Source organism: Ambystoma mexicanum, chromosome 3q (assembly GCF_040938575.1).
Source record: "Ambystoma mexicanum isolate Mex_15411 chromosome 3q, UKY_AmexF1_1, whole genome shotgun sequence".
In the NCBI taxonomy this organism is placed as follows: Eukaryota; Metazoa; Chordata; class Amphibia; order Caudata; family Ambystomatidae; genus Ambystoma; species Ambystoma mexicanum.
In genome coordinates, this window is record NC_090926.1 from 505,278,910 (window position 1) to 505,350,998 (window position 72,089).

The window sequence follows — 72,089 nt, forward strand, 5'->3', positions numbered from 1 at the left end:
TCAGTCTTTAGGAAAAAGGCCTCTGCTTCCAGTGGCCTCACCCTTTCAGCCTTAATGGTGACGCTGCCCCTCCCCAGCTGGCGAGGGGCAGCACCACCATTAAGGCTGAATAGGCGAGGCGCTGTCCCCTGCCAGGCAAGCCTATACAAAATAAATGCAGAGATCAGCACCCTCTCCCAAGTAGGGGAGAGGGTGCTAATCTCTACAAAAGGCTGCCTGGCAGGGGTGCCAGTAGCCCACTGAGCCGGGGCTCGTCAAGGGGGCGTGGCCTAACGGCCCATCAAGGCCCCCGTTGTTAGGCCACGCCCCCTCGATGGGCCCCGGCTCGATTTGTAGTGCCACTTAAGGCACTGGGTTTACTGCCAAACACCTTTAGGCCTAAATCTTTTGCAGTGGTCCCAGAGGGAACTGCACAGGTTTCCGCTTAACAGTATTGTTCTCTGTCAAGTTGAATGTGTTCTAAGAACACTCGTGGTGTCCGGAAAGGTTCGCGAACAAAAGAATGGGGTGTTCTGAGGATGCTGTTCGTATTGTTCTCTTGCCAGTTAAATGTGTTCTAAGAACACTTGTGGTGTCCTGAAATGTTCTTCAATAAACAAAATGGGGGTGTTCGGAGGACGCTGTCCGTATTGTTCGTTGTCAAGTTTAAAGTGTTCTAAGAACACTTGCGGTGTCCTGAAATGTTCGTAGGGGGTGTCCTGAAGACGCTGTCCGTATTGTTCTCTGGCAAGTCCAATGTGTTCTAAGAACACTTGTGGTGTCCTGAAATGTTCGCAAATAAACAAAATGGGGGTGTCCTCAGGACGCTGTCCGTATTGTTTGTTGTCAAGTTGAAAGTGATCTAAGAACATTTGCGGTGTCCTGAAATGTTCGCAAATAAAAAAATGGGGGTGTTCTGAAGACGCTGTCCGTATTGTTCTCTTGCAAGTTGAATGTGTGCTAAGAACACTCGCGGTGTCCTGAAATGTTCTTCGATAAACAAAATGGGGGTGTTCGGAGGGCGCTGTCCGTATTGTTCGTTGTCAAGTTGAAAGTGTTCTAAGAACTGTCCCGGTGTCCTGAAATTTTCGTAGGGGGTGTCCTGAAGACGCTGACCGTATTGTTTGCTGGCAAGTTGAATGTGTTCGAAGAACACTTGCGGTGTCCTGAAATGTTTGCAAATAAAAAAATGGGGGTGTTTTGAGGACGTTGTCCGTTTTGTTCGCTGGCAAGTTGAAAGTGTTCTCAGAACACTCATAATGTCCGGGGACATTAAAAGTTTCCATAGGCCATAGTTCAAATGTTTGACTCTATGGGTGTGATATGCTGCGGTGGTTGTGGCCAGGGTATAGAGTCTTTGGTGCATGGCCATTTGGCCATTTGGCCATGCACCCAAGACTCTATGCCCTGGCCACAACCACCACAGCATATCACACTCATAGTTGCTTATAACTTTGAGTCAAAACAAATTTATAAGGAACAAAGTTATAAGCCACTATGAGTGTGATATGCTGCGATGGTTGTACTTATTATAATATACTTACTGTTCGGTTTAGTAACTGGAGTACATGTATTTCTTGTTCATTTCTGTGATAAAAGAAAATAGCATGTTAGTATTAGTATTTTGTAATGACTTATTACATTGTATAATCAACATTCTTTTTTGGACCCTCATATTTAGTAGATTACAAACCAGAGTACTGTGCAATTTGCTCAGTTTCTGTGTTTGTTGCTAAAATCATTGGGTCTGTGGGAGAAAAAAAAAATCCATGTTGGATAAAAAAAAAAAAAAAACTTTTTCTGTTATGCTACAGTTTATTTGTTTGTTTGTTTTCAGTGTCCACTTGTTGTTTCTGGCCAATGCTGTATACATTGGCTTGTTGCAGATTTTTGGAGCAGTAACATATTATTTATTTGTTTGGATATTGTAAACTTTTGGAGCAGTTAGATACCAGTAGGCGTATTCTAACTGTCTATTTTTTATATATTTTAGTGGTATTTATTTATCTGTTTGGATGTTGTTAAATTTTGGGACAGTTAGATACCAATTGGCGTATTCTAACTGTCTATTTTTTGCTCTAATTTAGTGGTATTCATTTATCTGATTAGTTGTTGTAGAATCTTTGGGCAGTTAGCTTTTGGAATATTCTAACAGTTTATATATGTTTACTATAAGTTTACTTAAGGTTTAAGTACAGTTTAGTTATCACATTTTGGTTTTAAGAACATTAAATAAGCGTGTGTAAGATTTGCTGGTAATCTCTGCTTTAGAGTAATGGTACTATCATTACATTCAAACCATCCACATTTCTTTTTTATATATGCAGTGTAGTGGCCTGAATTGGCTGTGGCTCCTGCGTGGTAGATTATACCTATTGTTGTGAAGGTTTTCTTACCAAGTGATATTTGACCATGTGTGAATCCAGTCACCTTGCAGTTGTTTTTGGTACCATCTGCATTGTAACGTAGAAGCATTAGTATTACGTATTTACTATGTGTTTGTATTACTAACGTGGAGCGATTATGCGAATTGCAGGTAGTACATAATCTACCATGGTTTGCATTTTGTACAAGTTGCTGAAATGGAATGGATTCACAATTAGGTATTGATATATATATGAAGCATTCAATGGGGATTTCTTCTTGTGTCACATTGTTGCAGAGAGTGCATGTATGTTTCCACATGTATGAAATCTGTAAGATTTCATTTATAGGTATTTTTTTATTTTCCAGTACTTGTAGTAAGTACATTAGACATTTTTGTGGATCCTCCTGTGAGTTTATAGTGAATTTAACCATTCCAGCACAGTAGTCCAATTGTTGTCTTATTCCATAAATGCTGCACGTGTTATCAGGATTGTGTTTTGCATTTCTGTGAAGTACTAACATTTGCAAACACAATTGGTCTGTACTGTGTAAGTAACTGTTGTCAACAATTGGTGGCAATTGCAATAGAATATTCATTGCTACATTTGCGTAGAAACTTACTCCAACTATATTTGAGAGTTTAAATGAACCAGGTAGTACTGAATCTGATTGATTTTTTTTTTAGTTTGTCTTCCTTCTTCGATGAAGTACCTGGTTTACTTTCCCTAATGGGTTCTTTTATTTTTTGTGGTTCTTGATGAAGTTTTAGTTTCTTTTACTCTCTTTGGAGGATTTGCAGTGAAATCCTGTTGCATTTCTGTTTGATTTAGTTTTCTTTTACAATGTTTAACTTTTTGTGGCACAGAATATGTGTTTAGATGGTGGGTGTGTAGTGAGCGAAGTCTACTGTATTCTAAAATGCAAGGAATACCAGTGTTTACTTTACTTGCATCAAAGTTGATTAGAAATAGACCGTCAAGTGTACGTAAGCATGATAGTGCTATGTAGCTCATGCCTTCTTTAAAGACTGTGTTACCAATGTCTATCATTGCTTTGTCTAGGGTAAGACCTTGTGATTTATGAATGGTGACTGCGTATGCGAGAGTTAGAGAAAATTGTTCTCTGCGTACATACATGTCTTTGAAGAGAAGGAATCGAGCTGTTGAGCGTCCTATCCTTTTTACTTCTGAAAGTTTGTCAAAGAGAAAATTGACAAACTGAATTTTGTTGTCATGTAGGTATGTTTGAAAGCCAACAACTGTACCCAGTGCTCCATTAACTAGTCCTTGGTCCACGTCAAGGTTACGTTTAAGCATTACTCTGCAATTTAAGGGTAATTTTAATATCTTTTCCAAGCCTGCTGTGTTTGAGATTGATTTTTCTAAACTATTTAGTCTTGTGGCTTGGTCACACATGGGTAGTGTCATACCATGTACATCTAGTTTGTCTGTGGCGCTAATTTCCATTAGTGGTTGCATTTCCTTACTTAACATTATTTCATTGAATTTGAAACAGTTTGCGAGAGTTGGCATTAAGGCCATACAATTGACATTTTTGTGGGCTAATTGTTCCATAACATCTGTAGCACAAGCATTATCACCATAAAGTATATGAATGTGCCGGGTTTTCAATATTGCTTCTGCTTCTTTAGAAAGTATACTAACTCTGATACTTTTTAAGATGTTGGCATAAGTGAGATCTGCAGATTGCCGCATGTTTTCTGTTAATTCTCTGTATTGGAAATGTTGCCAAAGGTTGACATTTCCAATGCTGCCAACAGTTTTACAGCAGAGTTTGTGTCCTAATGTTTTAAAAATAGGCTCCCCTTTTACTGGTGTCAATTGAAGAAGATCTCAGAAAACATTAATGTGCTTTCCTTCAAAGAGCTCTTCATAGTTTGTTTTGAGTACTTCTTGTAATCTGAGGTGAATCAAAGCCAACATTAGGTTGGACACCATGCTCACTTCATCTATTAGAAGCATTTTCATTTGTTTCAATACTCTGCGTAGTTCCATTGCAGCTTCTGTAGAAAGGTTGTAATAGTCTAATTTGTTTTGGTGTTCTACTGGCAGGAGTAGTAATCGGTGTAAAGTGACACCACCTATGTTGTAGGCAGCTAAACCTGTGGGGGCAGTGACAACAGCTGACAGTTTGTTGTTTGTCAATTGTTGAAGGAACTTACTGATGATTTTGATTAGGAATGTTTTACCAGAACCAGCTTCACCACTGACGTACAATAGTATATGTTCGTAATTTTGGCAGGTGCATTCTTTGTATTCATGTTGTACACCATGTGCAATTTCTTTTGTTACTTCTTGAAAAATGCTACATTGCTCATTGTTTAGTTTTGATTGTAGTATAGTTAAGTCTTCTTTATCTTCATACTGACACATGGTGTTTTCTACTTCTATCACAGCTAATTCTGCCTCATTTGTTATTAGTGGCTCTCGCAGTGGTTCTTGGCTTCCTGTTACAGAAGGTTGACTACTGTCAGGAGTGTCCTTATCTAGTTGGGCCTGGAGTTCTTCTTCGTGTTGCTGTTCATTGTGCAACATTTGTTTGTACTGTGTAAAGTTTACATCAGTTATAGTGCTTTCATTTGCTTTGAAAGCGTCTTCATATGAGTCACAGTTATCTAGAATTTCTTCTTCTTTTCTCCATGGTTTAAAGAGTTGTAGCAGCGACATGTAATATACTTCTTTATGTTGAGGAGTCTTTAATGACAATTTGATATGATTAATTAAATTTGGTTTGGTGAGTTTTACTAAGCTGCCTTCACAGTTTGTCACTCTGTGTTTACCGTTTTTTTCATCAGGTTTTATATTATTTTTGTATGTGTAGTTTTGGGCTATGTGGTATAGACACATGGTTTCCAAAGTGGTACTCCTGTTTGAGTAGTATGTGTCCAATAAATTGTTTTTTTAAAATATCTTGGCTGTTGGGATCATGTTTGGCTATTGTTTCTATATCTTCGTATGATTTTAGAACTCTTTTTCTAGATTTAGCTGGACCAAGACTTAGCCATACTATATTTTCAGATTTACCATACACTGCAGTACCAGTTACACAATCAGCTGCTTCATAGGAACCACATTCTCTATGGGACAGCATTTTATGCCCAAGCTGTATAATTTTTGAGACACTGTTTTATCTGATGACAGATCATTCCAGAGGTCTTGCAGCTCTGTCTTTTCTGCTTTGGTTAAGTATGCTGTGACATATCGTGCAACTGCAGTAGAATTGTCTGCAATGTACTGCACATCCATGTTTGCATTCCCTAAGTGAGCAATGATTGCATTGTAATCATTGATATATTTTCTTCTTCTTTTCTTTTTATGTAATATGTATTTTTAGGTGACTTACCTTTAACACTATGTCTAACTGAAGACATGAGGATGTTCACTTGACCTGTATTTGTAACTGGTCTAGGGAAACCAAATCAGCATTTGGTGTAGTATTTCCCTTTTTTTTTGTATTTGCGACAACAATATTTGCCACATTTGTGTCTTTGAAATTGTAAAATTTGTGCATGAAGATCAGTGGCATCACTGTCTTGACCAAATTTAGGAGCATCTTTAATCCATAAAAGCATGTGGCTATGTGGTGCTCCTCTGGCTTGCTATTCTTTTCTCCAAAAAGAAGTGTTGCACTTCTCCAAGGGGAGGAACAGTTTTATTACAAATAAAATGTAGCATAGCAATGAAGCGATGGTGAAAATATCTTGAATCATTACAGGATCAAGAGAACAAAGTTCTCCAGGTGTTAGTATATCTATGTTTGCTTTGTTTTTGTTTGATATGCGTAGGAAATCATGTAAGTCTTCCCATGCATATTCTGCACAGCTTAATGTAACAAACCAAGTGGGTGGTCCAAGGTTTCTGATCATACAACATACATCTCCGTGACGTCGAAACCAGTACTCTTTAGTACCACACATATTTGCTAATAGATTTGTAATATTTGATTGTAAAACCTCATCTTTTTGTTGCACTTTTTGGAATAATTGTGTAGCTCTCACATTTTGAAAGTGTTATCCTGATTTTAATATGTGTGCAACTCCCTGACATAAAGTTGCTAGTTCACTTTCAAAGAGTAGGTGGAATATGTATTCCACATTTTGTCTAAATCTGGGATCTTCAGAATACATCCGTAATGAGCGGTATTCTGATGCTGATATTTGAATAGTCTATCATCGTACCTTCCTCCATTGCCAGTATGAAAGAGTAGAGGAAAAGCACGTGCTTCTATACTTTTTTCCCATATGCTGATTGGTGATCCTTTTGTTTGACGCATTTTTATGTTTCCAGTACATCTTCTATGGTGTCATTAGAGTGCAATGGATGAATTGTATAATGGTCTAAAGTGTTTGATATTGTAGCAGGATCTAGGAGCTCAAATTGACCGCCTTCATGTGTCTCTTGAATTATGTCAGTTGTATCCTTGAATATTAATATTCTTTGTAATATTCATTATTCTCTTTAAGATATTGCAAGGCTTCTCTAACTTTATGTAAATCTACCAGCTGTTGCCACATATTTTTGTCTTTTGTAGGTACTCCATTTACCAAGATAATAAAAGATTGTTGCATTGGACGTTGTACTCATAGAGTGTGCACATTTTCTTTTAGATCTAATGGTAAATACACTACTTTTCCACAAATACCTTTCACTAATTCAGAGGGAGGTAATTTTGCAGTTTTTGGTTGAAGGCGTTTTATTGCTTGAAATGGGTGCACTGTTTGAATTATGATGCTCTCATATAAATTAAGATGTTGAAGGGGTTTTGGTAGTGGATATAATTCCAAATTATTTGTGATAGCACGTGAAGGAGTTCGGTTGTTGTTAAGTTTTGTAGTGCAGTATCTACAAAGTATTACGGGGTCAGTTATTTTGTATTTGTTTTTTGCTATAAGGTAGAGAGCTAATTCAACCCATTTAGAATCTTCATTGTCTTCTATTTTGTATGATAGGTCTACAGTTTTTGTGTTACTTTTATAAAAAGTTCTGCAGCAACATACACACACACGGTTTGGTACTTCAGCTGATGTACTTTTAAATTTTAGTATTTCTTTTTTGTATGTGTGTAGTAAAAGGTTGCCATGTGTAGAATTGTTGCTCATTTGGTTTACAACTATTTCATTCTGTAAGTGGATTTCATTTCCAAAATATTTTTTCTGGATATAGTCGATTTCTTCTAGTAGGTCTTTTGCTGTACCATGTAGAAGAATGTTATTTAAATTGGCTAGTGCTAAAGCAGGACTTTTAGCATAGTACAGTTTATAAACTAGATTTCTTATAGTTGAATGATGTGTTGATATCCTTTTGATATCATGGAAGGTGGTTTTGCAAGTAGGTCCTGTAATGCAGGCCTTTGAATTTCCTTGTAGTACTGTTTACTTGCGTACTGGACAGGTATCCATATTTTGCTGTAGTTTAATTTTGATTTTGTCTTTGCTTTTCACATATTGATTGAGGAATTGGCGTAAAGACTTGAAAAATTGTTTGGGAATGTTACTAATTGACGTGCTTGGCCATTTGTACACTAGACTTTCTGATTCAGTTGAATGGAGGGGTAATTCTAAGTTTTCAGGACATATTTTTGTAAGGAGTACCTCTTGTTTCATTATGGTATTATTAACTTTTTCATAACTTTGACCACTGCTATGTATGGCAATTGTATTTGTTTGCTTTTGTTTATACGCTTATTCATTAAAGTATGGTTCAGTGTTTGTAGTGTGAGTCCATTCACCTCCGCAGAGACATTTCGTTTATTGAGAAGTATTTTTTGTAATTTAGTTATTAGTTTTGTTAGAGGTTTCATTTTGTTTAACACTGAAATTAATAACTTTCTTTTGAGAAGAATTGTGCTCTCTATCAACGCTTCTAAGATTAATTTCCTACGATAGGTTTTTAGCGTTGAACCTGGTTTCTCTCCTGTTTTTATAAGATTTTGAAGGACTTTGTGACAGAACATATTGGCTAAAATACTTTTCTTGGTATGCTTACTTTGAACTATATCAAGATTTAAAGAAGCAGTTTTATCTGTAGTGATAGCTGATTTTATGCTAATTGTTTTTTGGTTTGGTTTACATTTTGATAGAGGAGGCAACATTTTTGTACTTGAAACTTCTTTTGTTTCACTAAATGACTGTATTAGCTGTTTTGTTTCAACTTTTTTTACAAATTGTGCTAGAGATGGATGCTTATGTTGGACACCTTTATTTTCATTTGCTCTACTTGTGCGTTGCTTTCTACGGATTTGATTTTTGGTAGGCATTCTTTAGGGTCTGTTGAAAAAAATAAAGAAGATATGGGTTGGGGTGTTCTGCAATGTTTGTGTGCTGTGTGCATGAGTGTTTGAGTAAGATGATAAAGATGTATGTAATGGTGTGTGATTGTGCATTGGGAACTACAACTAGTAGGGATGGGTATCCTTGAATTAATGTGTTACTAAACTGGGGTTCAGATGACAGAAAAAAGTAAGCTAGTGGTGTGGAAAAGTATACAAATTTGCGCCTTGAAACACTTGTGTATAGGCGCGTTACAAATATATCATATCATAGTATATATAATCCTATACAATTAAAACAGTTGTTTGTTCTATAACATCTAAATTCTAGCGGTTGTGTTGGGTAATTTGTGTATCGAAAAATAGGAATTTGTGGTCCATTCTGGCTTTAAATCGCTGTTTAAGACATACAGATTTTTGGACAGAATGGTGCAGCATCTCTATTTTTAGGCACAGAAATAGCATGAATTAACCTTAAAGTGTGTTTGAGTAATAATACAAATATTATGATCATAGTCTACTTACTTTTTGTCTAAAATGAGCAGGTTACTTCTTAGTTGTTCTTTGTACTTCAAATTTGGCTGCTTCCTTTCAGGAGAAAGGTCTTCACTGCAATTGTAAAAGAAACAAATGAGTAATTTTGTTTGTATATAGCACTGTTTTTAATTTAGACATTGAGTTTTTTAATTGAAATCCTCAGCACCTTCCTCAAAACCATGAAAACTATCTTATTTACATAAGATACTTCTCACCGGTTGAAAACATATGATATGTTCTTAATGAACAAATTGTATTGCAATGACTAACTGTAGCAAACAAAATATCTTTACTATGTCTTGTGAAATTCATAATGTACCACTGAATACCATTATTCCTGTAACTAAGCTCTTCCAAGTAATAGTGCCTCAATGTCATGGGCTGCTTGTCCTATATAAATGTAAGTAATTAAATAACTAAAGACTTTTTTTAAAAAATGTAATTGTACAAGTATTATTGTTTGAGATTTGAACATAGAGGTGCAAAACAATTTTGTTTGACTATTTGTAGTCTATATATTTCATTTAAAACGTGTTAGTTTAACATGATTTGAGTGTGTGTGTGTATAAAGAAATTAAATAGTATAAAGATTTGTAAGTGACATTTTAGGAGATTGAAAAAAGACAGTAGATTCATTTGACAGATTATACAAGCTAAAAGTCAGTTTGAAAATGTATTCATGTACTGTACAGAAAATATGCATACCTGTAGTTTGTGTTCATGTATATGGATATGCATGGAGCTGCAAGTAGAAATCTTGAAGACTTGTACAGTATTTGTTGTAGATGGTGCTTGCCATTGATATGACACTTGTACTCAGAGAGATTCACAGTACATTTGCAGTGATGATCTATGATGATGCAGTTAGTTGTAGAGGTCTTGAATGTGATTGGTGGATGGTCATGTGACTTCTTAGCTACATCCAATGTGGGAATGGCAAAGAGAGTGAAGTGGAAATGGTAGAAGGGCTGTTCATGTTACGATATGTCCGCGGACATGGCGGTAGTGCGGACATCGGGTGTTACATCTGGGGATTTTTGGGTTCAGAAGTCATGCAAATGAGAATGAGCACTGAAAGGGATTGGTCAGGAAAGTTTAGTGGGTGTGTTGTGCCAGGAGAGAGTTTCTCAGATACTCTTTTTGCTGAGAGAAGAACAGATAGCTACGGCTGTGTGTTTCAGAAAACAGATTGTTTGGATTTTGGGAGACTCGTGGATACATTGGTTGAAGGTGCATGCAGAAACCTGTGTAGTAGCTGTAGATCTTGGATTCCCACATGTGGAAGTACACTGGCATGGAGTACGTGGAATGAAGTGGTTGGACTTGTTACCTCTTTGTGCTACTTTGGAGACAGAGCAACATCCATATATAATTATAATTCATTGTGGAGGGAACAGTTTAGGACATGTGTCTGGAACTTCTTTGCAATTTGCAATGAAAGAAGGACTTGGGAAGGTCATGGACATGTTTCCAAATTCTCAAGTAATTTTTTAATGGATTGCGCAGAGACAAATGTGGCTTCGTTCTTCTTCATCTGGTCCACAAATGGAGAAAGCAAGGCGCAATGTCAATAAGGCTGTTAGTGCCTTTCTAAGAGATATTGGCATGTCCTCTTTTCACAATGAAAATATTATGTTTCGTAGTACATACATTTTTCGCAGAGATGGAGAAAATCTAACTTATGCGGGCAATCAGATTTTTCTAAGAAACATACAAAATGCATTGCAACCTTTTTTAGAATTACAGCATCCATTTTGAAGTAGGTGTTGAGTATTTATAATTTTTGAAACACAAACACCTCCCAAAGGCTCTTTTCAGAGCCACCACTTCCTCCCAGAGAAAAATGTAATGGTTATGATAGGGTAGCACCCCAAAATTTTAGATGTCCGCGGACTTCTAAAAAATACAAAGTGCCTTGCTTCATTTATTTTCACTTCTATTTTTTAACTGTGAAAGGCGGCTCTGAAAAGAGCCTTGTTTTTTTTTATTTGTGTTATTTTATATTTTTTTAGGTTTTTCATACACAACACACTAGGAGAGGAGGGGAAAGGAGTGTAAAGGGGGGACACCAACCACAGGGATAAGAAAGGGCGAGCTGAGAGAGGAGGATGTAGAGTGGGTTTTATTTGGGTAGTGAGCAGGTCTTCTCGTGGTCTGAGACGATAGTCTCAAAAGCACTACGAAGTTGCTCCCCCTGCAGAGTACTGTGTCGCAGTACATCCACACAACTGTGACCCTCGAAAGGTAAGGGTCATGAGCATTATATATGGCCTGTGAGGCAGCTTGAGGAAGACGCTGTCCCACAGAGGTGTTCCTTGTGGTGACAGGATCAGAAACGGAGGATGAAGTAGAGGAAATCAACCTACTACGTTCCTCACAAGGTACAACCTTGCGAATGGCCCCAGAGTGAAATGACCTTTGGTGTTTCTTCATTGTAGTGGTCCCAAAGCTGTACGAACCATGCCTCCCGCAACTGAGTACCATTTTGCACTCATTGCAGGTGACTCGGTACGCACAAGCCTTAGGGCTATTCCCATGAATGGTAACTAACCACCACACGCTAGACTCACGCCAAGTGCGGGTAGTAGGGATTTCCACTACCTCATTCTGGTCATCCTATTTCTTCCTCCTCTGCATCCTCACTCCTTTTTCCCTCTTCAGGCCCTTGGGGAGGTGGTGGTGGTGGAGGGGGTGGGGGTGGTGCTGAAGCAGGTGCAGCACCAGGTGGCAGTATTGCAGCCATGGATGCCATCTTGATGATGGTGTAATCTGTACGTTGCAGGAAAAATAGCTGTGCTCTGAAGAATAGCCAGAAACACAATGAGAATAAGCTCTAGGGCGTGGTCTTTTATAGGGGTGCTTGTACGCGGCTCATGGACATGCGCGCTGTCTGCCGACAGATCAAAAACAAAAAAGGTTCAAAAACTTTCAAAAAGTATGTAGAAACTCACGATTAGTATGTGGGACTTATGCTATGGTGAGTTTTTATTGAGAAATATTGTAGATTACTTGAAAATTTACTTTTAAATTGTTCGGGTACACAAACAGTGTCCGCATTCAGAACACGCAATCAGCATGCGCGCCGTCTCATGTTCGCGAAGGAAGCGGCTGTCCCCAGGACACCAAATGCACGGACATTGGTTTGCGCATACGCGTTGATGTTCTACGGACACTATTCGGGTCCTCAAGTAATTAAAAGTGCGTCACACGTCAAACGAACAGTTACGGACAACCGTTTGTTCTTAGAACAGTTTAACTTCCATGCGAATAATACGGACAGACATAACGTCCTCAGGACACCTCCATTTTCATTTATTTACGAACATTTCAGGACACCGCTTGTGTTCTTAGAACAGTTTCAACTTGGTAGCAAACATTATGGACAGGTATAGTGTTCTTCAGGACACCTCGAATTTTGTTTATTCACGAACATTTCAGGACACCACTTGTGTTCTTAGAACAGTTTCAACTTGATAGCGAACAATATGGACAGGTATAGTTTTCTTCAGGACACCCCCATTTTGTTTATTTACGAACATTTCAGGACACCCCGTGTGTTCTAGAACAGTTTCAACTTGCTAGCGAAAAGTACGGACAGGTATAGTGTTCTTCAGGACACCTCCATTTTCGTTTATTTACGAACATTTCAGTACACCGCGTGTGTTCTAGAACATATTCAACTTGCTAGCGAACAGTACGGACAGGTATAGTGTTCTTCAGGACATCTCCATTTTCGTTTATTTACGAACATTTCAGGACACCATTTGTGTTCTTAGAACAGTTTCAATTTGCTAGCGAACACTACGGACAGGTATAGTGTTCTTCAGGACATCTCCATTTTCGTTTATTTACGAACATTTCAGGACACCGCGTGTGTTCTTAGAACAGTTTCAACTTGCCAGCGAACACTACGGACAGGAATAGTGTTCTTCAGGACACCTCCATTTTCGTTTATTTATGAACATTTCAGGACACCGCGTATGTTCTAGAACAGTTTCAACTTGCTAGCGAACAGTACGGACAGGTATAGTGTTCTTCAGGACACCTCGAATTTTGTTTATTCACGAACATTTCAGGACACCACTTGTGTTCTTAGAACAGTTTCAACTTTCCAGCGAACACTACGGACAGGTATAGTGTTCTTCAGGACACTTCCATTTTCGTTTCTTTATGAACATTTCAGGACACCGCGTGTGTTCTAGAACATATTCAACTTGCTAGCGAACAGTACGGACAGGTATAGTGTTCTTCAGGACATCTCCATTTTCGTTTATTTACGAATATTTCAGGACACCATTTGTGTTCTTAGAACAGTTTCAATTTGCTAGCGAACACTACGGACAGGTATAGTGTTCTTCAGGACATCTCCATTTTCGTTTATTTACGAACATTTCAGGACACCGCGTGTGCTCTTAGAACAGTTTCAACTTGCCAGCGAACACTACGGACAGGAATAGTGTTCTTCAGGACACCTCCATTTCCGTTTATTTATGAACATTTCAGGACACCGCGTATGTTCTAGAACAGTTTCAACTTGCTAGCGAACAGTACGGACAGGTATAGTGTTCTTCAGGACACCTCCATTTGTAGTTCATTATTTACGAACATTTCAGAACAACCGCGCTGTCTGCGAACACCTAAATGTTTTTTTTTTTAAAAACTGAAACTAATTTCAACACAATATAAAAATGTAACTTTATTTAACATATATTAACTATTTATGACAGAGAAGGTGAGGTAGAAACGGAAACAAAAAACAGGAGAATTAGGGGTTTCGACATGATTGGTATCAGGTGAAGAAGGGATGGAAGTCTCATCAAAATGTTTTGGGTTATGGAGAGGGTTTGGGGATAATTGACTGGGATATGGTGAGGGGGACAAGTACATGTGGGACAATGGTATGAGGTTTTTGTTTTAAAATGATCCTCAACAAAAGTTTTCAAATTATTAAAATTTGTCAACAATAAATCCATTTTTTCTTTTATGCTGTCAAGAGTGTTATCAGTAACAGTTTCTTCAGAGGTATTTTCTATTTTGGTATGCTCTGTACAAAAAAATATACATGTTAAATGTATATAAAATGATAATAATTAAATGGTTTATATTGTAAAGTGTGTACCATTAGTTTCACTATCTTCTGACATTTGCTCATGTGGGAAATGCTCCTCTAGCCATTCCAGAGTACTAGACATTTCTGTGAGAAAAAAAAAGATAATATATATTTTTTTATCTAATACAGAAAGGTTATAAATATATGAGTAAAATGAAGTACACTTACTATTTCAGGCAAGATATGTTCTGAGTACTCTGTAGGTCTGGTCTTGCTCTTAGTTGTAGAGTGTCTGTGAGGTAATTTTGTTGGAAGCCAATTTATCTTCTTTTGGTATATTCCATTTTAGAACATATTGTATTTAAATGAATGGTTAGTGTGTTACATATATGGGTTACATTTCTTATGTATTACTACATATAATATGTATGTGTGCTGCTTTGTGAATTTTTCAAATGTTACTATGTTATGATATGACAGTTAAACATAACCCCCCAGAGTTTTTAGGTAGTGGTTCTGTTGTCCGAACAGGTCCGCGGACATCAAAAAAGTTCGCGGACATCAAATTCAGTAGAAAGGGTTCAGTATGTTCCATATAAGATGTACATAAAGTCGAAGTTATTATTGTTAAGTTGTGCTACTAAAAACCTATGGAATTCAGTGAAAACACTTTGTTAAAGGGACGTTATGGTTAAGTTGTGCTACTAAAAACCTATGAAATTCAGTGAAAAAAACTTTGTTAAAGGGACGTTATGGTTAAGTTGCGCTACTAAAAACCTATGAAATTCAGTGAAAAAAACTTTGATAAAGGGACGTTATGGTTAAGTTGAGCTACTAATAACCTATGAAATTCAGTGAAAAAACTTTGTTAAAGGGACGTTATGGTTCCAAGTAAAACCGAAAACCCCCTGAAATTCCCCAGTTACGGTAAGCTAAGCAACCATAACTCGCGCCACCACCGTGTACTGCTAAGACTAACACCCACGACATCAAAGATGACATCACAAATGTCATTGATGACATCACATGTCTGGCTCACTCTTTTTTCTTTTGCTGACATATCTAGGCCACATGGTTTTCTTCAGTAACAGTCAGAAACTAAACATTGGGCCTCATTCCGAGTATGGCGGTAAGGGATAGCGGCCACCGCTAACGAGAGCGGTGGCGGTAATCCCTTACCGCCATACTCCGAGTTCCCTTTGCGCCATGGAGGTTTTAACACCTGCTTTTAGCAGGTGTTAAAAACCATGGCGCTAAGGGACCTTGATGTTAATTATGCCACCATAATTTACGGTGGCGTAATTGACGCCTTCCCCACTCCCATTATGCCCTATGGGGCAAGAATGGGAATGGGGAAGGGAAAATGGGGATTGGGGAATTACCGCCCCGCCAACCTTGGAATGGGGCGGTAATTCCGCCATCCACCAAGGCGCTGCCGGTCCGGGTACGGCGTCAACCAAGGCGTTAATAGCGCCATTGGTTAGCGCCGTACTCGGAATGAGGCCCATTGTATTTTATTTGTAGACCGATCCTTCAAGTAGGTTCTTACAGTAATTCCCTTAGAGTCCAGTCACATCATATGAAACATATAGATAGGGGAAGACACACGCTTGAAAGACAGCAATCCATTTTGTGCATAAAGATAATCAAGCACTTTCTGATAGTTCTGTTGTTTTTTCATGGCTGTACTTTCCCTGTATATGGTCATATTTGTATACATTGTACTCACACTACTTTCCATAGGGTAAATGGCATCTTTGAAAAAGAGCAATCATTTATTTGCATGAAAATAATCAGTTAGGTTATGAATTGTTTCAGCTACTACTTGTGCTTTTTTGCTAACTTCACTTTCCCTGTATATACCCATATTGGTATGTGTTCTTGTCTCTTTGTGTTTTGTCTATAGTAATGCAATTATGTAATACATGGGTTTTATTAGCTACTAATTACATATTTCACAGTACACAAAAATCTATTAAGAAAACAATTATCATTTAATTGTTCAACATATTAACTTTAACGTGGAAAGTTCCAGCAACCGTGGAAAGTGGAAACCTGTGGAAAGTTCCAGCACCTTCGCTGGACTGCATACCTGCCATTCAAGGTATGCCCACAACTACTATTTTTAGCTACACATGATTTGTCAATTATCTTGGTAACTAACTGTTATCCCCCCCCCCCCCTGTAGATATCCTGCTACAGACGTCCGCACCAACTGAGGTGCTTTTCCTACATCCAGTCCGTGCTCAACCGCCAATAGAAAATAGGTATGTGTCTAGTATACAGCCCGAATAAAGAACAATCTCTGTATGGTCACCTCAATTTCTCTGATAACACACCCACCTCCTCTATGTCACCTGTCTCCACAGACGCCCCAAACCACATCCTGATGACAGTTCGGACCCTTCATCTGTGAACATTCTCAACCCAGTGAAGGCTGACTTCTTCCCGAACTAGAAAAACCTGCATCAATAATGTGTCGACTGTAAAAACCATACTACTAAATCCAATAGTAGTATTAGAAATCTTTACGATACACGTATGCTACTAACCCTCACTCAAATCAGCTGTGATGCTAACAATAGTTTTTTACTTGTTTCACCTTCCATTATAAGCCTAATGAGGCTCATGTTGTGACACTGTCAAATTGTCTTTCCCTGTGTTTTTTCTTTTGTAAAACTTATATATTTGTCTAAATCTAAGAATAAATTCAATCTGTTTCTAACTTACAATCTAGTTGTGACCTTCAATAGCTAGTTTTTAAAAATTAGCTCTTTGTTTTTCTAGACCTACCCACTTTACACGGTTGACCTGGGGTAGCTGTTGACTCTGCCTCTCTTCCTTATACTACTTATGTAGTCTCAGGAATTTCAGTAATATATTATACACTTGTCTGGCTAGAATTGTGGGACGGTCAACTGTATCACTACAAAAAAAATAGAACACGTATACAGCGTACAGATCGATAAAGCAAAGAGGGATAAAAGGTCCAAACTCTAAGACCTTTGCAAGCAGTTCCGTTCTGATATTGAGGCATGTAAGCGTGGCAAAAAGAAGACGACACAGTGTTATTGGAATTTATGTAGAGAACTTAAGGCCTCTCTAAATTGCAGATAGTCAAAGTAAGTTGTGGAGAATTCCAGATGGCGTTTTGAGGCTCATAATGCGATTCCACGATGTCACTCAAATTTAAGTCACACTTACCAATGATATTATAAAGATGCCTATTGGGCTGAAACAAACCTGTATCCTGGCTCCTACACCTTCTAATTTATTTACTATGAACATTGATGACTTATGATCAAATGTATGTTGTATTCTGATAAAATTATGAATGTATACCTTTCATTGATTGGCTTTTGCAGATGACTTGCTTTTCTTTTTATCACAATCCGCTAGGCTCACAAAGGAAACTAAACACTGCTCTACTTATGCCCATTCAAACAATTTAAGACTCAATGGACCCAAATCAAAGATAATGAGTTTTACTAATAAAAGGTCTCCTAAAATCCTGAATTGGTCTGTCTTCAGTATAAAACTTGAGCAAGTTGGTTGTATTTCCTATTTAGGTTTTCCAGTCTCCAACTCTTCGTCCTGTAATTCAATTATACAAAGGTTAAGAGCCGGGATTAATCCCCTTATATCTCAATTTATCTGGCTCATAAGAGTCTTTGCACATTTTCTCTACTCACTATGATTAAATATTATGTCATGAACATTGTTCCAGCCATCAAGTATATCCTAGATAGTATTCTTCCACTAGATTTTGGTGTATTTTTTATCTCCATTGAAGGCATGGCTTGGAAAAATGCGTTAGGGATTTCACAGTCCATTCCCAACTCTGCCATTCAACATGAGTTGGGTTTAACAGCTTTGGATTGCAAATACAATGGAAAAGGTTACTTTTTATGCCAAATTGATCAATCCTCCAATGTGTTCTGGTTTTGTGAACTCAACCGAGCTGTTAGATGTATATATGTCACTTCATTGGTGGATCTTTCCAAATCACAAAGCACTGTTCTGCTTGAAATAGATGCTATTGAGTACGAATTGATCAATCACGCTGCCGGGTGAAAAAACAAACCTTTGAGAGGGAGTTGAGACACTCTATAGAGAAGTTAAACAACTATACTCTCTATTTGGAATACTCTAAGTCACATTTCTCTCTTTCCCTGTGAAAGGGCAACAATGAACTACCTTAGATTTAAGATTAATCAGTTACACAACCTGATGAGTTTGTGGTTTGTGGCCTAGATTGAGTTTGGCAAAGGGAAAAAGAGTGTGTAGATTATGTAGAACAGAAGTCTTTTGGCCACAATCATCTTATTTGTTGTTGTTCTAGCACAACCAATCGTAAAATGATTTTCTTTCACAGGTTTTCTGATTTTAGATTTGTAAATGCTGACAAACATATATGGTTTAGATGTATGGAAGGAAGGAATTGACACTGCCAAATAACCTGTTCTACGGGAAGGTGCCAACTTGGGAGAGTCTACAACCAGGTTTTGGCTCACTGTACCTCTCACAGAAAAGAAATAACCATTTGCATATCAGTCTGCTCTCACCCACCTGGGCAGTTTAGCACCCAAATGCTAGACAATTCTCCTCTGAAGAGGAGTACCAACAGCTACCCCAGACACATGTTTTGGCCTACTCAGCCATCATCAGTGAGGTGGAACTGTGCCTCTCTAAGCACAAGGAGCAAGAGGTCCACATCTGGATTTCCCGGGTTAACTTGAGGTGAAACCCCAAGGTACTGAAAATTTGCAAACAGTCTATGAGCCCCTCTACTGAGAAAAAATGCATGCAAATAACCTGTTCTATTGGAAGGTGCCAACTTGTTAGGGTCTACAACCATGTTTTAGCTCCCTGTACCTTTCATACAGAAATCTGGTTAAGGGTGCAGGGAGCTAAAATGTGGTTGCAGACAATCCAGAGTGGAAGAAATTCTATAGAACAGGTAATTTGATTCATGTTTGTTCTCAGTAGAGGGGCTCCCAAACTGTGATTTTATTTGTAAAACTTGGGGTTTCATCCTAATTAACCAAGGGTAATGCAGAGGTAGACCCCTGCTCATTGTGCCTTATAGAGGCTCATCTTCACCTCACTCACAAGGCCTACACACTCAAAACATGTGTCTGGGGTTGCTGATGGTACTCTTGTTCAGTGAAGAATTGCCCAGCATTTTGGTGCTGTACTATAATTATAGTTATAATTGTTGTTTTATAACATGCTTAATATCAGCAAGTGGTCTCTAAGCGCAGGATCGGGATTCAAATCCCTCTCCCTGGTTAATCCTAACCAGCTTTGAAAATGGTATCCAGGTGTCTTACGAGTTGATTGGTCCCACCAACTCAAATGAAAAAGCCGCCCTTGAAGGAGATTCTCTGTTGAATGGAGCTTTGGCAATTCAGACCTGCCGCAGGGCTTCACCGGGCAAACCAAGGAGCAGGAGTTGCAGCAGCCTTCCTCTTCCAGCTCATCTTCAGTTCTTTCGTTCCAGTGGTCGACTCTGCCTTCCAGTACAGGAGACTTGCCTTTTAAACCGTTTTCTCCCATTCATTCCAGCCTAGCTGTCACTCAGCCAGCAGGGTGGCTGTCCTTGCCGGACAGTCAGCCAGCCAATCATGCCAGAGTGCATTCCGGTCTCCTAGGAGACTAAGCACATGGAGTTTTGGGCACCTCCCTCACTTCCTGCCCACCCCAGACACTAAGACGCCAGAGGCGGTCTTCACTCCTGAAGCCCGCCAAAGGCACATGAACAAAGGGGCCAAACCTGGTTTGGTCTGCAGAGACATGCTCTAGAAGGACCTTTCCAAAAATAAACGGCGAAAAAAGAAAACCCGGGACCTGTTTAAACAAAGGGGATTAAGGCGCCATCTTGAAAAGCATGGCTCCCGTGATTTTTAGCTAGCGGTGTTCGCGGTCGGGAAAAATCATGGTAGTTCATTGTAAAGCCACTGCCACCAGCCTTTTTGATAGGAAAGGGTAGCATTTGCCTGCTTATTTAGACACAGGGGATACTAAGTAACCCTTCCAGCACTCCATTGTAAGGTAATGTGTGCTGTGTCTATGAATTTGGAAAGACTAGTAAAGTCAATTTCACTTTATATTCTCTGGGAAACAGTAGTTGATCCCAGAGAAGGTATTTAAACCTTTGGGAATTATTAAAAGACATCCCTTTGTCATTTTTCAGAAGGTGCTGTGTAACACACCTGAAAAGAGGATGCCTGTGGAATTTTTAAAACCCCATATTCAAAGAACACAAGTGTAAACACACATCAAAACACATGAAAGAGTGGGGAAAAAGGCCCACACTCTTTCCAGGTAAAACAATGAAGTCATCAAAATCCATCAAAGTTTCTGGGGGTCTCTAAGGTGAAGGGAATTAGCACATTTATCAGAATTCTCCCTAACACCTATTTATAACATACTTAATACCCAGAGGTGTCTATGGGCAGACCGGGACGAACCTGTGTTGCTCCGTGTTGTTTTGCTTCCAAGGCAGCAAGTTGCCGCTGAGCTATCCTACAGAGAGGTATAAGGACTTTTTGTAGAGCATTACATTTCTGCGAATAATTCTTTCACCAATAGAACAAAAGCATGACACTCAGTTATATGAGAAGTGCTTGGAACAAGAGAACAGCATGTGTAGCCGCAAATACGTAATTCAGCCTATTCAATGAACTGAATGACTTCAATTATTGTTCCCATCTGTAAATTATTTGATGGGTTTCGATGACATTCTGTTTGAAAAGTTGCCTTTATAATGAATGTACTATGTGCTGGGTAACTCCAAGGATCTGTCCATTGTTTTTAATGTTTTTTTTTTTTAAATCTATGTTCATGCTCTTATATAATGTTGTCCTTTACTTTTATAGTTATATACCGAAAATAAAGTAACTAAAGTATACATATCCGTATCCCTTCCTCCCACGAGCCTATAGCAATACGATTATCTGCCACGAGAGACCGCAATCCAGGATCCAAGGAATGCAGTTAAAACGATAGGTTGCTTTTGAGGATTTGCACGAATGCTCTGTCATAAGTGGACCATTATATGTATCCAAACGTTCCTAATCAGCATTACTTGCTGGTCTGCCTTTTAATAAGTCACCACTTCTAGGAATAATATTTCATCAAAGATCAGGAAGGCCTTATTTTAGCGCCTTTACTCAGGGTCAGCTGTGTGTTTGGCCACGCCACATTTACCATCCATACTGTGGGGAATGCAGCTGAATGACTTCTTCGTGTTTTATTTGTTTTGAAGCAAGTCCAGCATGTATTATTGCGAAGGCGTATCAATGGGTCACTCGTGTGCCAATGCAAAGTGACACAATGCGTACCAAGCGCATATTTTGCATGGACACTGGCAAATTACTGTGGTAATTAATTATTTGACTTTTGTTCAGCTGCCATGTTGTTTGTGACGGGGATGGACGCCATTGTGCTTTTTTCTTTGTTGCTGGTTTGCTTCTGCTCTATGCAAATGAGGAGAACTGGCATTTTGGAAAAGGTTGAAGCAGCTGGAGCTGGCACGTGCTTCTCTTTGTATCGCACCTGCAAAAAGTAGGCCTCAGAGAGTGGCACATTATTGATGCCAAAATCTGACTGGCATGTTGGTATTGTGTGTCTGTGCCTGTGTGTTGGAAAAAGTCCTCCAGTACCAGGATTCTCCACATAGTTCGATAAATCAGTTGCGATTGTCACATCTGATGAAAAGGGTAGAGCTCCCATGCAGGTATGTTATACTTGTGTCCATTCATCTGATGCCAACAGCCTGCAGTAGGCACCCGCCGAAATGACTCCCACCACTGGCAAGAGCAGTCGATTGTTGTGTGTAGGCATTTGCTAATAGACAATCACGCTTGGAGCCTGCCACAGATCATAGCACTCTTCTCGCTCCGCATAGCCGATTATCCTAAGCCTTCAGAAACCCCAACACGTCCATTTACAGCCCTCTGCCCTTTACACAATGTGATTCTGCGCGCACCTGCCCTGAAGGAATGTTAGCTCGGACCCTGCCACCTAATCAGTGATTTTCTCTTTCTCAAAGCAGAGGTTGTGTTTACGAAGAAATCGTGATCAAGTGAGCTTTAAATACGTCCAAGAAATATATTCTTTAAACTGAACTTCCTGAAAACGTATATTATTTCATTAGTCGGTCATTTATTATGATGTTTTTTTTTAAATTGATTTAGCTGAATTTAATCAACTTTTCAATATATAAAACAATAAATTTAAGATACAAAAAAGTCATAACAGCAACAATATCAGAGCATAATAACAAAAGGAAAGAAAAAAGGACTAAGTGGCATACATTTTAAGAGGTCAGATTCAAGAAAGTAAAAAAATTGCAATCGCTATTTGTAAAGACACATTAGAGGTGCACAAAAGAGTAGAGCATCTTTGTGGAGTATCATACCCAAATGGGAGCAGTGGTGAACAAAAAACTTCAACAGTTTACACATCAAAGCTGGACACAGGAACAGTATGTGCTCCAGCATTTCATGGATCTCCTTATTTAAACAAAACCGACAGAAGTTTAAATCTGCCACAATTAATTTGCGCCTTAACAAAATATCTTGCGTAGGCCACAGATTAAAACACATCCGTAGTATTTCAAATCAAATCTTTGGAGAGGGGAATTGAAGAAGATAAGGTTCCATGCATCCAGCATTTTTGTGTTTGAATCTCTGGAGAGAGGCATCTTTATATCTTAAACATTCTGTTCGGGTATTAATCCAATCATTACGATAGATCAACATTTTTGCTCTGTCAGGATTTGAAACTAAGACTTCAATGGTTACTTCTGCTTGTATCAAGATGGAGTACATTTGACAAAGTTGTGATTAGTCCTAAACACATATTCTGAAAAATATTTTAGAATATTATTGTCACGAGTAGACATGAAGCATTTACGAAATAGAGCACAGATCTTCCAGTGGTATTGTGCATGCAAGGAGATAAGGCCTAGTTCATAACGCAACCAGGACCCCGCAACACACTGTGGAAGATGAAGCACAGCTTTCCAATATTTCACCTCCAGTTTGTCTAGGACCTTGGTAGACCATGGTGAATGCGCCACCAGACCATATAGAAAGCAAGGAGGTGCTTTTTGCTTCCAATAAATTACAGCTGGTTTGAGAGTGAAAGTACCAAAGCGATGTAAAATGACTTTGGTTTGGGAAATGGCTGTATCTAATTTCTGGGCCATGTGCTCCAAATGTCCATTTGCTGAGGCATTACCGTCAAAGATCATACCGAAATAGTATAATTTGCGACTATCATCAGTTTGTTTTGGTTGATAGTCCATGCCAATTTATTTACTGTTGAATGTTTAGCCGCATAAACAACAATTTGTGTTTTAGTAGTGTTAATTCTTAATTCATGACTCTCTATGTAGGTGTTAAATGCATCAAGCAATTTTTGTAAACCAGATGGAGTCTTTGAGATGAGGACTAAATCGTCCGCATACATTAAACTTTGGATAGAGATATTATGGTGTCTAACATCGTGCAAAAAGTCATTAAAAATTGCAGAAGCAAGTAGAGACCCTTGCTTAAGGCCATGCACAGTGGAATTGCTGCAGACAACAGGCCCTCTAAAGTTAATCTAATGTGAATTGATGTTTGCAAATGAAGCAAATAGATGATGTCCAATAATGTATGGGGGCAGTTGTCTCGTTGCAACTTAGAAATCAGAAGAGGCTGGGAAATAGCATCAAAAGCGGTATGCAGATCTACAAAAGCGAAATATTGTGCCTGTTTTGATGCTTGAGATTGAGTTTTTATTGTGTTAAGACAGAGCAGGTTTAATATTGGTGCCCATGCCGGCCAAGAAGCCCATCTGAAATGGGTCTATTCTGTTAGTTAGTTTGTCATGCATTGAAGTCACAGAGGATCAGTTTAGAAAAATCTTACCGGGAGCATCTAAGAGCGCAATTGGTCTGTAATTGTGTGGTTGAGTATGGTCACCCTTTTTGTGGATAGGCACAATGATGGAAGATTTCCAGGACGGAGGAATTGAGCATGACGATATAATTTGCTGAAATAAGCTGTTCAGGCTTTCCACCCATCTTGGTGGATTGGATTTAAACATAAAGTTGCTAAAACCATCGGGGCCCATGGCTCTAGAAGCACTGATCTTCTTAATAACGTGTTCTATAATAGCAGGTGAACATTCAAGGGTCTACCTCTCTTGATCTTCTGGCAGATGCACAGAATGTGGAAAATGTGCATCTGTGTATAGTTTAGAATAGTGAATAATCCATTGTGCTTCAGTGACATTATGAGACTGTACCATGGGCTGATGTTGTTGGGCACATCGATTAAACACAGCCCAAGTCTATGCAGAATTTTTGTTCGCTATTAGTCTTAACATATGTTCGCTGTCATGTTGTAGCAAGTGGGCTTGATGTTGTCGGAGCCAGTTGTGATATCTACATTTGGCCGTTTTCAGCTGGTGAATCTGAGATGGATGATTCGATAACAGGATATGTATTGTTTCTCATTGGTATTGTGTCTTTCTCATTTTCACTTCAGGATTGAAAGTATGTAAGTGCACTAACCGAGCTCGACCTAAAGATTGAATTGGGTTTCTAAAGGGAATCAATAGGTTTTCATAATGTGTTGGTGTTGTTGCTTTATTATTGCAATCAACCATTCTATTTAACACCCTTAGATTGACCTCAGACCAACGGAAAAAGGTTTTGGCATTATTGACTATTAAATCTGGAGATAGATGTAATTTAGAGGAAGGATCACGGGCACAGTCAATTTTCAAAGCTAGCAAATTATGATCACTATATAATTGCGAGATGACTTCAAATGATTGTATTAGACCACTCAGGTTAGAATGAGTGTACATATAGTTAATAATGCTACTCGCCATTTCCCTTTGCCATGTGGGCCGAGCTGGGATATCACCTTGGTTGGAACCATTAACCATGTGGAAATTTCTTTCTAACATGCAGGCAGACAATCAATAGGCTTTAATACGGTTGAGTCTGCCTTTCGGGTTGAAACAGTCAAGGTTAAGATATCCCACTATGATTGTGTCTGTGATGTCTGTAGCGATCATACCAAGATCCAAAAGTCTTATCAATCCTGAATAAAACGCATCATCTGTTATCCCAATGGGATTGCAATAGATGTTAATTAATGCAATATTATGTGGTTGACACGTAATTTTAGCAAGCTGAATATAGGCCATGACTGAGTCCCATTGCACAATTGAGTGACCCTTACTCATGGTTACACCCACTAAAAGACCAGATGAGGGTCTACCTTTGGTTCCAGCAATGGCTGGCAATAATGCAATTTCATAGTTGGTCCACGCTGGCATAGTTGTCAGCCAAGTTTCCTGTAGTGCTATGATATCATATTTGGTCGAAAAGTTACAAATGGATGTTTGAAGGTGGGAATTCCCACAAGTATTCCAACTCGCGATGGTAATAGAATGATACTGTGTTTCTGCTGATGGTTATGACATTGTAGGATTTGCTGCGTTCAGTGTGGTCGTATTTGGGCGACTCTTGTAATCATTTGTGGTCATATGTGCTGATTCATTTCTTACAATCATGTAGGACGGATCCTGAGCCACCAAAAGCCCATGTTGAAAAGCTGCATTTTGGCCTTCCATATTGTATTCAAGACTACTCCTAAAGGAATCCATAGCCTCACCAGAGACCATGTGGTGTCAGATACAAATTATATCTGTTCATTGTCACGGGAGCACATTTCTTCTAATTCAACAACTTCTGAGAAGATTTTGAGTACACTACGCCTATTGAAATCATAGGTCTTAAAAGGACCCTCTCGACATTTCAAGATCAGAGAATGGCAATTGGAATGCTGGGCTACAGTCAGAGGCACGTCTTGTCGATTGATATTCTGATTGGAATTATCAGGTCTTCAGGAGGAGTGAATAGAAGGCAGATGCTTAGATGAAAGAGAACTGTCTGCCCAAATGATGGGTAGTGGTGGTTGGGATGCGGGCAGGTTTGATTTGCCAGCATTAGGAATAAGCCATTGATGTAACTGTGAGTCAGCCCGAGAGGGGGCGGGCAAAGGAGCATCTGGGATTTGTTGACTCCGTTGAGATAGGTACGTATCTACCGCTCTACGTAAATGATCAAGTGTGATGTCAGACACCTCATTTACGCTCGCCGCTGGTAGAACTATCGATTTAGCACACTGTGTATCGGGTACACTTTGTTTCTTGGGAAGACTTGACGGAGGGCACTTTTCTGATCGAGCAAGCTCTCGAATCAAGGCATCCAGAGGTGGGTATGAAGGAGGAAGAATGTCTGGTGTCAGAACATCCACTGAGAAATCCGGGGGAGTCAAAGTCGGCTCCCCCACGCCTGCCGCATATGGAAGTCTTGGCGGCACGCTTTTATCACAGGTTTCGTCTATATGGACCGGATTTTGTGTGGCCCTGTCTTTTTCTAATGGTTTTAGAGTTTGAAAAAAAGACTTAACAGTTTTTTTGCACTGTTTCGTGTTTATTTGTTTTTTCTTTTTCTTCTTTGTTTGTTTGTTTGTTTGTTTGTTTCTTTTATTTAGTATAGCGCTCCAGACCCAGGGGTAAATGGGCGCTTAAGCACAGGTTACATAGTTACAGTATATAAGCAGTTATACAATTGTGGCGTTAATATGCCATATACAGTATGTACAGGCAGGAAGTAGGAAACATTTCAGAGTATGTACAATATATACAGTTGTAACTGATCTTAGTCTATCTGAGGATTGCCTTCTCCAGAAGCCAACTAATGACTAGTCTTCTGAACGATTGGAAGGATTTGGTCAGTTTAATACTCAGTGGCAGTGTGTTCCAGAGTTGAGGGGCGAGGACAGTAAAGCTCGAGGCCCCCGCTCTTTTGGCGGAGAATCTAGGCACGGTGAGGCAGAGAGTATTGGATGATCTGGTGATTCTTGTGTTTGGCTTAAGGGAGAGTTTGTTGGTGAGGTACTGGGGGGCTAGGTGGTTTAAGGCTTTATGGGTGAGGCAGAGGGTTTTCAGGTCGATTTTTTGTTGAATAGATAACCATTTGCAAGATATTCTTATATTGGAGATGTTCTCTCTCCTGAGAATATTTAATGCTGCTCTCAGCGTATTATTCTGGAGGATCTGAAGTTTCTTGATTATAGCTTGGTTGGCACCAAGGTAGAGGCTGTTGCAATAGTCAAGCTTCGATTGTATGAGGGCCCTCGCCAGAATGAGGCAGCTGTTTGTAGATAGAAAGGCTCTACAAGCCCTGATTAATTTTACCGTGTAGGTGGTAGCTGAGGCGGTCATATTAACTTGTTTGGAAAGGTTGGTATTGGCGTCAAGGTAGAAGCCTAGGGTTTTCACATCTTGTCAAGGGTATCAACTGCTTTCCAACCTTGTTTTTTTCTAGCAAAGGGGAGTGTACTTATAGATGCCACCTTTTTGACAGGCACTGGGGCAGGAGGCAAAGTGGATGGGATGGACTCAATGGTAATTGGCGTATTAGGAATGCTTATCCAGGAGCCATGTATTTGAGAAGCATGGGGACCACTTCATCCTCTGCCGCGATGATCTTTAAACAGGAGTAGGACAGCTGCACTGGGCGGTTGTTGAGGCATTGGGGAACGTATAGTAATTATTGAGGAATTATCCATAGGTGCCTGGCCCTCCGTTACATCATAATTAGAAAAGGTGCTTAGGTGCGATGGATGGGCTTCCATCCAAAGTCAGACTTTTCCAATTTGGCTCAATTGATTTGTAACTTTGGCATCCAACCCTTCAAATAATTTTAAGAGACTCTGCAGCATCAAATTCACAGCCGATAGAGTCACATCTAACATGGAGGGGATTGGGAGGGTAGGGGGAGTGGGCACATCAGCAACAGCAGCTTGCGCCCTCCGTGGAGTGGGATAGACAAAGGAAACAGAGGGGGAGCTTGTGAAGAAATTGAATTTACAGAACTGTTTTGCGTAAGCCGCGAATCAGCAAACATCGAGGTTGGGGACTCACATTGACTCACGTAAATGGATAGGTCTGGCTCGGAACAGCAACGCGTAGACCGATAATCTGGCGGCAGCCTGAGGCCCGTCCGCATTGGTGATAATCACGCCAGGGGGATGTGAAGCATGGTCTGGTCCGATAGAGGACCAGAACAGCCCGATAGAGGCGGGATGGAACTTTACGGGGGTGCCACCAATGGCCTGCTTATTAGAGGCGCTGAGTTAACAGGTGTTAATGTGATTGATTTATGAGAGGCACATGTGGCGTGGATTAGAGGAGTTGAAAGTGTTGTTGCAGCAGTCCTCCAATAACTTTCCAAATGGTGCTCTTCCCACACATGATTTTCAGAATGCAGCAAAAGTAGCAGAAGCGAGCTGAGCTGGGGACCAAGCAGCCAAGCGACACTTCACCACGGTCAGTTTTTGAGGGAACATTTCCATAAAGGTTTATTTTTTCCTAAACGTCCAAACATTTTTAAAATAAACAGAGAGATTCCACATACTGATAAATCACCATGGGTCTGCAACAATAAGATACAGACTACCGTGCTGCCCTAAACATCTGTGAAAGCCTGTCTTTTTCTCAAGTTTAAGTGTGCAGGACAAACAAACATAAACAAGAACAAGTGGGTCATATCCTTTCGGATCCTCTGGCAACATTTACATGTATCAGTCGAGCCTGGTTTCCACCTATTTGTGAAAGGTGCTAAGGGTAACATTCCCATTTGAAACTTCGCATATAGAAAATTAGCTTCTCGATATGGTTCACGTGCCAATTGGGTCTTACTATCCGAATAGATTGCATCCAAACCTGTGGAATGAACTTAAGAGAATGTACAAGAGTAAAACCACTCCTCACACATTGCTTTTTTGGGACTTAATGATAAGCCTGATTCCTGATGCAACCGGGGTATACTTTTGTAGCTCAGGTAAACTTAAGTTTGACACTAGATGGCTGATGTGTCGCATCCAAGGTAGCTTTGCACACCGCCCCTAGGCACCGTCACCTGTGACAGCACCTGCAGGCAGCTCCATCCAAAAGGAACACCATGCCCCTGCACCCCTCACCTGTGACACCCCCTGCAGGCAGCCCCCTCCAGAAGAGACACCACTCCCTAGCACTCCTCACCTGTGACATCCCCTGCAGGCAGCCCCCTCCACAAGGGACTCCACCCCCATCACCCTTCACCTGATACACCCCCATGAAGGCAGCGCCCTCCAGAAGGGACACCACCCAAAGGCAGCACCCTCCAGACAGGACACCCCCCACAGGCAGCCCCCTCCAGACTGGACACCATCACCCAGCACCCCTCATCTGTGATACCCCCTTCAGCAAGCCCCCTCCAGAATGGACACCACCCCCCAGCGCCCCTCACCTGTGATACCCTCTGCAGGCTACCCCCTCCAGAAGGGACACCACCCACAAACAGCACCGTCCAGACTGGACACCAACCCCCAGCACCCCTAACCTGTGACACCTCCTGCATGCAGCCCCCTCCAGAAGGGACACTCCTCACAGGCATCCACCTCCAGACAGGACACCCCCCTACAGGCAGCCCCCTCCAGATTGGACACCAACCCCCAGCACCCCTCGCATGTGACAATCCTTGCAGGCAGCCCCACCCAGAAGCAACACCCTCCCCACAGGCAGCCCCCCTCTAGGCTGAACACCACCTCCCAGCACCCCTCACCTGTGACACCCCCTGAAGGCAGCCCCCTCCAGAAGGGACACCCCCCACAGCCACCCCTCCAGACTGGACACCACCCCCTAGCACCCCTCACATGTGACACGCCCTACAGGCAGTACTCTGACAGTGTGACACATCACCACTGCAATGATTGTCTCTTGCTCACCTGAAAGTCTGTGGTGTGACCACAGCATGATTTTCATCATCAACATGATTCCTGTGAATCCATAACCTGCATTCACCGGAGCTACATCCATGAGTGGAGTATCTACTCACACACCTTTCCTGGCCTTAATCATCCACCAACATACACATGTGACAAGTGATTGCTAAAACTGGTTCCTTCTGGCCATGCCACAATGCTATGGCATCAAAGCAGTTACCGTATGTATGCCCACGACAGAAGCAAACATACCAAAACTTTGTGCTAGATCCACAAACAATGGGCTTGCATGTCACAGCCTGAGCATGAGTGAGCTGTGTGGCAAAGAACCTGTTAGGGAACTATCACATGACCGTTCCATGCATGGCTGATGGTAGGACAGTCAGAGAGAGCATGATTCACAGAGACTGGTGAATTGTAATTGTGCAGCCACCATGGAATATCAAAAATGTGCCACTACTGCATTCCATTGGTAGAGGTTGACCAACACCTGAGACAAGGCATTTTGTGATACCACATGCTGCTGAATGTGTATGCACAACATTTGTGTTACACGTAAATAACAAAGTAATGTGCTATGATGGTGACCATGGAACGCTCCCGCTGACAGCCCACCTACCTCCACCCCAAGCAAAGTGAAGCCAAACACAGAGTGATGCAGCACAGGTCAAATGAACTCCAATCAGACAGTGCACACCCATCCGTCTAGTTGGCATACCACCACCTGTCAGGCAAATGTGCATCCTGCCATTGCCAACCATTCCAGCAACAAAAATACACGAGCATGTACACAACCAGACACATCACTTCCAATGGAGAGAAGCAGTTCCTCAAAATAGAACTAGCAAACAGTCCGGCACCCAAATGAACAGCAAGAACCAAGTAATTGAACAAACAAAAATATATATTTTCAAATAATATGTACATCATACATTTACTACTAAAAAATAAAGGTGTCCATGTAAAATTCCTAACCAACCATAATCCTAATGCCTAAATAACCATATACAGTAAAAAATGGGGAAGCAATGTCTGAAAAGTCTGGTGAAAATCATAAACATAAAAGTAATCCTACACCTAAATAACTATATACACAGGCAGCGGGCATGTCCGTCTCCTCATCACCAATGTCACTTTGTCTCTCCAACAGGCAGGCATCCGTTGTTTCCCAGAGGACTTGCAGTGCCTCCAGCATATGTCTCTCTATCCCCTCCACCACCCTGAAAGCTGCCTCCAGGATGGCATCCTGCCACCTTGCCCGACGCAGCGCTCCTTCTGCCCTGGCCATCTAAACCCTTGACTCCTGAGTCCGCTGCTTCTCTGCCCCTATTTGTTGCCTATAGCACCTGAACTTGGAAGACATCCTCTGTCTGAGCTCCACATTTTCCCCCTGCCTCACACCGTGCACATGCCCCCTTGTGATGGTTGGCTCTGAGAAAAGTAGCCTCCTCCTTAAAGCCTGCTGCTGCCACAGCGCCCTGTGCCTGCTTCATGTGTACACCCTCCAGGCTGATGACGATACCTGGGGGTGTACGGCCCGTGCCCTGCTTCTGGGTGCCTGCTGTCCCTCCATTGCCAGTGACCCTGTTGGTGCCTGGCTAGGCATGGTGACCACCTCAGCTGATTGGCCTTCGACAGGGGGTCCTGGTGGTATCTGGTCTGGAAGGTGCCCCAGAGGATGACTGGCACACAAAGGAGGAAGACGAGGATGGGGTTGTATTACTAAACCAGCATGCAGCACAAACTGGACCAGGATTGCTGCAAGCCAGCCAAGGAGACAGCATACCTCATTGTGATGATGTGCAAGCAGTCTATGTGCAGCTTCCACATCATCACGTATGATGGCTGTACACCACACCACCACGGCCTGCAGGGTTATCATGTAGTGCTGAATGGCAACAGGTGATGGCATTGGGATGTCGGTCTTCATGTACACTTCAACACCAGAGGCTGGGCCTGGGTGCAGGCATCCCGCCCAGCGCATACAGCTGCATCCGCTTGCCCAGTGCCAAGATTTTGCACAGGCACCTCAACAGTGGCCTGCACAGCCTCATGACCCAGGGACAGGACTGCAGTAGTGAAGCCCACCACAACACGCTCACCTGACACCATGGGATGTTCTTCTATGGCCACCTCCTCCCCCTCAACCCCTGCCAGACTGGATGACTTCGGGGCGCCCTCCGCAATGGATGGCCCCCTATGTTGCATCACCTGTCCCACCCCCTGCCGAGGAGTCCACTCCCACCTTCGCCCTCTTGTACTTACTGACAGCAGCATCCCCGCTGCCATGCTCCACAGCACTGCTTCCACCCTCTTCTTCTGATGCAACTGTGGAAAAAGAGACACAGAACACTAACATCCTTGTACTGGACCAATGTGTGCGTGGCAATACAAACATTCACATGAAGTTCACTAGTCAAGGGAACAACCATCATATTACACCACAACACACATGAACATTCAATCCACATACATGCACATTCATGTGTGTCCATCAATCCAGACATTCACATCAGGCTATCTCCCACTCTCATGAACAATGAATTGAGTATGCTACATCATACACATGTTATGCACACACATCAACAGAGTCCACCAGTTTTGTGATGAGCAATCACATCAGAGTCCCGTTAACTGTAATACTGTGACATGACTACGTGAGATATCGAAATGCATGTGTTGCATCCAGCCATGAGTGATGGCCAGTCACACATTCCCATCTTTGCCACTTACCCATGAACACCATGCATGCACATGAGGTGGCCAACACTACCTCAACTGTCACACTTTTCGTCTCAGACAAAAGTAACAAAGCATGTCTACAACCTGAAAGGAAGCAGTACAACACACAATGCAACTGATATCTAATTCAAATAATATATGATCCAATGCACACATTGAAAGCAATGTCAGGGGCATGCACGCAGACATACATATCAGAGTCATACTTGCTGAAAGCCTAAGGTGTTCAATCCCAACATTCAGAAACATGCACATGTACTGTGGAGCATAGCAACACATGGCTGCTCACCAGATGACTCCAGCCGTTGGCATAACTTCAGACCTGGGTGTGCAGCACTGGGTAAAACTTCTCTAGGACCTGCATGTTGGTGATATTATGCCAGCACCTGCGTTCACGGTGCACCTCCATGGTGGCACTGGCCTGGATGAAGCACAGGCCTTGCTGTGGGTCTTCTATGTAAGTCCTCCCAGAGCTTATGCATGATCTTGAAGGTCCGGGATTCCACCTCCTCCACGTGGATGGCATCCGTTAACCCCTCCCAGATCTGCTGACTTCCTCCCTTGTCGCGTTGAATCAGAGGGTTGAAAAGGGCAAATAAAATTCTCCAGGACCTTCTCCACCAGAATGTCAACTCCCCCCCCTTCAGTGAAGTTGACAGCCCTCTGCCTTTCTGCCATGGGGTTGTCACTCTCGTCAGAATATTATAGTGCTGACATGGCAACCCCAGAGGCAGATGTAGGTGGGCAAGGTGGTCCTGGAGATGGGCTGTAGAGCGGTGGTGATGGTATGGCACAGTGGGAGTCTGGTGAATCAGCTGAGGTGGTAACAGGACCAAGGACAGGAGCACTGGCAATGACTGGACAGCAGGCAATCAGAATGCAGGGCAGATGGGCAGCAGGCCCACACACTGGGCAGGCAGCAGCAGATGGCTCGGTAGGAGGCAGCTCAGGGCAGTAGGAGGCAGGTTTAAAGGCGTGAAGCAGGAGCACAGGTCTTCCATGTACAATACGTGGGCAGCCCGAAACAGAGTGACGGTTACTTTGCACGTTCAAAATTAGCACTGACACATGAAATCCAAGGAAAGGCCCTCAGCGCGTAACTTATGTGACATGCGCTGCGCGCTGCTGTTCAGTACTCCAGAATCGGGGATATAGAAATACGCGTAGAAGGAAATCTAACCGTACGTGCGATTGGGGGTAGACGAACGATTGGATAACTGCGATTTTTGGGGTACCACGCAATTGGTTCACTTCTGGGACCATACACACTTCTTATTTTGGTGGGGGATTTGCAGCTGCATATACGCACGTCTATTTTTGTTTTTTCAGAGGCTAACAGTGAGTCGCATATGCATTTTTCAAACTCTGGGTGCCCCTGTGTATTACATACATCCATTCTTACCTTTACAATAGCTTTCCTGGGTTCGCATATGCATTTTTTGTATTTCTGGGTGCCACTACGTATTGTATAATGGTTTTTTCTTTTACAGAAGCTATCACAACCGTCATAAAACCAGCACAGTCCCAAGCAACCTCAAAGATTCATGGGTCCTCCCACTTTTAAAGAACCCTTCACTAGACCCGAAAACACCCACCAATTATCGCCCTATTACCACGGTACAATTCCTTCTCACAATATTCGACAGGAGGGCAACTACCTACAAATTCAAAAGTACCTCGAAAAGAACAACCTCCTTGGCCTTCGCCAATCAGGCTTTAGAACAGGTCATGGCACAGAAACAGCTCTCATCAACCTCAAAATCCAAATGGATGAGTTAAGAGACAAAGGGAACATAGATCTCCTCCTCCTATAGACCTTTCTGTGGCATGTAAGCACTTAACCACAGCTGCACACTTCTTGGTCAAAGCCACCACCTGGATTAAATCCTTTCTCTCGAACAGGACTATGAGAGTATTCTCAACCACAGCAACTGCCGACCCAGTCCCAGTCTTATTTGGAGTGCCTCAAGGCTCGTGTGTCTCTCCCACTTTGTACAATATCTTTACAAAGTCTCTATTTAACCACTTAGACAGTTTGGGTATCATAGACTAACTATGCAGATGATACCCAAATACTCATCCCCCTCACAGGCTCCTACAACTCGCACTCTAAACTCTTGAATAAAATCTACCAAATCAGTCAAGCATTGATTGCCATTCATGGCCTCTGCTTGAATGAAGACAAAGCTGAGCTACTATTGATCGGCTCACAAAGCTGACTAAACAAACTGCTACCCATCCACTTCATCATTGACAAATACTATCCAAGTTGCCAAAGCAGTCAAAACACTTGGGATTTACCTGGACTCTTAACCTCAGCCTTACTATACAAATCAATGCCACTGCTTCATAAGTAGCCTACACAGCTAAACTTATAACCGCCTGCAGACCATCCCCCTCACCTGACAGCTGTATCACATTAGCCAGTGCACTTATCTAAACTTGACTATTGTAATGCATCATACAATGGAACTAGTCTACACAACCTTAACAAACTGCAAGTATTACAAAATAATGCATTAAGAGCTGCCCTCAACAAACCTAAAGCCAACAACACCACAGGCACAAGACAAAGGGCCTCATCACGACCTCGGCGGTAACCCTTAAATCCGGCGGTAGCGCTATTACCGCCGGATTTAAGGGTCCGCCGAATCAGGCACCTCGGCGGATTTCAACCCAGATATGAGCTGGTGTGAAATCCGCTGAGAATTCGCGCTCATACCGCCGGCGGGAAATCCGCCGGCGGTATGAGCGCGAAGTTTCCCCATTGAGCCCAATGGGGAATAGGGCATTCCCGAATGGGCTCAATGGGGAATGGGGACTTCCAAGTCCGCCCAACACGTGATCCCGCGCGATTAGCGCCGGGGGCTATGGCGGTCGCGCTAATAGCCCCCGTGCTAATACTGCCTGCGTTACCGCTGAGGTCGTGATGAGGCCCAAAATGTCCAATGGCTCCCAGTGAAGAACAGAATCATTTACAAAACACTATCACTGACCCACACGTGCTAAGCCAACTCAGCCACTAAATACCTTAACTGCAAGTTCTCGACAAACCTTCCTGACAGACCCATCCAGATCCACCCAGATGAACCAAATCATGATACCGAGATATAAACTGTAAAAATCTGGGGCAAGAGCTTTCCAGTACTAGCCGCCAAACTGTGGAATGCATTGTTATCTGACATCAGATCTGAGACAGCCTACTGGTCCCTTAAAAAAAACTAAAAACGTGTCTAGTCGCTCAAGGACTATCCAAACCCTAAAGTATTATCATACTCATCAGGGCATGACTTTTTTTCCTCACTCTCTGACAACTGTTCTTGAATACTGTATTTTTGGGTACCCTGCCAGTATCATTAACTATGAATACACCCTTAAAACCAGCACAGTTTTATCATCTTGCCACTTTCTCTGCATCTACATGACAATTGTAATGTGATATTTTTTACTTCACTATCTGTAAGTGTGAAATTGTCCTGCATATCCACTGACATGTTCAAACTGAATACGGTAATTTTCAAATTGTAATGTTAATCATCTGTACTTCAACTGCAACTGTAAAACTGTTTATTTTCAACTATAACATGTAAACTTGCGCCCAGATACCTTTGGGTTTGGAGCACTATATAAATAAATAAACAAACAAATAAGGTCTTGCCTATGCAATTTAACATTTTCTGAGGTGCCTGTGCATTACGCGTCCCGTATTTCTTTCACCATGGGTATATTTGATCCTTACTGGACAGAAGTATGTTTTACATCATGTACACTGCCCTTTCACTCAAATTGCCCAGGACAATTGCTTGGTGTGCCTTTCATTGTTCAAGTACACCTGTAACATGAGTGGAAAGGACCCAAGAGGGAAAGGTGGTAGTGGGTGCCAGTGTTGGGGATATGCAGTGGAATCTTTTGTTCCCCCCCAAGAGTTCAGGGACCTGCAGTGGAAGCTGCTGTCCCTCACCCCAAGGGTTTGTGGAGCTGCAGTGGAAGCTGCTGTCCCCACCCCCCAGGGTTTAGGGCCCTGCAGTGAAAACTGCGGTCCCCCCAAGTGTTCAGGAACCTGCAGTGGAAGATGCTGTCCCCACCAAGGGTACAGGGACCTGTAATGGAAGCTGATGTACCTGTCCAGAAGGGTAAGGGGTGCGCAGTGAAAGCTGCTGTCCCTGTCCAGAAGGGTAAGGGAGATGCAGTGGAAGCTGCTGTCCCAATATCAGTGGGTTATGCCATGCCCCAGGCCACTAGTGGTCGAGCATCTGAGGCCCTGAGTGGTCCCCAACACACAGGGTCAACACCACATGCCAAGAAGGCAAGGCCTGCACAGCACAAACAGGCTCAACCACATGCCACGGCAAAGGACACCGGCATGTTGAGGAAGAGGAACTTCAATGATGCATAAATCCAGATCCTCATGGACTACGTTATCGATCACCACCATGACATGTGCCTGCAACCAGGGAGCACACATACACCTGCTCAGCGTATGGTGCATTGGCAGTATGTCACGGATGACATAAATGCCTTAGGGTATGAGAAGTCAAGTCATGAAGCTGTGGAATGACCTCAACCTTCGCACCAAGTCCAACCTGGGTGCCAACCTCGCCTCTGCTGTGGCAACTGGATTGGGGTAACCGGAGGAGTAGGAGCTCACCCCGCATTAAAAGGCTATGGCCCTCACTACGAGGTTGGTGGTAGTTGTGGTGCTATTTGCGCCATGACTACCAGCAATAACAGTACTGTGTCCGGATTGGTGAAATGGGGACTTACCGGTCCATTCTGACCTTGGCGGGACTGGTAAGTCCCCATTCACCAAACCATTCCCCATTCCCATTTGAGCTCCCACACGGCTCAATGGGAATGAGGAGGGCGCAAATAACAGGCCGGCGTATGCCAAGCCTGTTATTTACGCCCAGGTCCCTTAACGGGTCCCGTCCTTAACACCATGTCAGACCTGGTGTTAAGGAAGGGACCCGCTAAGGGACCTCGTAGTAGGGCGGTAAGGGATTACCGGCACCGGCCTCCTTACCGGTGCCCAGTACCCCTTACCGCGCCACTTGGAATGAGGGCCTATGAGCCAGTTCATTCATATGAATTAGGTGCAAGACGTGGGAGCCCTGCCGGATTACGAGGGCACATCCGGTGGGTGAGTGACCAAGAGTGTGCATCATGAATATGTGTAGGTAAACAAATCAAAGATGTATGATTGTGTTGTGCTTCTGCCTTCATTTGAATGAATGACCTGGCTGAAGCATGTCATGGTGTACTGACTCATGTCCAGTCTACTCTAGAGTGGATACAACCCATGTGTCATACATCCATTGCACATGGCATTGTGACAGTAGTCATCCCCCACCAGCATACACAAACAGCATTTTCAACTTGCTACCACTATATGCCATCTAGTTAGTTGCATCAGTGATGTCAGTGACTCTGCTCTGTTAGTCAAGTGCTTGTGTCTGAAGCACGAGTTCCACTTCATGCACTGAATGTTGTCGATTGTCCATTTACACATGCATGTAGGTTGCTCCATGCTACAGATAACTTCCAAGTAGACTACCAACAGGCCTCGCAGCGTGCCATGAGTGACACTGCATTTTCCGACACTGGGCACATCCCCACTGCAGCTATGGTAATGACCCCGGTGTCAAATTGCTGTGAGGACTCATCCCTGTTACACTCACACACTCAGCACACACTCCATGGATCCATGCCCTTGTCCCTCTTGTGTGTCACTGTCTCTTCTTCCTATCTCAAAGTGCATGCAATTACTCTCTATACATCACACACCTTGTGTAGATGTTACTCTAACAGTCATACTTCAACTGGGACTCCACACTCACGCCATGTCCACATTGTGTGCACTCCCTGTGCCAGTTCAACACTGGTGTGGCATGTGATTGATGTGCACTTGGTTGCGAATATGTGTGTGTATGTGTTGACATGTAATGTAATAGCATGTTACAGAGCCTCATGCCCATGCCCATTTAGCATGTTTTGTCAGTTGTTGGCTGTTCCATGTGCCATAAAGTGCTTTCAGAGAACCATGTTTGTTGGCAATATGTACACTGTCTACATGGGTAGGAACATGGAATGTAGTTGCAAGTCTGCATATGCCATGATCAGATGGCTTCTTGTAAACAGTGTGTGAATGTTATTTCTCTCATGGTGACATGCCCGGCATTGTGTTGCATGACAGCACTGTGTTACAGACGTTTATTGTTGACACGTTTCACATGAATCCTCATGTCTTTATATGTCCTTGTGCAGGTGATGAGGCACCAGGTGCAGAGGAAGAGGAGGAACAAGAGTCTGTGCCGTTCCAGACCACCTTTGGAGGTCATGGGTGGCAGCCCAGGAGAATTCAATGGTGCTACAGAGCACCCTGGGAATTTCCAGTTATGACACTGACTCTAATGAATCCCGTAGCTCTGGTGCTGAACCGGATGTGCAATCCTCAATGCTGTTGGAGGTGAGAGCACCAAGCGTTAGGGCCTGTGAGTCTGCAGGGGGTCAGATCCATTCAAAAGGCCAGTCAGTGGTGTCACAGCCGTTTGTGGTGGTTATAGCAGCAAAGCCACACTCCTATGTTTTGGGTTCTGGTCCTGGGCCATATGTCCAAGGAAGGGATGCAGTCCTGAAACCAGAGACAGTGGCATCACAGCAACGGACATGCTCCATTGGGTCAGGCAGGCGTGGGCTCACACACACGGGGGACGTGTATAAACTGGGCAGAGAGTGTGGAAGCAGTCAATGTTGGGTGCCGTGCACCAACAGGGCGCTGCCTATGATAGTTTGGCTGAGGGCATGGATAGGGTGGCCAGTTCCATGATCCACCAGCAGCACAGGTACAGTGCCAGCTGCAGACAATGCAGTCCACATGCCGCTTACATAGGCTGCACATGGAGGCCAACATCAGGAGCTGATGGGCCGATTTGAGGTCTCTGCAAGCATCCCTGCTTGCAGAGGGTCGGGCACACAGGGAAGCCCTGAGACAAGAGTTCCCACAGAGCTGTAATCCAAGAGGTAGAGGCAGCTCACAGGAGATGGCTCCAACATGAGATGCAACAATTGACGCAACAATTGATCAACAATTGATGCAGACCATCTCAGAGGAACTCCGTGCATCCCATGAGGTTATGCATGGTGACTCCCAAAGCCTCATTGTGCTGGTGCATTCCTCAGTGTCACGCATGGCTCCTGCCACTGAGGAACAGGCCAGGGCACTGTGTGGTGAGCCTCCTACACCACTACCACCTTCTGATTCCACCCAGGAAGGAGGTGCCAGCAGAGACATGTCTCCCGGTCCAACATACCTGTGTGGTCCATGAGCCCATAGAGGGAATTGTTTTTTTTCAACATCCACCCATGTGGAAGTTGCCATGCTCCCTGCTCCTCCCTCCTCCTGAGTGGACCCCTCCTCTCGGGACATTTTTTATATTTACATATGTCTTTTGTTGGTTTTTGTACACCCAAGGGCCAGATGTTGGCATTGCATATTTTGATTTGCCTTTTCCTGGTTTATTTTTGTTTTCATTTTTTTCCTTTATTTTGCTTGAGGTGTGTTGTTAACATCTCAAGGCCAAGACGTTTGCAGTGGTGTACATGAGGCATGCATAGTGACGTCAACTTGCATACTTACATGGTGGTGCACAGGATGGTATGGCCAGGTAATTTTGTGTTTGGTGTTCCGTTGCATGTGTGTGCTGTGTCAAGGGCACTTCACAATGGCTGTTTTAATGTCTTCTCTCATGTTGTTTCAGTAGTCCGTGATCTGCTGGTGACTGATATCCCAGAGGAGACACCCTACACCCTTTGACATCCATGCTCCCCATGCCCTCCACCAGGCACTGTCCTTACTGTACCTGATTAAGAGACACAGTTCTGGATGAAGATGATGCAGGATTGACATGCTGGCACAGTCAGCAGGTAAGCCTGAGCACTGTCTTGCATGTTGAGCATGTGTCATTGGTGTGCATTCTTTCTGCATGTCTTGCTTATCTTACATGTGCTTTGCATGCTGACATGCCGGTATGGTAATTTAAGTGGTGATACAGTAGGTGCAGCCATTGAGGAATACACATAGGTAGGTAACCAAGTATCACCACTGTCTGTCCATAATTCATTCATGGTGTGCTGCAAACAACCTCTGACTTAACGCCTGCAGGATTGAGATTGTTTGCTTTGGGATCCCTGCTCCAGCTTTCCCACTTTCTCTCTGGCCAGACTCCCTTGGCCCTGCAGCTGCACCCACCTGCATGAATAATAATCTTTGGGGTCATCTCCGCCCCCACACTCTCCTTCTCATGTCATATTTCAGACATCTCTAGAAAGTACAACTATCAGCTATCAGCCACACCTCCTCAGATGTACTGTACCTTTTCTCACTTTTGCCCAGCAGGCCACTGTCTCCACAGTCCTGTTTATGTTCCGGCTGCCCCTTTCTCGACTTCCCGGTTTCTAGTCCCCACCCTCTATAACTCATGCAGAACATGACTGCAAGACTTATCCTTGGCCTCAATACCAGGGACCAAAATCTATTTGGCACTGATATCCCTCCACTGGCTACCCATGGCTGCAAGGGTCAAATTTAAGAAACTATGCATTGTCCACAGGGCTTTGTGGAACCTGGGAACATCTGTCTGCAATGATTCATACCTAAATATTCTCCCTCCCGAGCCCTGTTCACATGTACCTCCAACTTTCTTCGATTGAGCCTGTTCTCGAAGAAGACATTTGGAGGAAGTTCTTTATCCTCAGCAGGGGCCTCCATCTGGAATAGCCTCCCTGCCACCCTCCGTATGGAGCCTCATCTCCTTAAGTTCCTGGAACTAGGGTTTAGGTGAAATGCTTTGCCACAAGCTTGGTACGTGAGCCTCTCCACGTGCCCTTTGTGCAGCGGTACGCAAGCAGCGGGCATGTGGGTGTGGATTGGTTGACACCGCCATGTCCACTGGGATGCCACGCCATGTTGCAACATTGTGCAGGACACATGCTGCCACAATGATCCTGTAGACTAGTGGTGGTGTAGGGAGCGGAAACGTGACTTGAGCACTCCAAATGTGTGCTTTGATATTCCCTGAGTTGCAATATGGGCAGTGTTGTATCTTACCTGGGCAGGTGTGTTGTGGCTGCGTATTTAACGTCATTATGTATGTAATCAGAGTGTAGGCACTGTCCCCTGTAGAGGTGAGAATGTTTGTCATTTCTTGACCGTGTATATTTGTAGGTGTGCAAGATGCATGCATGTGCATGACCATTCATACTCACCAATGTGCCATGTTTTGCCATGCTTCCTAGCTACCAGGCCCTGGTGTAGGAGGGACATCCTGCAGATGTAACTGTCATCGGTGCTGCCAGGATAGTCGGCATAGACTGAAGTAATGATGCCCTTGGCCTCACACACAACCTGAACGTTGATGGAGTACCAGTGTTTTCAGTTGCGGTATATATGCTCTGTTGCTCAGACGTAGAGCAACATGGGTGCAACAATGGCAGCGAGCACTTTTGGGAAGTGTGCCAACCCATAACAATCCTGCACCACTGCTTGACTTTCTGCAGGTGCTATGGGCATAAATATATGCAGGCAGACAGAAGGACGTGCAGTCATTATAGCCAAAACCTGGTATTAGGCAGTGTGACTGAGTGGCCTGTGAAATGCCCCTAACTATGGCAGGGGTCCGCTGGAATGAGCCAGTGAACAAATAATCTAGTACAGTGAGCACCTTTTGCAAGGGGCTCAGTGCTTGGGAGCACATGGTGGGTGATGTGAGGTCATCTGCCCACTCTGTGACCCTATCTAAGATGAAATGAGGGGGCAACCTTTACTTGGCATAGACTTGGTCATCATGCATCCCAAAATGGGTGGTCCTTGGGTGGAAGATCTGGGCCCTGGCCATCCTTCTCCTCCTGCGGTGTCACACGATTACTGCTGCATCAAATGGTACATTCATCGTAGCCATATACATGAGTTTGTTCATCGTGCATGCTTTTTGTGAATTCCTTTTTGTTTACGCATTGACATTTACACCTGCTATGACATAGGTGTTTGGGGATTTGCACGTGTTTTATCACGTGCCGTAGTTCCTTATTCAATTACATGAATACGGTTGTATTGCGCGTGTATGTGCGGTGCGATTGTTTGACTGTGTAATGCCCGCATTTTCGCTTGTTGTACCCCATTTCACGTGTTCTGCCCCCTTTTTAGGTAGCTGTGCAGACCCGGCCCGCCCTTTGCTTGGAGTCTCATGCAAAGCATTTGTGTTGTTGCAGTGATGTCTTGGAATGGCACGGATTCCTCGCAAGACCCAGGTAAACCCTGCGCATTGTGTTCCATGAATCGACAAACGTGGACATGCACGCAATTTTGTGCGCAAGTCTCTGATTTTCCGTGCAATTATTTCCATGAATTTCAGTGCATGCCTGAAATCAAGTAAATCACTGTGAGCTAGATTCACAGATTGGCTTCCCTGCTTGCTTGAGCCAGTGGATCACACAAGCATGGATATAAATGGTTTTACATAAGGGGATAATTAACAGTGTGACTCGGGGCAGGTACGCATTGCTTTACATGCGGCCTCTGCTCCTGGTGCAAATATCTGTTTAAAGACCTGCATAGGTTTACTAAGAAAATTCACCAGTGTGGCTCCCATTGAATCAGAGATGTGCCCTTGCAGTAGCTTTCCCCTAAGCCTGAGCTGATCCATTGTAAAAGGCAGTGGAATTAACAAGCAGGGAGTGTCAACTTCAGTTACTACCTGTGCTTCAGTGCCCCAGAATAGTAATAACATAACTGAAAAAATCCCTGCTCATCCACAGCATAAGAACATCTATTCACTTTTACATATACAACAACTGGGTGGAAATGCACTGACATATCAGGTGGCGATAGCCCTTTAAGATCCTTTCACCTAAAATGTGCTCTCAGCCCTCATTCTCAGCTCACAAACTGTGGGTAATTGGTCCAATCCTATCTGAGTGAGTTGGCACAGAGCCAGTGATTTGGTGAGCACAGAGGGTTGGTTGCACAGCACTTGTGTGATTACAGGCTGTAATTTCCGAAATTGAAAATATATGACATTTTTGTCCAACTATGATTCCAGCTAAATTGGGAGACAAAAAAAATATCCTGTAGTAATTATAACTTTTAATATAAACAAAATAGGTGTCACTTGTAATGTCATCAGTGTGCTTGGTGGCTGCATAATGGTGGCCTCAAAGTTAGTGTGGAGTTGCTTCCAACATCTGCCAAATGTAAGGGGTTTTGTTGCATTGAATCGACACCTTAACATCTCTTCAGCTTAAATTGTATTTACTGAATTTCAAATTTCATTGCATCAGATTTGTTTCTCTGTAACAGTGCTTCAACTAAAGCTTTTTCACTGAATTTCAAGGGATTAGTTATTCACCTTATCTTTCGTGTAACTATTTTATTTTTCAATGCATTTCATGTGTTTGGCTATGCTATACCTCCCACCACCTTTAATTTTACATTTGTTTCTGATGACATAACTGATGTGGTTATCAAAATGTGTTCTTCAGCTATGCAACATCTGGTTTATCAAGTATTCAATCTTCTTTTTCCTCCACAACATAAGAATGGAACAATAATGGTTCACTGGGATGAAGAAGAGAGATGAAGTGTAATGCAACAGATTACTATTGGTGTACTGGGATGTGGAAGAGGGATATTCTGAAGTGTTGAGCATGCTTGTTCTATTTTCATAAGCAGGCATAAAGGCCCAGCAGGTAGGAAGGATTATTGATGAGGGATTGTCATGAGAAACATGAGGTGAAGTACTGGAGGACTGTGATGAGGAATAGTGAGGTGGTGTAATATTGGACAGTGATGAAGAAGTGTGAGGCGGAGGGAATGGGGGACTGTGACAAGAATGTGTGCATTGGGGTAATGAGGGAATTTGAAGAGTGAGGTTGGGTAGGGGGAACTGTGATGACGAACAGTAGATGGGGTTAGTGGGAACTGTGACAAGGAAGAGTGTATTGGGAATAGTGGAGGACTGTAACGATCAAGAGTGAGGTGGGTGTAGGTGGAACTGTGACCATGAAGAGTGAGGTGCGAGACGTGGATGACTGTGATGAAGAAGACTCAGGTGGGGCAGTGGAGGATGGTGTTGAGGAATATTGAGGTGGAGTAGTGGGGGATTGTGGTAAGGAAGAGTGTGGTGGTTAGTGGGGAACTGTGATGCAGAAAAGTGAGGTGTGGGTAGTACTGGCCTGTGGTGAGGAAGAGTGATGTGAGAGTAGTGGGGGACTGTGATGAGGAATAGTGAATTGATGTAGCGGGTACTGTGTGTAAGAAAAGTGAGGTGGGCTAGGGAGGGGCTGTGATCAGGAAGAATGAGGTGGGTGTAGTGGGGGCTGTGATGAGGAAGAGACATGTAGAGGTAAAGGTAGGATTACTATTGGGTAGTGGAAAAGGAACGGGATCTGGAGCGAAATGTAATATTACCATTAGGTACTGAGACAAGGAAGTGGGATGCAAAGGTAAAAGTAAGATTACTATTGGAAACTAGGATGAGGTAGAAGGATGTGGAGTAAAGGTAAGATTTCTATTTGCTACTAGGACAAGGAAAAGGTTTGCTAGGTCTGGAAAGATCTGGGGCTATGCTAATGTCAGGATTGTTGAGACTCAGGGATGGCTAGCATTTTGGTTGTAGCTCCTTAGCTTCTATCCAGGGCTACAACTGAAAGATCCAGGGCTTTAGCTCCCCCAGGTTTCCCCTAAGCAACACCTCTGCTATTGGGTACTGGGATGAGGTAAAGGGATGTGAAGGTAAAGGTAAGATTACTATTGGGTACTAGGACAATGAAAAGGGATTTGGGGGAAAATGTACAATTACTATTGGGTATTCGGACAAAGAAGAGGAACGTAGGGGTAAAGGTAGAGTTACTATTGGGTACTGGGACAAAGAAGGGTGATATGAGGTAAAGGTAAAAATACTATTGGGCACTGGATAAAGAAGAATCATGTGTGGGTAAATATAACATTGGTATTGGGTACTCAGACTGGGAGATGGTTGTGGGGTAAAGATTAGATTACTAATGAGTACTGGGACAAGGAAGAGGGATGTGGGGGTAAATGTAAGATTACTATTACATTAAAGTTTGGAAGATTCTCCCTTAAGCCTGCAGTGATGTTCTTCGAAGGCAAAATTGTCCCAAAATTGATCTATGGCCTGCAGCTTTAATCTGACAAATTGAGTAAAATTTTGAACAGGATTGAGGGCAGAATTTGGAGGCAAATTCTTGGGGTCCCCAATGTGGTACCTTTACCAGCTATCAGTTATGAATTGGGGACTGTTTCCCACTGGGTGCGGGTACAATGGGCTTGCCTGTCTTTATACTCGAAAAGGAAGGCCCCCTATCCCTAACTCGCTGTACCATTTAATGGGAAGGAACCTAAATCACGCTCATGTATTATCTACCTTGAGAGCAAGATCAGAACATGTCCTTAACGAAATTGGGGTGACTCTGGAGACCCTGATTACGAATCCTATGAAGGCTAAAAAAGCTTTATTTGATTTTGATTGGGTTCAGACCATTGACGACTTCCACTCGTATTCTTCTCTGAGTCATTTGAAACATGAATACAGGTGCAGAGGCACTCCAAAGAAAATATTGCTTCTATTCCCAAATCGATTCTATAAAGGGTATGGTGGAATCTGCTGCATACTAGGAGATTCCATTAAGGAGGTCACTAATTCTGGTAGAAGCAGCCGGTTGTAGGTCCTGTATGGGGAAATTGGAGCCCTTAAGGCACCTGGTTGTTGAGTGGTTATTGAGTGTGTAGTTCTAGACAGCCTAAGAGCTAAGTACCTGGCACCTCTGGATGTAAATTCAATAATGTATAATGAAGAACTGGCATGGAAGCGCTGCCTTGATATGCATAATATACATGAGGGGCTGGCTCTAGCGGGCTTTATTAAAAGTCTGAATCTGTAGATCTGGAAATATGTACTGTCTATTTCTGGTTTGATGCTTAGGAATATGTAATGTGTATTTTATTTTTTATTTTCATAGATCATGGGCCTCATTACGAGTCCGCCGACCCGGACTTAACGCCACCGGTAAAATCATACCGGCGTCGTTTCGGTGACCATGCAATCCCGACCCACGGATCCAGAAAAACCACCACCACAAACCGCCGCCGCGGAGTCAAGGGATCTGTAGACTGCGACGGCGGCAAAACCACCCAGTTACCGGCAACACAAAACACCATGGGCATCACGAGTACCACAGACATGGAAACACTGCCACAAAAATGGTGGAAAAACCGTGGGCACGGAGGAGGTATCGAGGCCACCGCAAACATGACGTTGAACAGTACCAGGTGAGGTGAATCAGGCCACAGGTGCCCCAAATGAGGCCAGCTGGACCCAGCAGGTCACTGGGAGGCTACAAAAGGGCCACACCCACAACCAGGCCAACTCCAAACACAACAATGCAGGCAGCAGCAGCAGCAGCATTGGGACTGGGACTATTGAACCTACAGGCAGCAGTGCACATGGTGGCAGCAATGGTGCAGAGGAGGATGAGGTGGAGGCGGAGGAGGCGCAGGCGTCAGTTAGCAAACCCTGCACCCATGCCAAACCCAATTGCGCAGCCAGCATGAACCCGCAGGCAGCCTGCAATACCCCGCATCAGGGCCTCACCATGGAACACGCTGCAGCCTGGCCTCCTCACGCTGCAGCCTGGCCTCCTCCTGCTGTCTTTCCACCAGCTGCGTCAGGGTGGCCTGTTGTTGCTCGATGTGCTGCAATCGTGTACAGAGCTTGGCTATGGATGGAGTTGTGGAGCGCATGGGGCTGTGCAGTTCTGGGGGGCTGAACTGTAGGCCATGGATTGGTGACATGCCATCCATGTTGTCCCCCTCACCCTGTTGTACTGCTTCAGCCTGCACGCTCCCATCACTTGATGCAGCCTCCTCAGCTGTGCAGATGGGTTGTGAATCATCATCCGGGGCCAGGGTGGGTGGCTGCATGGGGATGGTGTTGTCTGCTGGTGTGTAACACTCACCTGATTCCCACGGAGGCACTGATCCCGGCTGGGCTGCCATCGTTTCTTCAATTGAGAAGCGTAGAGCTCGGACGACTCTCAGGACTGGGCTTCCTCTTATCGAATGTCTGACTTGCAGGGTGAGTTTTCTGCAGGTGGAAGAAAAAGGGTTAATCACCGGTTGATGGGATTCCTTCTCCCACCAATCGCCAGTTTCTCCCACAGCCTAGCTTTCTACTTGTCTCGGCGAGCTCTCACCTTAGGCGTATAAATGCTGAACTCTCCATCCTGCGTCTGGTGCAGGGGTGCGTGGATTCCAGTTACGTCACTGGATGAGTTCAGTGTTGAGGCTCATGTCTTTTGCGGCCTTAGTTGTGGCACTGGTGCTGGGATGCCGAAGAGCAATGCCGCCGTTACTGCACGAGCGGATGCCTGTAAGTATACTGTAGTCTTTAGGCTTTAAAAGATGGGCACCTCAATAATGTCCCTATCCTTTGTTTCAGGCCTCGGGATGCTGTGGGTGTAGTTTTCCGTTGCCGCTGCACGTGCCAATGCACGTAAGTATAATGTTCGTTGGCCGCTTTTAATGGCACCTCTAATAATGTCCTTTTTCTAGTTTTCAGGTGCCGGGATGCTGCGGGCTTTATATCCGTTGCCACTGCACGTGCCGATGCACGTAAGTATAATGATCGTTGGCCGCTTTTAATGGCACCCCAAATAATGTCTTTTTCCTGTTGTTGAGGTGCCGAGATGCTGAGGTTGATGCGGCCGCTACTGCGCGTGCAAAAACTGGTAAGTTAAGATGAATGCGACTGCCTTCACCCGAACCCCTTTTTAATTATGTCCTTTGCCTTTCAGGTGCAGAGAAGCTGCCGAAGAGAAGGCCGCGGTTAGCTCCGTTGCAATCACGGATGGATCAGGTAAGCGGGTGCGGCTGCGAGCGAGTTGCACTTTTCTAACCTTATGTTTATTCTTTGCAGGTTTTGCCGGTGACTGGATTCCGGGATCTGGTAAGTATTGTTCTGTGTCTTTCTTCATCCACAGGTTGCTGCGCGGAAGCTGAAGATGACTCTGGACCTGGAATGCAGGAGCCGACTCAGTGAGCGTCCTGCTGCTGCTGCAGAATAACGCGAAGCATGTGTTTTCCATCGGGCGTGGTTTAAATAGCAGAGAAGTGCTTCCAGTGTGTGTTCTTCCACCGGTTCCACCCAGGTAAGAAAAGAGTTCCTGAATTGAGGGAATAGTTCCTCCCAGCCCTGATGGCTGGGGACTTCCACGAGACTGGTTTGTTCTGGGTAAATATGCAGCATGGTCTGCCTCAGGTAAGTCCACACAAGCATTATTACACTGTTTATCAATATGAGCCCGGCGCCTATGGCGCCTGGACTGAAACCCTTCATGAGCCTGGCGCCTTTCCAAAGGGCCCCTGTAGGGGTCTGCTGGGTCCGGAGTAGTGGAAGACGGGTCTGCTTCCAAGGGCGCTGGGCCAGTCCTGGCCCCTCGGGAGTAGCGCCCATGACAGCACCCCCCCTCAAGGCCCCTCCCAAACTTGTCCTCACCGGGGGTTTTGGTTTATCGGGAAAGGTTGGTGAAATTTCTGGACTAGACGAGGAGCATGGACGTGGTCATAGGGTTCCCATGACCTTTCCTGAGGTCTGTAGCCTTTCCAGTCGATTAGGTAGAATAGCTTCGATCTGATGATTTTAGAGTCCAAAATGTCTTTTACTTCAAATTCGGGCTCCCCATTCACTTGAATGGGCTCTGGAGGATTGGTCAATCTGGTTCCAGGTTGCATGGGTTTCAAAAGAGATACGTGAAATACAGGATGTATTCTTATATGGGTTGGCAATTCTAATTTAACGGCCACTGGATTAATTATGGCCGTAATTGGATATGGTCCCAGGTATTTGGGGTTGAAGGTGCGAGGCCCTTTAAGCGATAAATGTTTGGTGGACAGCCAGACTTGATCCCCAACCTGGTATTGAGGGGCATTGCTTCGGTGTTGATCTGCTCCTTTTTTGTACCTCTCTTTAGCTTGTTGTAGATGTGCAGTCGCTTCCTTAAAAGCTTGGGTAATAACGGTGTGCAATTGATCCACGGCGGGTGTTCCAAGATCTTGAGGTGGATCATGGTTGGAGGTTCGAGGATGAATCCCATACAAGATGTAGAAGGGACTCTTCCCGGTACCTGAATGAACTGAATTGTTGTAAGCATATTCAGCTATCCAAAGGATGTCCTTCCAGTTACTCTCCGACTGTTGTAGCATGCATCGTAAATATTGCTCGAGAGTCTGGTTTGTTCTCTCGGTTTGCCCGTCGGTCTGGGGATGATGGCTGGTCGAAAGTCTTACATCGATTTGAGCTAATTGACAACAGCTACGCCAAAAGTGGGAAATAAACTGGCTCCCCCTATCTGAGATTAGTACTGACGGGAAGCCGTGTAGCCGGACGATGTTTTCAAGAAATACTTTGGCTAGGACTGATGCTGAAGGTAAGCCTTTTAGCGGAATGAAGTGGGCCATTTTAGAAAACAGGTCCACAATAACAAGAATGGTGTTGTACCCAGAACAGGAGGGTAAGTCTGTGATGAAGTCCATGGAAAGGGTATGCCAGGGACACGGTGGGATGTCTAATGGTTGCAGAAGACCAGCCGGCCTCTTCTTCTGACCCTTGTTTTGAGCGCACACACCGCAGGACATCACAAATTCCTTTATGTCTTTTCTCCACGAAGGCCACCAGAAGTGTCTCTTCACCTTTTCTGTGGTTTTGGCAATGCCAGGGTGACCCTCAATTAATGAATCATGATAGCAGGAGATTACCTGTCTTTGTAAATCGGCGTGTGGTAGGAACAATCGTCCTTGGAAATAAGGCAAGTCATTGCTTACGGTGAAATCTTTTCCTTTTTGTAACCAGTTCAGTAAGTCTGGTGAGGTTACAAGTTGTTTAGTTTTTTCTTCAATATCCTCAATGGATTGTGAAGAAATCAGACCCACAATCCTTTGTTCAGGAATTATTGGTACAGGTTCTGGATTGGCAACGTTATCTCCCATTCCAATTCGGGAAAGAGCATCCGCTTTGCCGTTCTTGTTGCCGGGGCGATAAGTGATCACAAAGTCAAATTCAGCAAAGAATAGATCCCAGCGAAGCTGTCTGGAGGATTGAGCCTTGGCGGTTTTAAGATACTGCAGATTTCGATGATCGGTGATCACTGTGACGGTGTGTCTGGCCCCGAGGAGATAATGCCGCCATGCCTTAAAGGCTGATTTAATCGCTAGAAGCTCTTTGTCTGTGATGGTGTAGTTGATCTCAGCCGCCGAGAACTTCCGAGACCAGAATGCCACAGGATGCAGTTGGTTAGTCTCTGGATCTCTTTGTGATAGGACTGCTCCCATTGCTAAGCTGGAGGCATCGGTTTCAACGATGTAAGGGAGGTCCGGGCGTGGGTGTTTCAGTATTGGCGCCGAGGTGAATCTAGCCTTTAGCTCTTGGAAGGCTTGTTCTGCTTCTGCGGACCATTCAAAGCGTTTATTTTTTCTTAAGATGGCGGTGATGGGTTGTACCACTCGTGAAAACTCTGGAATAAATCTACGGTAAAAATTGGCAAAGCCTAGCATGCTTTGAACGCCTTTCACGGAAGTAGGAGACGGCCATTTGAGGATAGCGTCTACTTTTCTCGAGTCCATGTGGACTCCTTTGGGTGTCAGAATAAATACCAAAAATTCGACCTCAGTGACATGAAAAACACATTCTTCGAGCTTGGCAAAAAGTTTATGTTGGCGAAGATTTTCAAGGAACGCCCTAACATGATTTCGATGGTCAGCTTCTGAAGATGAGTACGCAAGAATGTCATCTATGTAGACGACAACGCAGACATCAATGAGCTCTCTGAGGACATCATTCATAAAATATTGGAAGGCGGCCGGTGCATTGCATAGTCCAAAGGGCATCACTTGGTATTCAAATAGCCCATACTTAGTGCGAAAGGCCGTCTTCCATTCATCTCCTTCCTTGACCCATACCAAGTGATAAGCTCCCCGGAGATCAAGCTTAGTATAAATACAGGCGTTTTTTACCTGGTCAAGGAGTTCCGGGATCAGAGGTAAGGGGTACCGGTTTTTTACTGTTATCTGGTTCAGAGCACGATAATCTATACAGGTTCTGAGGTCACCTTCTTTTTTTGGTACGAAGAACAGAGCCAAGGATGCAGGGGACTTCGACGGACGGATAAAGCCATTGGCCAGGTACTGGTCTAAATACTGTCGCAGATGAAGGTTCTCAGGCTCGGTAAGGGCGTATATCCTACTGCAAGGGGGAGTTGCACCGGGTAGCAAATCTATCTGACAATCGTATGATCTGTGGGGTGGCAAGGTGTTAGCCTGTTCCTTTTGAAAAACATCTTGGAACTCTCGATACTCTAGAGGTAATTGTGGGCCGTCAGCCGTTACTGATGCTAGGCCAATGTTGGGTCGTGGATAACAAGTTGGTGTGCACTCTGGGAACTTTATCGTCTTTGCTCGCCAATCAATCTGAGGATTGTGTTTCTCCAACCAAGGAATCCCTAGAATTACTTGGAATTGAGGAGCCTTGATCACGTCGAACACAATTACCTCCTGATGCCCGTCTTGGCCTAGTATCGTCACTTCAGTAGTGGTATGGGTCACTGGTCCAGAGGCGATTTCCGTCCCATCCACCGTGATAATGACGTCTTTAACCACCTTTGGACAAAGAGGTAAGTTCATCCTGGAAGCCAATTCGCGGTCCACATAATTTCCAACTGCTCCGCTATCAATGTATGCCTTAATTGCATGCAAACGATCCGGTTGCTCTGGGTTTACGAGGACCATTGGCATTATGAAGTGCGAGGTCAAAGAACTGGTTTTTACGCTCGGCAAGCGGACCTCTACACTTGTCGGGCGAGGTTGTTTCCCGGCTCAGGCTTTTCACAACTCTTATCAGAAGCTCCCACTGTCTTCTTAGGTGGTTTCACCGGGCAATCTCAAAGAAAATGTCCTGAATTTCCACAATAGAGACATAGTTGCATTTGTCGTCTCCTGTTGTGTTCTTTCTGGGTTGGGGGGCCCTTTACAACCCCAATTTGCATAGGTTCGACGGCTTCAACTCCTTTGGTGTGATTTTGAGGCTTAGGGAACACTCGTGTTTCAAACCTGGATCAATCCGCCTTTCTGTTTTGTAGTCTGTGATCCAATTGGACCACCAAATCAATGTACTCTGAATAATCCTGAGGAGGATTCACTACCTGGGCAAGGACGTCTTTGTGTTCGCCACGCAAACCCCGGTGAAAAAGCGTGATTCTTTTGTCCTCAGGCCATCTGGTTTCCACGATTAGCCTATTGAATGATGCAATGTAGGCCAAAAGATCTTTATTGCCCTGTCATAGGGAAAGGAGTTCGTTGTCCAGGGCCTGCCCCTGGGAATGCCTTGCAAAAAGTCTTTCCATATTTGCCTGGAAGGTCGGGAAATCACGAAGGATCGGGTCATCCTGTGTAACCAGAGGGATCGACCAATCAGCGGCACTGCCGCTAACATACGAAAGCACAAAGGCTACCTTAGTCTGGTCAGTCGGAAAGGCTGCAGGTCTACAAAGAAAGTGCAATTAGCATTGATTTATAAACACCGCAAACCTTTTAGGGTCACCAGAGAAGCGTTCAGGCGGTGCCAATGGCACATTTCCGGGTAGGTTGATTTGAACAGGATTGGCTGAAGCCGCTGGGATATAGCTCCCTCCTGAATTAGGCAGCAGGGTTTGCCCCGCTTGTGTCTGTAATAACTGTCTGGCGAGATCATCAGTTTGTTCTTTTGATATTATCAATTCCCTCCTAAGGGCATTCGTTTCCTGGCGGGCAGCATGAACTTCACCTCTCAATTCCCCTAATAACTGGGCCAGTTGGTCAGTGTCGGAAGTTTCCATAGTGCCTGGGTAGGAGGTTATTGGTGGGCTTCGCGTTCTGTAACGCTCACCTGATTCCCACGGAGGCGCTGATCCCGGCTGGGCTGCTATCGTTTCTTCAATTGAGAAGCGTAGAGCTCGGACGACTCTCAGGACTGGGCTTCCTCTTATCGAATGTCTGACTTGCAGGGTAAGTTTTCTGCAGGTGGAAGAAAAAGGGTTAATCACCGTTTGATGGGATTCCTTCTCCCACCAATCGCCGGTTTCTCCTACAGCCTAGCTTTCTACTTGTCTCGGCGAGCTCTCACCTTAGGCGTATAAATGCTGAGCTCTCCATCCTGCGTCTGGTGCAGGGGTGCGTGGATTCCAGTTACGTCACTGGATGAGTTCAGTGTTGAGGCTCAAGTCTTTTGCGGCCTTCGTTGTGGCACTGGTGCTGGGATGGCAAAGAGCGATGCCGCCGTTACTGCACGAGCGGATGCCTGTAAGTATATTGTAAGTATACTGTAGTCTTTAGGCTTTAAAAGATGGGCACCTCAATAATGTCCCTTTTCCTTTGTTTCAGGCCTCGGGATGCTGTGGGCGTAGTTTTCCGTTGCCGCTGCACATGCCGATGCACGTAAGTATAATGTTCGTTGGCCGCTTTTAATGGCACCTCAAATAATGTCTTTTTCCTGTTTTTCAGGTGCCGGGATGCTGCGGGCTTTATATCCGTTGCCACTGCACGTGCCGATGCACGTAAGTATAATGATTGTTGGCCGCTTTTAATGGCACCTCAAATAATGTCTTTTCCTGTTTTTCAGGTGCCGGGATGCTGAGGTTGATGCGGCCGCTACTGCGCGTGCAAAAACTGGTAAGTTAAGATGAATGCGACTGCCTTCACCCGAACCCCTTTTTAATTATGTCCTTTGCCTTTCAGGTGCAGAGAAGCTGCCGAAGAGAAGGCCGCGGTTAGCTCCGTTGCAATCACGGATGGATCAGGTAAGCGGGCGCGGCTGCGAGCGAGTTGCACTTTTCTAACCTTATGTTTATTCTTTGCAGGTTTTGCCGGTGACTGGATTCCGGGATCTGGTAAGTATTGTTCTGTGTCTTTCTTCATCCACAGGTTGCTGCGCGGAAGCTGAAGATGACTCTGGACCTGGAATGGAGGAGCCGACTCGGTGAGCGTCCTGCTGCTGCTGCAGAATAACGCGAAGCACGTGTTTTTCATCGGGTGTGGTTTAAATAGCAGAGAAGTGCTTCCAGTGTGTGTTCTTCCACCGGTTCCACCCAGGTAAGAAAAGAGTTCCTGAATGGAGGGAATAGTTCCTCCCAGCCCTGATGGCTGGGGACTTCAACCAGACTGGTTTGTTCTGGGTAAATATGCAGCATGGTCTGCCTCAGGTAAGTCCACCCAAGCATTATTACACTGTTTATCAATATGAGCCCGGCGCCTATGGCGCCGGGACTGAAACCCTTCATGAGCCTGGCGCCTAAGGCACCAGGACACGGTCCAAAGGGCCCCTAAAGGGGTCTGCTGGGTCCGGAGTAGTGGAAGACGGGTCTGCTTCCGACGGCGCTGGGCCAGTCCTGGCCCCTCGGGAGTAGCGCCCATGACATGGTCTGCCTGCTGCAGCTGGTGTGCCTGATGTTGCCAGTGTGCCTGCTGCAGCCGGTGTGCCTGATGTTGCCGGTGTGCCTGCTGAAGCTGGTGTGCCTGATGTTGCCGGTGTGCCTGGTTCTGCGGGTGCCTGTGTGCCAGATCAGCTCGCATCATCCTCCTGAACATGAGTGCTGTGCTGTGCACCTGCAGGTGGCCACTTCATAGCTTCTTGTCCATCGTCGCTGTCACTTGTCACGACTGTGGGGATACAGAGGGCATGCGGTTAGTTGTGTGGTGTTCCGTAATGTGTCCATCACATGCATCAAACATCACAATCCATGTCCACTTGCAATTCAACACTTTTGACTATTGATACACACAGGTGTGTGTCTCTGCTTCCAGTCAGGCACGCACTGTGTGAATTTCGAGGGGTCGTGCTTTGGGGATGTGATACTCATCGTTTGGCCAGTCAGTGGGTCCATTGGGTCACTCCTGCCATGTTTGGGGGGCATTGGGAGTGGGTCCATTGGGTCCCTTCTGCCCTGTTTGGGGGGGCATTGGGAGTGGGTCCATTGGGTCACTCGTGCCCTGTTTGGGGGGGGGCATTGGGAGTGGGTCCATTGGGTCACTCCTGCCCTGTTTGGGGGGGTATTGGGGGTGGGTCCATTGGGTCACTCCTGCCCTGTTTGTGGAGGGGGAGGCATTGGGAATGGGTCCATTGGGTCATTCCCAATCACACATATGGCGTTGTACTCTGTGTACTTACCAACATCTGCAGGTGGGCTCACTTCTGCCTCTGCCTCTCCTATGCCGTGGATGCCTTCAAGGTGCATGAAAGTGCTGTGTTGGCGGTGTGCTGTGATGAGGTTGCGCACCCGGAGCCTGAGGTCGTCCCACCTCTTGTGGCATTCCTTCACTGAGCGTGTGGTCACGCCAACCGATGTGCACTTGCGTGCTGCCTCTGCCCACACCTCCTTGCGGCTTTGCTGAGTAGCACGCCGCTGATCTGCACTAAAGAGCATTTCAGCATACTCAACAATGTGCTCCACCAGTACTGTGAGCTCAGCCTCACTGAAGCGCTGCTTTCTCTGTCGGCGTGCTGGTATCCTGGATACCATGATGGTGTTGGATGGTTTGTCAGTCTCAGTGAGGTGATCTGACCTGTGGTGTCTTAGGATGGCAGTGGATTGTGCTTTATATAATGGCTGCCTCTCTGTTTCCGTTTTTTTCCCCGCGGTCATGGTATTTCCGCTTCCGGTGTTTCCGTGTCGGCGGGGGCAGGCACGGTTCTAGCGCCATTTTCTGTGGCGCTAAATCCGCGCTCGTAGGTGTTTATGTCACGGCAGAGACTCCGTTTCCGCCTTGGTGTGTTGCGCGTGACCCAGGTGCTGCAATCTGCCCTTCTTTTCGCAACCTTGCGGTCGCGGAAGCGGAGTCACCGTCGACACGGAATCACCGCATTCCAGCAAAGCGGACTCGTAATGAGGCCCTATGTTACCATATTTATTTACCATTAGCTCTGAAACAACATGTGCACACTCTGGGAGTGCAAGTGTCCAATAGAGCAATCTTTAATTGTCTTAGTAAATGGGGTACCTACAAAAGAGAAAAAAAATTGGCAACAACTCGTAGACTTACATAAAGTTAGACAAGCCTTGCAATATCTCAAAGACAAAAATATATACTACAAAAAAATAAACATTGAAGAAAACTTAAGGGAAACAACTGAAATAATAAAAGAGTCACCAGAAACTGGTCAATTTGAACTTCTAGATCCTGCTACAGTATCCAATATTTTAGACCATTATACAATTCATCCATTGCACTCTAATGGCACCATAGATGATGCACTAGAAACGTACCAAATGCGAGAAACCAAAGGATCACCAATCAGCATATGGGAAAAAAGTATAGAAGCACGTGCTTTTCCTCTACTCTTTCCTACTGGCAAAGGAGGACGGTACGATTCAGATAACATTATCAGAATACCGCTTGTTATGAATGTATTCTGAAGATCCCAGATTTAGACAAAGGGGCTGATTCATGGAATTATTCTCAAATCCACGTTTAACAAATAGGCATTTGCGGGCACAATGGCGCTCAAATCACTGTTTTTCGGCACAAATAATTCCATGAATCAGCCCCAAAATGTGGAATACATATTCCACCTACTCTTTGAAAGTGAACTAGCAACTCTATGTTATGGAGTTGCACACAAATTGACTTCAGGAACCCACTTTCAAAATATGTCAGCTACACAATTAATACAAAAAGTGCAAGAAAAAGATGAGGTTTTACAATCAAGAATTACAAATCTATTAGCAAACATTTGTGGTACGAAAGATTACTGGTTCCGACGTCACAGAGATGTACGTTGTATGATAAGAAACCTTGGCCCACCCACTTGGTTTGTTACATTAAGTTGTTCAGAATATGCATGGGAATATTTACATGATTTCCTATGCATATCAAAAATAGATATACTAACATCTGGAGAACTTTGCTCACTAGATCCTGTGAATGTTTCAAGATATTTCCATCCTCGTTTCATTGCTATGCTACACTTTATTTATATTAAAACTGTTCCTCCCCTCAGAGAAGTGCAACACTTCTTTTGGAGAAAAGAATGCCAAGCCAGAGGAGCACCACAAATCCACATGCTTTTATGGATTAAAGATGCTCCTAAATCTGGTCAAGACAGTGATGCCACTGTTTTACAGTTTATCAAAAAATATGTCACTTGTGAAATTCCATCGGAAGCAACAAATAGTGATCTTCATGCACAAATTGTACAATTTCAAAGACACAAATATAGCAAATATTGTTGTCGCAAATACAAAAACAAAGGGAAATACTACACCAAATGCCGCTTTGGTTTCCCTATTCCAGTTACAGAAACAGGTGAAGTGAACAACTTCATGTCTTCAGTTAGACATAGTGTTAAAGGTAAATCACCTAAGAACACATATTACATAAAAAGAACAGCAGAAGCAAAATATATCAATGATTACAATGCAATCATTGCCCTCTTATGGAGTGCAAACATAGATGTGCAAAACATTGCAGGCAATTCCATTGCAGTTGCACGATATGTTACAGCCTACTTAAAAAAAGCAGAAAAAACAGAGCTTCAAGACCTCCGGAATGACCTATCATAGGGCAAAAGACTATCTCCGAAATTGTACAGTTTAGGCATAAAAATGCTCTTTCATAGAGAATGTGGCTCCTATGAAGCTGCAGATCGTTTAACCGGTACTGCTTTGTATGGAAAATCTGAGAATATATAGGCTGATTCATGGAATTAATGTGTGCTGAAATTTTCAGCGCAAGCGTGCGAAAGTGTGTGAATCGCAGTGCCAGTGCGAAAATTGCAGTGAAACCCGCGCACAGCGATTCATGGAAGTACGTACACGTGGAAATCCATGGATGTGTGCTGAAATCCTGTTCCGCGCATGCTGGCGCACATGCCTTCAAACAGCGTGCGCTAAGCGCACAGCGAAAGCGCACATAACGCGGAGCACACAACAAAAGTAGGTGTAACACGGGGCATGACACGCGGAATGGGGAAAAATGCGTGAAAATGTGGGCATCACGGGAGAAGTAGAGGAAACAAGTGCACGGAACGCCCACACACTCACCTACAACACGTATTCATGGAATCGGATAGGGCAAACCAGCGCATGGGCAAAGACGCGCACAGGCCTAAACATGTCCGCCACACGAAGGCAGGCGGTAGCGTCCCTGCGCATGAAAAAAATGTGCGCTAACAAAAAGCACGTACATACAGCTATGATGAATGTCCCAAACTGTGTCCCTCTAGGACAAATGACGTGCAAAGGGGTATGCGACAAACACGGACACCCACTGTGTGAAAAATAGCATGTGCGTGTATTTCGGGGGTGCGCAGGAAGTTTGACACGCGATAGGCCTTGGGCGAGCGGGGTACTTGTATAACTGGGGTTCGCGTGAAGTCTCACACGCAATTGGATCTGGGTACATGTATAACTGGGGTTCGCGTGGAGTTTCATACGCGATTGGCCCTGTGCGAGTGGGGTACGTGTATTCCTGGGGTTCGGGGGAAGTCTCACATGCGATTTCAGCAGGGTACGTGTATTCCGGGGGTGCCGGGGAGTCCTACACGTGAATTGGCAGTTTGGGTCCTCCCAGGTGTTCCCTCTAAACCCTCCACGGCCCCTGCAGGCAGTCACACCACATGGGACTACCCTGCTCCCCTGGTCATGTCCCGCAGCCAAGCCACATGCCACCTTGCACTACTGATCACCAACGCATGACCCCCTGCACCCCCACCCCACAGCAGTGCTGGGCACCTGCCAGCAGGCCCCCACTCGGGTCCCCCTGCACCCTCACCCCACAGCAGTAAAGGGCACCTGCCAGCAGGCCCCCACACATATCCCCCAGCGCCCCCAGCAGTGCAGGGCACCTGCCAGCAGGCCCCCACTCATGTCCCACACATGTCCCCCAGCACCCCCACCCCCCAGCAGTGCAGGGCACCTGCCAGCAGGCCCCCACTCATGTCCCATTCATGTCCCCCAGCACCCCCATCCCCCAGCAGTTAGGGGCTCCTGCCAGCAGGCCCCCACACATGTCCCCCTGCACCCCCACCCCCCAGCAGTGCAGGGCATCTGCCAGCAGGCCCCCAATCATGTCCCACTCATGTCCCCCTGCACCCCCACCCCTCAGCAGTGCAGGGCACCTGCCAGCAGGCCCCCACACATGTCCCACACATGTTCCCCTGCACCCCCACCCCCCAGCAGTGCAGGACACCTGCCAGCAGGCCCCCACACATGTCCTCCAGCACCTCCACCCCCAGCATTCAGGGGCACCTGCCAGCAGGCCCCCACACATGTACCCCAGCACCCCCACCCCCAGCAGTGCAGGGCACCTGCCAGCAGGCCCCCACACATGTCCCCCAGCACCCCACCCCCAGCAGTGCAGGGCACCTGCCAGCAGGCCCCCACACATGTCCCCCAGCACCCCCTGTCCCCCAGCGCCCCCAACCGCCAGCAGTGCAGGGCACCTGCCAGCAGGCCCCCACCATGTCCCCCAGCACCCCCTAGTCCCCCAGCGCCCCCAATCCCCAGCAGTGCAGGGCACCTGCCAGCAGGCCCCCACACATGTCCCCCAGCACCCCCTGTCCTCCAGCACCCTCACCCCCCAGCAGTGCAGGGCACCTGCCAGCAGGCCCCCACACATGTCCCTCAGCACCCCCACCCCCCAGCAGTGCAGGGCACCTGCCAGCAGGCCCCCATTCATGCCCCACTCATGTCCCCCAGCACCCCCACCCCCCAGCAGTGCAGGGCACCTGCTAGCAGGCCCCCACACATGTCGCTCAGCACCCCCACTCCCCAGCAGTACAGGGCACCTGCCAGCAGGCCCCCACACATGTCCCCCAGCACCCCTACCCCCCAGCAGTGCAGGGCACCTGCCAGCAGGCCCCCACACATGTCCCCCAGCACCCCCACCCCCCAGCAGTGCAGGGCACCTGCCAGCAGGCTCCCACACATGTCCCCCAGCACCCCCACCCCTCAGCAGTGCAGGGTACCTGCCAGCAGGCCCCCACACATGTCCTCCAGCACCCCCATCCCCAGCAGTCAGGGGCACCTGCCAGCAGGCCCCCACACATGTCCCCCAGCACCCCCACCGCCCAGCAGTGCAGGGCACCCGCCAGCAGGCCCCCACTCATGTCCCACTCATGTCTTCCAGCACCCCCACCCCGCAGCAGTGCAGGGCACCTGCCAGCAGGCCCCCACACATGTCCCCCAGCACCCCCACACCCCAGCAGTGCAGGGCACCTGCCAGCAGGCCCCCACTCATGTCCCACTCATGTCCCCCAGCACACCCAACGCCCAGCAGTCAGGGGCACCTGCCAACAGGCCCCCACTCATGTCCCACTCATGCCCTCCAGCACCCCCACCCCGCAGCAGTGCAGGGCACCTGCCAGCAGGCCCCCACACATGTCCCCCAGCACCCCCACCCCCCAGCAGTGCAGGGCACCTGCCAGCAGGCCCCCACTCATGTCACACTCATGTCCCCCAGCACCCCCACCCCCATCAGTCAGGGGCACCTGCCAGCAGGCCCCCACACATGTCCCCCAGCACCCCCACCCAAGCAGTGCAGGGCACCTGCCAGCAGGCCTCCACACATGTCCCACTCATGTCCCCCAGCACCCCCACCCCCATCAGTCAGGGGCACCTGCCAGCAGGCCCGCACACATGTCCCACTCATGTCCTCCAGGACCCCCACCACCCAGCAGTCAGGGGCACCTGCCAGCAGGCCCCCACACATGTTCCCCAGCACACCCACCCCCCATCATTGACAGGCACCTGCCAGCAGGCCCCGACACATGTCCACCTAAATCCCACCCCATGCCATCCCAGTCCAAACACCCAACCGAGCTTTACATCCACTCCAAATTGAAATCCCCATTACATGATAGATCACAAATAAGCAGTATGCGCATGAGTACAAGTCTGTCAGCCACACAATGTCAACACATGACTGAGAAAACCCACATTGTGACATGCATGAAACCAATGAGAGAAGACCACACATTGAAGAAAAATGTATTCAAGTCAAAATGAAGGGAATGAAATCAAAACACACAATATTGCCAATAATAATCAAAATGCAGCATGTCCCAAAAAATGATGGATAAATAAAATGAGAATCCAAATTAATCCAAATGAAAATGTGTCCAAAGTCACCGTCTAACCAAGCAAATCCAAAGGGAAAGAAAAGCGTAATATCCATTGCTCCATGGTGAGAAAAAAAAAGATGAAGGAGAAAAATCCACTGTAAAACTATGTACAAATAGCAAATCCAGGGTCCATGAGCCCAACAACATAAATGAAACCTACAATGAAACCTACCTAATTACTAACTATATACAAAAATGTGGGGCATAGTCCATGCGCCCCAAATGAAAGAAAAAAGAAATGAAACTTAACACTAATGAACTATATACAATGGCGGCGGGCAAGTCCAACGGCTCACTTGTTGATGTCATGGGCCAGGGCATCATCGAACTCCTTTTCAATGTCTTGGATGTGGGCCTGTTGTCTGGCCCCGAGGTCTCGCAGGGATAATGCCATGTCCACCTCCAACTCCCTGCGAATTCCCTCGGGGCACTCAGCCCGCCTCAGCGCCCTGCGCATGGAGTTCTCTGCCCTGACCATTGTGAGCCGTGCCTCCTCCGCCCGCCGCCGCTCCGCACCTATCTGCTGGCCCAACCGCTGCCACACAGAAGACTCTCCCTTTCCAGGGTCCTCCTGCCCTCCGGCCGATGCCTGCCCCTCTGATTTAGATGGCCCCGAGCCATGATGCCACCCACGTTGAGCCTGCCGCTGCTTCCGACGCAACTGCCTCTGCCAGCACGACGGCATCCAGGCTGATGGAATCCACCGACGCAGTCATGCACGTGCCCTGCCCGATGATGCCGGCACATACTCCATTTGCTGGGGTCCAGTTGCTGGGGTGTCCACCTCTGCTGGACCTCCGACTCCGGACTGTGGCAGGGATGGGATCCCCACCGCGTTGGTCAGGGCAAGTCCACAGAGGGTCCTGGTGGCATCTGGGCCAGAAGATGACATGGAGAACGACTGGCGCATAGTCTCCACAGAGGAGGAGAGGGCCACCAGAGTGGACGACACATGTACAAAACCCCCGACCAGTTTTTCCACATGTGCTCTGTCATCACATGCTATGAGGGAAACACCCGCGCGCGTAATGTAACTTATGTGCTTACGCGCTAAGGGCCTTTGGTCCAATGGGATCGCGTACGTGTGCTGACGCACTTATGCGCTAAGGCCCTTTCCTCGAATTACACGCTGACATGCAATTTATTCACGTGCCAAATCACTCCGTATCAAGCTGGCCTCACGAAAACACACGGGCGACCACGCTACTGCCCTGAAGGCCATTTTCCTGCCCCCAAGAGCCCCAAGCACGCTCCCACCTGCCATCTGTTGCTGTCTGCCTGCTGCCCACGTGCCCTGCTATTTGCTGCCTGCATATCAGCAAGGGGTGCAGTTGCTGTGACAACCCCTGCTGGAACTGAAGACTCCCGACGGGGATACCATCGCTCCACAGCCCAGCCCCAGGACCCAGTTGCCCACCCACACCTGCCTCTGGGGTTGCCATGTCGGGCACACCACCATCTGGCACCACTGGCAGAGAGGCAGAGGGCCACCAGCTTCACTGCCACCGAAGTTGGTGTCCTGGTGGAGCAAGTCCTGGGGTAGTATGATGCCCTCTTCGGAAGTTCGCGCACCAACAACGAGGGACGGACCAGGATCTGGACGGACATCGTGACTGCCATCAACACGTAGGGGGTGGCAGTCCGCAAATTCAAACATGTCATAAAGCGCTGGGAGGACTTCAGGTCCAGGACCCTCAACAAGGCCCGGCGCCTCTTGAAGGCAGCGGATGCTAAGGGGCGCCGGGGCCACCTGTCGGAACATCAAATGAGGGTCCTGGAACGCATATCCCCAGCGCTCCACGTCCAGGTCCTTGAGAGGCAGACCCGTCTGGATTGAAGCGGTAAGGGTACATGCATACTGATTGTAAGCTGTGCGTGTGTTGGTGTGCCAGTAGTGTGCAGGTTGCACAAGTGGTTTTGTAGGGCCATTTATGAATGTGTATATACAGGGCCGTGAGGCTAACACATGCGAGTCCTCTCATGTGTGAGACACATGGATGGTGCATGTGTGTGTAAGCTTGCATGCCAAATGCAGATGTGTGAGCAGACATGTTTGAATGACTGTGTATGTAAGTTGGCATGGTTGTGGTGTCACACATGGATGTCGGTTCTAGCTGCATGCATCTGCACCGTGTACATGTGCATGTGTGTGTATTTCACAAGGGTGCAACAGTGATGCAACATGGATGCTTGGGACACTGATATGTAGAAGACTGATTGCCAGATGTGACATGGATGACAATCTCATCACTGCAACAGTTGGTGGAGCTGTACACATGCATGTAAGTGTGGTGGCGTGTGTGCATGTCTAGTGCACTCCCTGTGTTTCATGTGATGTCTGGCTCACCTTTGGCTGCTCATGCTGTTGTATGTGTATGGATGGTGCTGGCTGTTGCCATATGGCTGTGGAATTGCTCATGTGTGTGAGTTGACATCCCATGTGTGTTGGGGATTGTGATGCCATGTTTGAAGTTTGACACTGCCACTCATGTGCAACTGGCATGTGTGTATCAGTCCATTGTACAGTGTCCTGATGCCTGTCTCCTATCTCTCCCTGTCTGCAGCGCCAAATGATGAAGATGGCGGAGAGGGTGCTGTGGAGCACAGCGACGGGGATCACACCACCAGCCGGAGACGCAAGGCCCGGCTCCCCTCCCAGGTTGTGATCTCGTCAGGGAGTGAGGACTCCTTTACCGCGTCCCAGGCTGCAGCTGCTGAGAGTAGGTCCAAGAGGCGGAGGTCGGAGTTGGACTCCTCGGCAGCAGAAGGGGCAGCTGAGACCCCACAGGGTCCGACAAAGGAAGATGGCACGGAGTCATCCAGGTTGGTGTGGGTTTTTGTGGAGGAGGAGGCCGCGCCAAGAACAGAGATGGGGTCTTGAAGTGGGGATTCCACTGGTGCCTTTGGTGCAGTGCAGGGGCAGGGACGGAGGCAGCACAGGCCGCCGCGGAGGTGCCTATGTGTAATCCTGTCCCCGATCCTGTGACTGCATCATCCCGCACCAGCAGGGATGCCTACGTCCAGACCCATTTTCAGGGAGCGGATCCGCTTACAACAACTGGCCCTCCTCTCCCTGCGGACGTGGCTATCCGGGACCGGGTTGAGCCTGTCCTGGGTGGTGTGGTGTTGCGTCAACCGGCCATGCAAGGTGACCTGCACCCTTTTCATGGGGAGACTGCACGTCATCTCGAATGGCTCGCTGACCACGTCGGCCTACTGGGACAGGTCACCCAGGCCGGATTCCTCCGTTTGCTGAACCTTGCTTCAACCTCCTCCTCACCTGAATCCCCTATGCGCCAGTTGTCCTCCGTGCCATCTTCCCACCCATGTATCACCTGGGTACCCTGTGGAGCTGCCTCTGACCGTGCGGCCAGGCTGGTGGAGGACACATCCCTGCCACAGTAGGGAGTTGGACGTCCAGCAGGGGTGGTCACCTCAACAACTGATGTGGTCTTATATCATTTGTTTTGTGCATGTCACAATGTTGATCTTTTCACAGTCATGTGTCACAATTGCGTGGGTCTGAGGGACATTGATTCAGCTGGTTATGTATTTTCTATCATGACTTTGGGACTTCAATGTGGGGTGTTTGGACTGGGGTGGGATTTGGGTGGCCATGAGGGGCATGGGTCTGGAGTGTGATGACCTGTCGGGGGGGCATGTGTGGGGGCCTGCTGGCAGGTGCCCCTGACTGCTGGGGGGGTGGGGGTGCAGGGGGACATGTGTGGGGGCCTGCTGGCAGGTGCCCCTGACTGCTGGGGGGTGGGGGTGACATGTGTGGGGCATGAGTTGGGGCCTGCTGGCAGGTGCCCCTGACTGCTGTGGGGTGGGGGGGTTCAGGGGGACATGTGTGGGGGCCTGCTGGCAGGTGCCCCTGACTGCTGGGGTGTGGGGGTGCAGGGGGACATGTGTGGGACATGAGTGGGGTCCTGCTGGCAGGTGCCCCTGACTGCTGTGGGGTGGGGGTGCAGGGGGACATGTGTGGGGGCCTGCTGGCAAGTGCCCCTGACTGCTGGGGGGTGGGAGTGCAGGGGGACATGTGGGCGCCTGCTGGCCGGTGCCCCTGACTGCTGGGGGGTGGGGGTGCAGGGGGACATGTGTGGGGGCCTGCTGGCAGGTGCCCCTGACTGCTGGGGGGTACGGGTGCTGGGGGACATTTGTGGGGGCCTGCTGGCAGGAGCCCTGCACTGCTGGGGGGTGGGGGTCCTGGGGGACATGAGTTGGCATGATTGGGGGCCTGCTGGCAGGTGCCCTGCACTGCTGGGGGGTGGGGGTGCAGGGGGACATGTGTGGGACATGAGTGGGGGCCTGCTGGCAGGTGCCCCTGACTGCTGTGGGATGGGGGTGCAGGGGGACATGTTTGGGGGCCTGCTGGCAGGTGCCCCTGACTGCTGGGGGGTGGGGGTGCAGGGGGACATGTGTGGGGCCTGCTGGCAGGTGCCCCTGACTGCTGGGGGTGGGGGTGCAAGCTGACATGTGGCTTGGCTGGGGGGCATGCCCATGGTGGATGGGTTGCCTGCAGGATATGACCAGGGGTGGGGGGTAGTTCCCTGTGGTGTGGGCTGCCTGCTGGTGCCGTGGGGGGGGGGTGTAGAGGGAACACCTGGGAGGACCCACACTGCCAATTCACGTGTAGGACTCACCGCGCACCCCTGAAATTCACGTACCCCGGTCTGACAGCAAAATCGCGTGTGAAACTTCCAGCGAACCCGAGAACTACACGTACCCTGCTCCAATCACGTGTGAAACTTCACGCGAAGCCCAGTTATACACGTACCCCACTCGCACAGGCCATTTCGTGTGTGAAACTACACCCGAACCCCAGTTATACACGTACTCCACTCGCACAGGCCCTTTCGTGTGTGAAACTTCCCACGAACCCCCGTAATACACGTACCCTGCTGAAATTGCGCGTGAAACTTCCCGCGAACCCCAGTTATACACGTACTCCACTCGCACAGGCCCTTTCGCGTGTGAAACTTCCCACGAACCCCCGTAATACACGTACCCTGCTGAAATCGCGGGTGAAACTTCCCGCAAACCCCAGTTATACACGTATCCCACTCGCACAGGCCCTTTCGCGTGTGAAACTTCCCGCAAACCCCAGTTATACACGTACCGCACTCGCACAGGCCCTTTTGCGTGTGAAACTTCCCGTGAAAACCCGTAATACACGTACCCTGCTCCAATCGCGTGTGAAACTGCACGCGAACCCCAGTTATACAAGTACCCCACTCGCACAGGCCGTTTCGCGTGTGAAACTTCCCGCGAACCCCCGTAATACACATACCCTGCTCCAATCGTGTGTGAAACTTCACGTGAACCCCAGTTATACACGTACCCCACTCGCACAGGCCCTTTCGCGTGTGAAACTTCACACGAACCCCAGTTATCCACTTACCCCACTCACACAGGCCCTTTCGCGTGTGATACTTCATGCGAACCCCCGAAATACACGTACCCTGCTGAAATCGCATGTGAAACTTCCCGCGATCCCCAGTTATACACATACCCCACTCGCACAGGCCGTTTCGCGTGTGAAACTTCCCGCGAACCCCCGTAATACACGTACCCTGCTCCAATCGCGTGTGAAACTTCACGTGAACCCCAGTTATACACGTACCCAACCCGCACAGGCCCTTTCGCGTGTGAAACTTCACACGAACCCCAGTTATACACGTACCCCACTCACACAGGCCCTTTCGCGTGTCATACTTCATGCGAACCCCCGGAATACACGTACCCTGCTGAAATCGCATGTGAAACTTCCCGCGAACCCCAGTTATACACGTACCCCACTCACACAGGCCCTTTCACGTGTGAAACTTCCAGCAAACCCCCGTAATACACGTACCCTGCTCCAATCACGTGTGAAACTTCACACAAACCCCAGGTATACATGTACCCCACTCGCACAGGCCCTTTCGCGTGTGAAAATTCCCACAAACCCCAGTTATATACGTACCGCACTCGCACAGGCCCTTTCACGTGTGAAACTTCCCGCAAACCCCTGTAATACACATACCCTGCTGAAATTGCGTGTGAAACTTCCCGCGAACCCCAGTTATACACGTACCCCACTCGCACAGGCCCTTTCGCGTGTGAAACTTCACGCGAACCCCCGTAATGCACGTACCCTGCTCCAATCGCGTGTGAAACTTCACGCGAACCCCAGTTATACAAGTATCCCACTCGCACAGGCCCTTTCACGTGTGAAACTTCCCGCGAACCCCCGTAATACACGTACCCTGCTCCAATCACTGGTGAAACTTCACGTGAACCCCAGTTATACATGTACCACACTCGCACAGGCCCTTTCGCGTGTGAAACTTCACATGAACCCCAGTTATACACGTACCCCACTCACACAGGCCCTTTCGCATGTGAAACTTCATGCGAACCCCCGAAATACAAGTACCCTGCTGACATCGCGTGTGAAACTTCCCGCGAACCCCTGTTATACGCATACCCCACTCGCACAGGCCCTTTCGCGTGTGAAACTTCCCGCGAACCCCCGTAATACACGTACCCTGCTGAAATTGCATGTGAAACTTCCCACGAACCCCAGTTATACACGTCCCCACTCGCACAGGCCCTTTCGCGTGTGAGACTTCCCGCGAACCCCAGTTATACACGTACCCCACTCGCACAGGCCCTTTTGCGTGTGAAAGTTCCCGCGAACCCCCGTAATACACATACCCTGCTGAAATCTCATGTGAAACTTCCCGTGAACCCCAGTTATACACGTAACCCACTCGCACAGGCTTTTTCGCTTGTGAAACTTCCCGCGAACCCCCGTAATACACAAACCCTGCTGAAATCACGTGTGAAACTTCCCGCAAACCCCAGTTATACACGTACCCCACTCGCACAGGCCCTTTCACGTGTGAAACTTCCAGTAAACCCTCGTAATACACGTACCCTGCTCCAATCTCGTGTGAAACTTCACGCAAACCCCACTAATACACGTACCCCACTCGCACAGGCCCTTTCGCGTGTGAAACTTCCCGTGAACCCCAGTTATACACGTACCCCACTCGCACAGGCCCTTTCGCGTGTGAAACTTCCCGCGAACCCCAGTTATACACGTACCCCACTCACACAGGCCCTTTCACGTGTGAAACTTCCAGCAAACCCCCGTAATACACGGACCCTGCTCCAATCGCATGTGAAACTTCACGCAAACCCCAGTTATACACGTACCCCACTCACACAGGCCCTTTTGCGTGTGAAACTTCCCGCGAACCCCAGTTATACACGTACGGCACTCGCACAGGCCCTTTCACGTGTGAAACATCCCGCAAACCCCCGTAATACACATACCCTGCTGAAATCGCATGTGAAACTTCCCGCGAACCCCAGTTATACACGTACCCATCTCGCACAGGCCTTTTTGCATGTGAAACTTCCTGTGAACCCCAGTTATACACATACTGCACTCGCACAGGCCCTTTCGCGTGTGAAACTTCCCGCGAATCCCCGTAATGCACATACCCTGCTCCAACCGCGTGTGAAACTTCACGCGAACCCCAGTTATACAAGTACCCCACTCGCACAGGCCCTTTCACGTGTGAAACTTCCAGCGAACCCCCGTAATACACGTACCCTGCTCCAATCGCGTGTGAAACTTCACGTGAACCCCAGTTATACATGTACCCCAGTCGCACAGGCCCTTTCGCATGTGAAACTTCACACGAACCCCAGTTATACACGTACCCCACTCACACAGGCCCTTTCGCATGTGAAACTTCATGCGAACCCCCGAAATACACGTACCCTGCTGAAATCGCGTGTGAAACTTCCCGCGAACCCCGGTTATACACATACCCCACTCACACAGGCCCTTTCGCGTGTGAAACTTCCCGTGAACCCCCGTAATACACGTACCCTGCTGAAATTGCATGTGAAACTTCCCACGAACCCCAGTTATACACGTACCCTACTCGCACAGGCCCTTTTGCGTGTGAAACTTCCTGAGAACCCCAGTTATACACGTACCCCACCCGCACAGGCCCTTTCACGTGTGAAATTTCCTGCGAACCCCCGTAATACACGTACCCTGCTCCAATCGCGTGTGAAACTTCACACGAACGTCAGTTATACACTTAACCCACTCACACAGGTCCTTTCGCGTGTTAAACTTCACGCGAACCCCAGTTATACACGTACCCCACTCGCACAGGCCCTTTCGCGTGTGAAACTCCCCAGTTATACACACGTACCCCACTCGCACAGGCCCTTTCACGTGTGAAACTTCCTGCGAACCCCAGTTATACACGTATCCCACACGCACAGGCCTTTTCGCGTGTGAAACTTCCCGCAAACCCCCGTAATATACGAACCCTGCTGAAATCGCGTGTGAAACTTCCCGCGAACCCCAGTTATACACGTACCCCACTCGCACAGGCCCTTTCGCGTGTGAAACTTCACACGATCCCCAATTATACATGTACCCCACTCGCACAGGCCCTTTCACGTGTGAAACTTCACACGAACCTCCGAAATACACTTACCCTGCTGAAATCACTTGTGAAACTTCCCGCGAACCCCAGTTATGCACGTACCCCACTCGCACAGGCCTTTTCGCGCGTGAAACCTCCCGCGAACCCCAGTTATACACGTACCCCACTCGCACAGGCCCTTTCGCGTGTGAAACTTCCTGCGAACCCCCGTAATACACGTACCCTGCTGAAATCGTGTGTGAAACTTCCCGCGAACCCCAGTTATACACGTACCCCACTCGCACAGGCCCTTTCGCATGTGAAACTTCCCGCGAATCCCAGTTATACACGTACCCCACTCGCACAGGCCCTTTCGCATGTGAAACTTCCTGCGAACCCCTGTAATATACGTACCCTGCTGAAATCGCGTGTGAAACTTCCCGCGAAGCCCAGTTATACACGTACACCACTCGCACAGGCCCTTTCGCGTGTGAAACTGCCCGCAAACCCCCGTTATACACGTATCCTGCTGAAATTGCGTGAAACTTCCCACAAACCCCAGTTATACACGTACCCCACTTGCACAGGCCCTTTCGCGTGTGAAACTTCCCGCGAACCCCAGTTATACACGTACCCCACTCGCACAGGCCCTTTCGCGTGTGAAACTTCCCGCGAACCCCAGTTATACACGTACCCCACTCGCACAGGCCCTTTCGCGTGTGAAACTTCCCGCAAACCTCCGTAACACACGTTCCATGCTCCTGTCACGTGTGAAACTTCACACAAACCCTAGTTATACACCTACCCCACTCGCACAGGCCCTTTTGCGTGTGAAACTTCACGCAAACCCCGGTTATACACGTACCCCACTCGCACAGGCCCTTTTGTGTGTGAAACTTCACGCGAACCCCCAAAATACACGTACCCTACTGAAATCGCGTGTGAAACTTCCTGCGAACTCCAGTTATACACGTAACCCACTCGCACAGGCCCTTTTGCGTGTGAAACTTTCTGCGAACCCACGTAATACACGTACCCTGCTCCATTCGCATGTGAAACTTCACACGAACCCCAGTTATATACGTACCCCACTCGAACAGGCCCTTTTGCGTGTGAAACTTCCCGCGAACCACCAAAATACACGTACCCTGCTGAAATCGCGTGTGAAACTTCCCGCGAACTCCAGTTATACACGTACCCCACTCCCATAGGCCCTTTCACGTGAGAAACTTCCCGCGAACCCCAGTTATACACGTACCCCACTTGCACAGGCCCTTTCACATGTGAAACTTCACCCGAACCCCCGAAAATACACGTACCCTGCTGAAATTGCGTGTGAAACTTCCCACGAACCCCAGTTATACACGTACCCCACTTGCACAGGCCCTTACGCATGTGAAATTTCACACGAACCCCACTAATACACGTTCCCCGCTTGGCGTTTGCTGTTTGGCAGCCTGTAAACTGGTCCAGGGTTAGCGCAGCGCTTTGTGCTGGATTGGGGATTTTGATGGCTTTTCCTTGCGCTAGGGGCATTCTTGGGGCGTAACTGGCGCTGCTGCAGGGTCTCTGCACCACTCTGCGCCACGGCTGGTTTTGGAGGCGAAAATCCATGAATACGCTG